This window comes from Peromyscus maniculatus, chromosome 10 (assembly GCF_049852395.1).
Source record: "Peromyscus maniculatus bairdii isolate BWxNUB_F1_BW_parent chromosome 10, HU_Pman_BW_mat_3.1, whole genome shotgun sequence".
NCBI lineage: Eukaryota > Metazoa > Chordata > Mammalia > Rodentia > Cricetidae > Peromyscus > Peromyscus maniculatus.
This window is the reverse complement of record NC_134861.1, coordinates 23,007,000-23,078,237: the sequence shown is the minus strand read 5'-3', so window position 1 is coordinate 23,078,237 and position 71,238 is coordinate 23,007,000. Positions and strand designations below refer to the sequence as shown.

Here is a 71,238-nt window from a genome sequence, read left to right as displayed (position 1 = left end):
ACTTGTCTCTATGGACCTGTGGCAAAAGTCATTCTTGAAAAGGTCATAGTGGGGAGGCAGGAACCCCTGGGGATCTGTGTCATATGAAAACAGCCATGGGCCAGTGCCCTCTGAGTGAATGATGCAAGCAAATTTGAGCCCAGACCACAGTGCCTCAGCCCAGAGCTCCAGGACAAGGGACTGCAGTTTCTTACCCCTTCCTATGACCTGGGACCAGAGCACTGTCTGTGGAAGTTTATCAAGTGGATGAGCTTCACTGTCCTCTGGGCTCTGGGCACAGTGGTATGTACGGCCTTTAACCTGAACTTCCAGACAATGGAGCGGAGCCTGCTGCCTGTCTGTGGTAGCTCTGGTGGCTGAGTTCCCAGAGGCTGTTGTTGCCTGTCTTTGGTAGCTCTGGTGGCTGAGTTCCCAGCATGGAAGGGTTGGCTGGATCATTTTCTCAGCCCTGCTCTACTGCACTTGCATCCACATGCCCACCTAGATGTAGCATTCCCACCAGCCCTGCCACATGCTGTGGGTTTGGTTTTATCGTAGATGCCCTGAGGGGAAGGAGGTGGAGGGATGGCCTGGAATAGTAAGAGCCATTGACAGCTAAATTTCAAAAGACCAAGAAACCACATCAAGTCAAATGTTTTCCTCAAGACCTCCAGTTCCAGGCACAAGCCATTAAGATGGTTTCTGCCTGGGAAAGAGCAATCCAAAGTCAGCCTACAGAGAATCGTCTGGCCCCGTCATCTATGGGAAGAGATCAGCTTGGTCTCATTTGGCCTATCTGAAGTCAATGTCCTTTGGCAGAGGCTGTGTACAGGGTACAGAAAAGCCAATCCACACACGACACATTTCAGTCACTTGCTTACAGTGAAACCTTCCCCAAGGACTCCACCTCGAGTGAGGGGCTCCTCCCTGACTGTTGCAACTCTGCCCTTCTTCCCGCTCCTGGAGGGCAGTGAAGATAAAATTCCCTCTAGGAGGTTCCTCTTCAGAGGCAGCCTCCTGACTTCGTGGGAAACACACGGAGACTGGGGTGTTGGAGAGCTAGAGTCTCAGTCTGGCATTTAGCGGGATGCGGTTCAATCCAGAGAGTGAGGGGAGCGGGGCTCGAACACAGACATGGGAGAGCATCGGGTGATGCATCTGACTGGGAAGTTCCAAGGCTGCTGCAGGGTCAGATCTTAACACCGAGCAGAGACTGGGCATCTGAGCTCTCATTCTCAAGTAAAGACAGCAGACAGTATGGGGAGGCTCTGGGCTGGAGCCCTCTGAAGCCATTTAGCCCGACTGAATCTTAGAGGGTTGGGTAGCAAATGCTTCCAACCACAGCCCTCGCCTTCCTGGAGACCTTGTACCTTGCCTGTCCCCCATCAACTCGTCAGTAACTTTCCAACTACCTGTTTTCTGTTTTCCTCTCTTCTTGTAGAGAAGGCTGATGTTTGAGGGGTGCAAACTTAGAAGACACTAAGGTTAAAGATGGAAAGCTAGAAAGGGACACAGGTGACACCAGGCAGGCCTCACATACGGCATATGTCTGTGGTGGGAAAGAAAAGAAATTCTGGTGACCAGAAGGCCCAGCCCACCCCCCCTTGCAAAACCTCCTGCAGATTCGGAGAGTATGCTTGTAAGCCAAGCCAAATGCTACACCGACATGCTCCAACTGTAATGGGTCCCATATGATGGAGTGAGGTAGACTTGCTTGAAATAGTTCCAGCCTCTTCTCAGAAGGCATCCAGAGCAATAACTACTGCAACAACCTCACCCAACCTCAGTGAAACAGGAGTGCCAGGGTGCCCCACCTTCTGCTTTGGGGGTTAAGCCTCACGCATGAGCATGCATTCTTGACATTGGGACTACCTCCTCGTGTACCAAGGTGCTTGGGCTCCAACATAATTGCTGTGCATTGAAGTGCCCAAATGTGATTATATAACCTCGATTCAATTAATTAACAGGTCTTTCTTGACTCAAGCCTTGCCCAGGAATGAGCCAAATAGTCATCTAGATAATAATTAGAACAAGACAAACCAGCATCACCGGTTTCCAGTGTTGGGGATGGAAGGAATTTCTGAGTCATCAGCAGGAGTCGCCACTCGGAGACCCAGCTCCCAAGGCCATGCTCACTTGCCTTTGGGGCTCATGTGTGGGTCTGCAGGTACTCATCAGTGGCCACCCAGGGCTCTGAGTATCGTTCCCTATCTCCAGCTGGGCAGGTGGAGTTGAGTTCATGACAGATAATGCTGCAAGCCATACAACTTTGGCTCAGTGCAAAGGGCTGTAAGTTTATCTGCTCCAAACTCTGATCTAGCTTGGGGGTTGTCCAGCCTCTACTTGTGACAGGCAGCCCACTACTTCTACCAGGAGCGGATGACTCCAGCTGTGACAGCTCCTCCCTGTCCTGACCCCAAATCCAATGTCCTATAACTTTCCCGCAAAGGTCCCTTATCCTAAGCCCTCTTATGCCATTTCTTCACTTCCTCTTCTCTGCTCCCTAAAACATAACTCCTGGACCCCAATACCCTGCAAAGGTCAGTCAGGAATTTAAGAGTTGTATGAGACCTAGTCATGGCTTCTGCCCCAATTTCTGAATGTCATCGTAGCCACAGACCCTGCAAGATTCAGAGGAGGCAGGGTGCCCCATGCCTTCCTATATAAAATCATTTTGATGCCGGAAAAAAAATTAGGAAGATGAAATCAACATTTGAATCAAAGATTATTATAGTGACATGTACAAATGGGAGAATCTAATTTTCCTGAGTCTTGAATCAAATTGAAGTACCATGTATAATTAGTTCATAATGGCATTGTACAACTTTTATATATTAGAACTGGATCCTAGTGAGGGCCAGTTTGGGAGGGGAAGCCAGATGCCCAGTAGCTTGACTATATTTTCAACATCCAGCACTAAGAACTAATCACAGAGCACACAGTGCCATGGCCCCTGTAGGGCTACCCTGTGGGCAGCTGGGTACTGACCCGTATGGTAACCCTCCAACACTGTGCCCTCCCCTCCTGTGACTTTGGAGATATTAACCTCTCTACGCATCAGCTCTGTGGTATGGAAAGTGCCTCTCACACAGCAATTATTACAGATGAAGTGTACACGGTGCGGATTTCTAGCCAGAGCTTCTCGGGTAAACCAGCTCATAAGAGGACTTCACTGCAGCTGGCTTACCACTTCGTAGTCAACTGATGGTATATTCTGGCTTCCCCTTGGACTAAGAATCTCAAAAGCATGCACATCCTGGGTAGCAACTCCAGTCCACAGACTAGGAAGGGTTGTACTAAGAATGACTGCTTTAAAAATGGCCACAGAGACATTAAAAACAATAAACTCCCAAGAGGACAAGACGGCTCAGCACGGCTCAGCAGGCAAAGGCCCTTGCTGCCCAGCCTGATGGCCCAAGTTCTGTCCCTGGGACCCACATGGTGGAAGGGGAGATCCTACTTCCCCATGTCACCCGCTGGCCTATGCATATACACACAGTGGAACAAGCCATGCCCCTACATAGTCAAAATAAAAATAATAAAACTGTAATCAAAACCTTCAAAATAACGAAGTCTCCTCCAACAGCACAAGTGATCTACTTCCATCCACACCTGAATGTATGTGTGAGCTTCATGTGCAGCTCCTGGAGATGCTGGGGAGGTGGTGAATGAGATGTGAGCTCAGCCCAGACGAGCCCAGGGATCAACTTGAAAGGTTTTGATCTTTCACTTTTTTCTTCCTTTTTCTTTCAAGGACTGAAGTATCCCAATCTTGCCTGGAATTCACCATACAGCCATTCACCACGGAGCCATTCACCATGGAGCCATTCACCATATGCCATTCACCATGTACCATTCACCATGTACCATTCACCATGTACCATTCACCATGTACCATGCACCATGTACCAACTGAGCCCCTCTGTTACCCATCTCTGTTGTATATATCATCATATCAAGGGAAAGAGGAAAAGCAAGAAAGAAAGACTTGCAGCAGTGTGAGGTAAGCTCCCTTTCCATCCTTGAGCTCCAGGCAGGCAAGGTCTGAGAATGCAGCCATGAAGGTGCAGGACCCTTGACCTTGGAGCATATGAACTCATAATGACATTCTGGTGTCGCCTAGAACCACAGCAAGGGGTGCCCATACCACTGCTGCCACTTAATCCTAGTGAGCACTATGCACGAGGCACTTTTCACACTACAGAGCTGATGCTCAGAGAGGTTAATCCCTGCCAAGGTCACAGGAAGAAGAAGTGGGGCTTCCACCCCAGGTGGGCCCTGTCCGCAGGAAGACAGAGTTTCCCACGCAGGTCTGAGAGGAAGCGCTGTGGCCCGTGGCATCTCGGGCAGCACAGCTGCTGTCTTCAGGCTTCGATTTCCTGACACACATCCACCGTCAATCCAGAAGGCCTTTGGCTTTGGCCTCCATTTGTAGATTACTTAGAAACACAAGTCTTGGCATCATGTTCTACTGTCAGAGCCCTGAAGACGCAGGTATCATGGGAGCGCAGTGTCTGGGAGGACCTGTGGTAGGTGACACCTTCTGCTCACAAGCACCTCTGTCTCCCCCGTCTCTTGCACACTGGCACTATGGGACAAGGGACAAACCACAGTGGTCCTGGTGTCTCCAAGCTTCACTTCTGTGCTTGCAGGTGTCATTGGAGACCTCAGCTTCAAGACACCCAACTCAGGGCTGGCTTAGTCTATTGGTCAAAAGGAAGGTCTATCAGGAATCCTTCCTCATCGGCAGGGAGAGTCACTGTGGGAGAATAAGTATCTCCAGGTGCCCTTTGCTCTACTTCCAGTGACCCTGCATTGTGGTATGCATGGGGGGGGGGGTACCCCAGCATGACAGGAGTGGCCCTGCCCTCTAGAAGTGAATAGGGCTGGAATGAAATGAGTTGGTTAACACTGCAGCCAGAGGAGGCATTGTAACAGACTGCCTGCTCCCTACCTCATCAGCAGAATGGCGGCTCTTCCCGCTGCCCCACACCACCTCCCCGTCATGTCTCTGTGCACACCTCCTCCTCTCTTCAACTGTACGTCACCCCTGCTGTACCTGCCCTTGACCCTCAAACACCTGCACTCTTCCAGATTGCTAAGGGCTTGTTTGTTTTTCCTCTCTCAAACAGATCTTCCCAATATTTCCTAGCCATCTACATCTAGCTCTGTTGTCATCTTTTAAATAATTTATTTAATTCATTATTTATAACATATATGTTGTTTGGGAGAGTTTATGTGTGCTGTGTGCATATGGTATAGGTATGAGGTATGTGCATGTGGTATATGCACATGTCTGTTCAAAGGTGTGTGCACTCATGAGTACACACACAGGCCAGAGGACACTGAGTGTCCTCCTCTGTCACTCTTCCTTACTTCCTCGGGGTCTCTCTGAACCTGGAGACATGCTGGTAGCCAGTGAGCCCAGTGATCCTCTGTCTCCACCCTCCCGTACACAGCCCATGTCGCCGGCATGAACGCAGCCTGCTTTTATGTAGGCACTGGAGGTTTGAAGTCAGGGTTTCAGCACGCTTAGCCACCGAGCCACCACCTTAAGCCAGTTGTCACCTCTTACCATTATTTGCCACACGTCAGGCAAAACTAATCGCCTATCATCCACATCCCCACAGCACTTCGTAGGTCACTGTATACGGCCCATCCTATTGTATGAGGGCTCTGTGTCCACGTGGCCATTTTGCTGGTTGGCTGCTGCACACTTTGGAGGGAAGGAATACTTTCTGATTTCTTGTCCATCTCCAGGACCTGAAACACAGGAGGGGCTCCAGGGATGATGCTGGGCAGTGGCAGGAGCAGTGGATGATATTCCTTTTGTGCCAAGGGGGTCCTGGCAGCTCCCTCGGGGGACGAATAAGGGTCAAGCTGAGTGACAGGACTGTTCTCTCTTCCCAGTGGGGCTCAGCTCCTGTCCACTGCCTCGAGTGGAAAGAGACGGCTCAAAGAGCAGCTGGCTTGAGAACTTCCTGTTTGAAGACATCAGTGGTGGGGAAATGGAGTTGCCGCTTACGATCTGGGGAACTGAGAAATTTATTTAATTCTCTCTAAAGCAAAATAGATATACAAATAAAGAAATAATACATACCTCATGTTGCCATGAAAATCAATAAATACTAATTACTGAATTTACTGGGGAGCCAAGGGCTCTACAAATATCACCCTATGAGACAAGAATGACAATCAAAACTTGAACCTGTGTAGCAAATTAAAAAGACACTGAAAACTGCCAAAGACAGCACAAATGCCCGTGTTTACTATTTATTTAAAGTACATTCAGAACTCAGAGTCTTTGTTGTCTTAGGACTGAGCCTGGGAAATGATTTCTCCTTCTGGACCAGCATAAGTAGCTGCTTCAGGAAGTACGTGAAGGTGTGGACTGGAAAGCCCGTTCATTATCTACCAACAAACGGCCTCACCCTCCATAGGCTGAGTTGGTTCTGAGAAATGGCTGCCCGACCAGCTGCAGACTGACTGCATTTCCTGGTCCCCTTGAATGTGGGCGGGGTTGCTCAATACGTTCACCTGGGAGATGTGATCAGAAAGAAGTCACTTGCAGGCTAAGATGGTTAAGAAGAGGGTGTGACTAGCTGAAAGGCAGAGGTAACCCTGGTGTCTTTCAATCACTGAATGGATAAGCAAAGAATGTGAACACATGCTACAACATAGATAAGCCTTGAAGACAGTGTGCTAAGTGAAGTAGGCCAGTAACAAAAGGGCAGATGCTGTGCAGTTTGAATAAGGAGCCAGAACGGTCAAACTCAAAGGGACAGATTGTGGAAGTGGGGGGGAGTTAGTGTTTAATGGGTACAATTCTAGTTAGAGACATGAGACAACGTCAACACATTTAATGTTCCTGATCTAGGCACTTAAAAATGTTAAAGTGGCCGGGCGGTGGTGGTGCACGCCTTTAATCCCAGCACTCGGGAGGCAGAGGCAGGCGAATCTCTGTGAGTTCGAGGCCAGCCTGGGCTACCAAGTGAGCTCCAGGAAAGGCGCAAAGCTACGCAGAGAAACCCTGTCTCGAAAAACCAAAAAAAAAAAAAAAAAAAAAAAAATGTTAAAGTGACCAGTGCTACGTGTATTTGTATACACTGAAGAAGAATGAGAAGATATCTCAGCTTCTCCATACCTTCCAGTCAGCTGCGGAGACTCTAGGCTGTAGGATGAAGGGGCCACATTAGCATAGCATTTGTCATTTGCCATAGAAGTAGCATATGACAAATCATCAGAGGACAAAAGCCCTTTGCTGACTAGCAATCTGATGCTGTATTGTGGTCTGATGGTGAGGGGTCTCTGGCATGAACTGCCATTGGGATTCCATTTATTACAGCCTCTAGAGACACCTAACACAGCCGACTTCACTGTCTGTGACAGCCGACCTCACAGGACGGTGACAGCGCACAGCCAGTCCCCAGCAGAGAGTCAGGGAATAGCTTCAAAGCTGGCTTGGTCTGGGGCTGAAGAGACATCCGTGTTGAGGGTCCACCTCAAGTTCAGTAGTTCGCAAGGCTGAGTCGCCAGCCACTGGCTGTGAAGCAGATTCCAGGGAGTTGGTTTCTAAGGAAACCCAGAGGAATTTGTCTCTTAGGAGACAGAAATTGCACACAGATTTTATAATGGGGTCAAACTCTGGCAATGTTCATAAGGGACAACCATGAAGCTAAGGGTCATGAGAGCTGTATTAAAATAAAGATTGAGGATGGTTGGGTTTTTTTTGTAGATTTTCATCAGGGATTTAATGTTGCTAAGTGTGTGAATACGCCCCCGTCTTTCACTGGTGAGTAAAGTCTCTACATTCCCCTGTGGTGGCCATCAACACTGTGGGCCCTTCACTAGCTTGCCCCTGACACTTTGTGGCATGCCAACAGGCTCTAGATGCCTTCGGAGATGCCAAAGAAAAGACAGAATGCACACTCCATCTTTGCGCCCAGTCTCTTGGAGTCTCTAAGTTCTCCATTTTCCCACAGGAGGTATTTCTCCTACTCTGGGCTAAGATTTGTCCTTTCCTTCAGTGAGGCCAAGGGGAAACATAAGCGCCTCGCCTACATTCCGAACCCTAGTTAAAAAAAGGCATTTTGGATTCCCTGGTTTTGTTTTGTTTTTTTTTTTTTAATGTTCTCTTGAGCAACCTCAGCCTAGGCTTTGCACAAAAACCAGCTGAGAAATGACCGATGCCAGCCTTTGAAATGGTCACACTGCCACTTCCAGGGACCTGGTCCAAGGGTGATGCTGAGCAACAGCCCCACCCCCTGCCTGGCCTGGGTGAGGCCCAGATAAAGATGGAAGCCCTCAGAAGAGGGGGCCTGGCCTTCATCAAATGAAGACTGACTCAGGGCTTCCAAGCCAGAACCCCGGTGTCCACATGACACATGCTCTTTCCTCCATCTTTGCCAAGATGGCAGGCTTGGGGGCAGCCCTCTCAGCCCTCAGTGCTCTCCTTTGTGAGAGTCCCACTCATGAGGCCATGGGAACGTCTTTCCACTCTCCAGCACACAAGTGGGTTGTCGTCATTCAGAGACCTGCCTCCTCAGTCTCCTCTGTCCCCCTTGCCATCTTTCAGTGACTGAAAACTACCAAGCTCTTCCTGACAGCAGGAGCTGGGTGATGTCAGAAGGGGTCCACAAGTGAGGACTGTAAAGAAGTGGGGTTCACCTTGCACTGTACAACAGAGCAGAGACCATCGGCTCGGGTTCACTCACCGCCAAGGCTCAGGGCATCTGCACATCTCTGGGGGGTGTGGGGAGCAGGTGGCAATGGCTGAGAATCTCAGAAAGGATCACCCCTGACTCCAGAGTCTGCTCCCTCTGGGATCCTTCATTCGGAGTGAGTCATTTTGCCATCCTGGGTGCACTGGCCCAGGTCTGCACACAGATGGGAAACTTGGTCCTTGTACTGATTTCCACCAAGACTTCTGCACAGGTAACACCCCTGCCAGGACTGCCTAGGCCAAGAGGGTTTGCACCATGGAAGTTTTGGTTTTTAAGAATCCTCTTTAAGGTCACCCCAGCTCTGGAGGATTCCCAGTGGCCAGACCATTCCACACTGCTAACCCAGTTCATGGTTCCCTACAGCGTTATTCAGAAACTCCCTGCACCAGAATCCATGCTATAAGAACGGGAGTCTGCTGAGGGAGTGTGTGTGTGTGTGTGTGTGTGTGTGTGTGTGTGTGTGTGTGTGTGTACCCATGAGCATGTAAGAAAGAGATGGGGATGTGTTTTTGCTTCATCCCTTTATATCTAATTTGTAGAGACACCTAGTATTAAGTGGACCTTTACCTTTAGAGTCCTACTAGGTATGGTGCCCACCCTAGAACAGACTCCTCACAGTCCAAAGAGCTTGAAGAAACAGTAAATGCCATCTAGCTCAGGGATCTTTAAGGGTTTTTATTTACATAGCTTTAAAAGAATCTTGAAGCACAGAATGCTATGTTGGTGGTTAAGAATGTTCATGTGCCGGTTAAATAGATGTCGAAGGTTAAATTCCAAAGAGTGGGGAAGGAGTGGTAAAGTGTGGGGATGGGGAGTGGCTAAACATTTCAATAGATCTACACACCACTCACTGGAGTGTGTATCTCAATGCATTTCTAATGTCATAGTAACTTGATATCCCTCCATCATCTTAAAAAAGAATTCCCGAGTAATCTCTAACAATTAGACATTTTAATTTTCCTCTTTCCCTCCTTTCATTCCTCTTTCTCTGTAGAACTTGAACCTGATACAATATAATATACATTTTACACATTTATCTGCTGGAATGGAGATGTGGTTTTGGTTTTGGTTCATTTATTTACTTGTATCCCTCTCCCAGAATAGCAGTTCTCAAAGTACTGTCCAAGGGCCGTGTCTTCCTCAGCTTTACCACTGCTGCAAAGAAACACCATGACCAAAAAGCAAGTTGGGGAGAAAAACATTTCCACATTGCTGGTTATGACCAAAGAAAGTCAGGACAGGAATTCAAACAGGACAGGAACCTGAAGGCAGGAGCTGATGCAGAGACCATGGAGGGGTGCTGCTTACTGGCTTGCTCATTATGACTTGCTTAGTCTATGAATTTTTATAGAGCCCCAAACTACCAACCCAAGGATGGCACCACCCACAAAGGGCTGGGCCCTCCTCTATCAATCACTAATTAAGAAAATTCCCTATAGTTAGAACTTAAGGAGACATCTTCTCATTTGAGGGACCCTCCTTTCAGATAACTCTAGCTTGTGTCAAGGTGACATAAAACCAGCCAGTACAATTGACCCCTTGTCAACTTGACACACAAACACATCACTGTTAAGTCATAACCTTTCCTTTCTTGTTCTTCCCCAAGATCACAAACTAACATCAACCTTACAATAGAAACATTCCAATTTTTAAAAGTCCCCCGTCTTTAAAAATCAAACACTTACAAATTCAGTCTCTTTAAAAGAGGCAGTCTCTTAAAATCCAAAGTCTTTTAAAATTCAAAGTCTCTCAACTGTTTACTCCTGTCAAATCAAAAATAAATCAAATACTTTCTTACTTCAAGAGGAAAGTGCCAGCACAGACTAAACAAAGCAAAACCAAACTCCAACAGTATAAAAAATTCAATGCCCAATCATCCGGGATTCACTCACGATCTTCTGGGCTCCTCCAAAGGGTTTGGGTCACTTCTCTGACTCCGCCCTCTGCAGCATGACCAGCTTGTCTTTTAGGCTTCAGCTGGCTCCACTCCACCGCTGCTTGGTGGTCATCCCGTGGTGCTGGCGTCTCCAAACATGCTTGGGTCTCTTGCTGCAACTAGGCTGCACTTTCACTGGCAGCCTCTCCTGGGCTCTCTTCAGGGACTCCAGCCCTGCTACACAGTGCCAATCCTCAGCTGCTCTCCATGACCCCTTCATGCCTTCAAAACCAGCAACAACTGGGTGACTCTTATGCTACCAAGTTTGGTTGCCAGAATAAGGTACAATCTTGGTCATTTCTGGAACATATTTTCTGTGTGCTGACCCTGAGGAAAGACTGCCCAGGGGACTCCACCTCAATGATGATGGTCTCTTCTTAATCATGGCTGATTCTTCAGCTCCAGTTGACCAGCATCCATTGTGCCAGCAAAGCAAAGATTTTACTTCAGTGTTTCTGGTGTCTTGTTAATCACAGCTGATTCTTCAGCTCCGGCTGGCCAGACACCTCAGATTCTTCACAGAAATGGCCAGGTAGAGTCTTTACTTCCCTCTGAAACTTCACCAGCCAGGCCTCCGTCTTCTGCACGGCTCTCAACATTCTTACCTTCCAAGCTCCTCCAGAACAGCTCACTGAGCTCTCAACACTCAGTGTCTTTTCTAGCTTCGAGTTCCAAAGTTCTCCCGCAGTCCTCCCCAAAACATGGTCAGGTCTGTCAAAGGCCTCTCAGGAGGGCCTGTGAAGTCAACGCTATTTGCTAATACACAACAGTGATCTTCTTCAGCCCTATCCCCTCCCAAGAGAACTCAGGAATTTCCCAGCAGCACAGAGGACACAGCATCCCAGAAAGTCATGCAGGGCAGGCATGAGCCGGGCAGCTTCCACCAGACAATGCCCCTCTCCTCAGGAAGCTCCGCCTGTTAAATAATGGAAAATTTTTTTTTTTCATAAATACGTTACTTTTATGAGCGTGTATGAGTTTATTTTTTTAAATAATTTTTAACTGCTAATATGGTAAATATCAACCAGCTTAACTCACCTGAACAAGTCATATGGGGTCTTTACTAATATTTAAAAATGAAGAGTAGTCTTGAGACAAAAGGCATGAAGGACTGGTGCTCTGTGATATTAACGATGGGGGTTACACATCCTCAACTCTCCCACAGAATGTGGCAAATTCTCCCAACCATGCTCATTCACACTCCAGCCTACAATGCTACAATATCCTCCGAACCCTTCTGAGGAGGTGCCCTTTGACCCCGTCTTTTCCTGTTACAGGGTCTCCAGGCCTGCTCCCTCGGTTCCGGGTGCCAAAGTGAGGGGGGTGCCAGGATTCCCTCTCCCATCCCCTGTTTGGGGTAGGTAATTGGTGGCTGCGGTCCTAAAAAGAGAAAGGCTACAACTGATGTTAAATCTTATTTGGATGAAGTTAATTTTAGACCTTTTCACAGTGAAAAATGCATAACCATTTCTCCCTCCTCCTTAACGCCACCTGAGTCCTCCCTTGGTGCCTCCTCCCTCAAGTTCAGTTCCCCATCAATCAGCCAGAGCAGGGTGGTTGCACACCCACATCCTGACACCTGACGGCCTGAAAAGCTCCTAGGATAGTGGTCCTCGATCTTCCTAATGCTGCAACCCTTTAATACAATTCCTCAGGTTGTGGTGACCCTTCCCCACAAACCATAAAATTATTTTCATCCCTATAATTGTCATTTTGTTGCTGTTATGAATCATTGTGTAAATATGTGATATGCAGGATATCTGATATGCGTACCCTGTGAAAGGGGCATTAGCCACCCAAGGGGTAGAGACTCACAGGTTGAGAACTGCTGTCCTAGATGCTTGTTGGGTCCCTGGCTCTGGTGGGCTAAAAGGGAGCTGTCCAGAAGAATGAGTGCCCAGCCTGTCCTGGAGACAGCGGAGAAAGCCTGCCCCCACCTCTCAAACACGGAGGAGGAGCTGACTTCTCCGTTACTCAGGAGACTGCCCAGGCAGAACTGTGAACAGCTTATAACATTCCTGTTTTGAAAACACACACACACACACACACACACACACACACACACACACACACACACACACCGATATGACCAAGTTCACAGGAAATATATGCTGACTATGTGCACAGCAGCCTGGGAGGATAAGACCCTCCCGGTTTCCAGAAACATGCTCTGTTCAGAGCAGAGCTTTGCCAGGGAAACCATGGCCGAGATGTCTGCTCGCTCCAGTGCCCCATCCTAACCCACAAATTCCCTGCTTCCGGAGCTCCAGTTGGCTGGAACTTGCTGTTCTCCTGGGAAGCCTGCCAGATCCCTCCTATTTCCCGAGCTTTTCTTCTGTTTCTAAATGGAGTCCTTCAAAACCGGATGTTCCACAGAGCTCTCGAGGACTTCTGCCTTGGGGCCCCCACCCCGAAACACAGGCCCCTCCCCTGTTCTGGACTGTGGGCCTGACTGTAACCCAACCCAACCTCCTACTTGGTGGGCACTGGCCCCAGGCCAGAGGGCAGATGCCAGAGAAACTGCACTAGGCAACAGGGATCCCATAGAGCTTTCAGCCGCTCCTCTGGCAACTCCCCATCTCCCTGTCCCTGGTCTTGCTGTCCTGGAATCCTCAGGGCAGGTTGGAATAGCCCATCTGGGAAGTCCCTGCTCAGAGAGGGCCACTTAAGTCACCAGAGATCACAGAGTGACGAGAAACAGCGGAAGGATTGTCGACGCTCTTCTTACATTTCATGGTTCACTCATCAATTCACGTGTCCACTTTCTATTCAGTAAGGCTTCCCTCCCCAGCAGCTCTCGTAGGTGCTGTGGCTTCAGCAACAAATGCGGCGGTCAAAGACACCTTCCCTGTGGCCCCAACACACAGGTGGATGTCAGCAATCTCAAAACAAGGGACCGGGAAGTCACCGGAAATAGAACGAAAGGCACAATAAAAGGATGCTGTACGTTCACCCTGTCACAATCAAGGGTCGCCGGGATTCCAGGCATGAAGCCCAAATCTGGCAACCAAAGGGGCAGAAAAAACAGCCAGAGTGCAATGGCTGAGGAGCTGTGTAGAGGGAAGGCCCCTCTGCTTCTGCTCAGCTCTGTGAGACAGCCAGGCAGGGTTCCCTCCAGTGCCTGGTACAGTTGCTTTCGTGGGGGCTGTAACCCCATTTTAACCACACATCACCCATGAGCGTGGGCATAGTGGGAAGGACACGAAACACACGGCCATGGCTTTCCTCAAGAGCTGTGGTGATGGCATGTCAAACTCCAGCTCCCCGTGGACTCCTCCTGTGGGCTGGGGGTCACGGCGCAGCCCTATCCCTGGTCTGGTGACCATTTCTTGGACAACGCCTCCAACGTTCTCTTGCCAATTGCTTTGCTTCTAGCTTACTGTCTCATGCATGGGATCTGTGCGTGCACATTTGTTTTTAATGTTTAAATTTTTATTTACCATTGTTTGTGTGTAGGGTGTGTGTGTGTGTGTGTGTGTGTGTGTGTGTGTGTGTGTGTGTGTGTATGTCACAACACAAGTTTGAAGGTCAGGGAACAACCTTTGAGAGTCACTTTTCTTCCACAGTGGGCTCCAGAGATCAAATGCACAAATGTTTCCACCCTCCGAGGCACCTCACCAGCCACAGACACATTTATTCATGCAGCGAATGTACTGTGTGTACACGCACCAGAACTCATATAGGATGGAGCCCAGCACAAACCCGAGAGGCACTCTCACAGAAGGACCAGAGAGCCAAGAGTTGTTCGGCAGCCGAGGTGAGGGCCCTCCTGCCTCATTTGGTTCCTCCAGTGGTCGCTGCACAGGGAGCTGGGCACTGCCTCGTCCAGGGTCAGGGATTAGCTCTGAGGACACAGTGAGTGCATTTGAGATGAATCAACAGAACTTTCCAAGGCCGCCGGCTGGGGAGGAGCTGGGGAGGTTGCGAGCGGTTAGCAGCCTGTGCAAAGACAGAGAAGCAGTGGAGGGCAAGGTCCTGAGAGGGCCAGCTAGTGATGCCTGCTGAGAGTCCAGGGTGGGGGTGGGGCGGGCTCTAATTGGTGGCTAGGCACTGGAGGTAGAGAGGGTGTAGAACCAGGAGGCTGTGCCAACGGAAGCTCGGACTTTATCCTAGAGGAAACATGCAGGAGCCATGAATCAGGCCTGGGAGGCATGCACGCTCACGCACACATGCACACCTACAAAACAAATTCCACTGGATATAAACTATCCTCTGAAGTTATCTGGAAGGTTCCCAGGTATCTCCCAGCTTCTTAAGGCTAGTCACTCAAACAGGACGCTCGCCACCCAATCCTACCCCGCTCAAGCTCCAGCGAGTTCCTGCTTGTGTCCTTGTTGATGCCTCCTGGCTGCTCTATTTCTAACATCCCACAGAAGCCCTGTTCTCTGTGGTCCTCTGCTGACCTTGCCGGAAGTGGGTGACAGGAAGTGCTTCTGTGTCTCAGCCCTTTTCAGGGAAAGCACACACACACACACACACACACACACACACTTGAGGGATGACCACCCACCCATTCACAGGGGCTTGTAACAGGAGGTCAGGATAACAGGCTGGAGAAGATCAGTTCGGCCATCTGGGCGGGTGTGACCAAGCTTCCTGATTCCCTGGCCATCCGTCGATGAGTGGAGAAGGAACACAGGCCAACCCTGTACCACCACCATGGGTGTGGCACTTCACCCTGGAGATAGCTACACCCACCTTTCAAACCACTCAGCCTCCGACAGAGTCTCATCCCTGTGATTGTCCCAGCCAGCTCTAGCGTCAGCTCCAGCGCCAGAGAAAGACGGATTAAAGTCAATAGAGCTTAAGGTCCAGGGCCCTGGAAGGGCCCTAGCAATGGAAGCACAGCAAGTCACATGGTAGGGAAACAGTGTGGGAGTCTCCCTGAGCTGCCATAACCCTAAACAAGCCACACGCATTTCTCACAGTCCAAGAGGCTGGGAAGTCCACAGATCAAGGGCTGGACGATTTAGTTCCTAATAAAGATGCATGGTTAATACTGATGGCCACTCAGTGTGACAGAGACCATCCTCTGAGCATGTCTGTGAAGGATTTTTTTTAATCCAACCTTTATTTTCAATAGCTCTGTGAAGGGTTATTTTGGTCAGGTTAACTGACAAAGGAAAATCCTTCCTGAACTTGGGCAGTGCCATTTCCCGGGCTGGGGGGCAGAAAGTCAGGAAGTGGAGAAAGCTATCTCAGCGCCAGCGTCCCCTGACAGCCGATGAATATGAGCTGCCCCTCAGGCTTCTGCCTCCCCTGACGTGATGGAGTGCACCCTGGAGCTACGAGCCAAATAAAGCCGGTCCTTCTTTAAGTTGCTTTGTCAGAATATTTTGTCACAGCATCAGGACATGTAACTAACACAAAGGAGTCCCCCTGCCTTTCAGACAGCTACTTTCTCACTGTCTTCACGCTGTGGAGAGACAGCCGGTCTGTCTCTTCCTCTTCAGATGCCATCACGGGGGCCCTGGACTCACGACCTCATCTCATCCTAATCACTTCCAAAGAGACCGTTTCCAAAAGACCATGACTGTTAGGGCGAGGGCTTGAATACGTGAGCTTAAGAACAGGGCAATTCAGCCCCCGGATTCTATTCACATCTCACAGTTCACACGGCAAATGTATGCGGACACAACGCGTGTATAATATAGACGCATACCTGTGTTGAGAGAAAGGTGGTATCACTCTCCACTGTCCTCCTGCCTCCCTGTCAGGCCAGGCCGTCCTGGAGTGACAATAGGCATCTTGGGGACCCAGCTGAGGAGAAGTTGAAGTAAATACGCATTAGATGTGAGTGTGTAGTCGGGGTGGGGAGGGCATGAGGCCCCCTCTGCCAGCTCCCGAAGGCTCTGCCCTGCAGGCACAGAGGGCATGCCTCAGAGGAATGTGGACGGGGCACCCGGCACTGAAATAGTCCCGTAGAGGATTAAGATGGATGAGGCCAATGCATTTTTATGGGAGAAAAAAAAATCTTCTAACTCTTACAGCTCAGCTATGAAAGGAACCTTTATAAAGAAAGGCCTTTCTAGGTTTAACGGCAATCCTCAGGATGCACAGGGCACCACCAACAATGAGCCGTGAAGCTGCAAGGAATTTTACTGTCAAAAGCTTAGAAAAGCACACTTCAAACACTTCGGAGGGAGACAACTCTCTGCTCTCTCAAAGGACCGAGTCAAATCCTCTGACACATGAGGAGAAAGTGTGTGTGGCCTGAAGCTATGAAGAAAACTGTTAGCAAGGTGATGGACAACAAACTGATTTAAATATCATTCGTTTCTGACTGCTGCGTTTCTGCTGTTCTTCATAAAACACAGTTCCTCCTAACTTCTTTTGACACTCTAAATACAATTCTTTCTCCCACGCTGTCCTCTTTCCCCTGCACAGGGATCTTCCCCGATGGCCCCAGGTCAGTGTCATGGGAATTGGAGCATGAGTGCTGGATGGAATGTTAGCACTTATTTAGAACCCCCCTCCCCCTCCCGCTTCCCAATGAGGAAACAGACCCCAAAAGCAGACATACTTGTATAAGGTCACAGAACAAGCAGATGTCAGAACTTGAACACAGGACTCTGGCTCTTAGTCCAGAACTCTTTACATAATTATACCTGTGGTTTTCAAGATTCGTTATAAGCAACCAAACTGCTAAAGTTTTATTTATATATATATATATATATAATTTCAGTTTTCTGTGGTGTTAACATTGTCAGGCACAATTTTGCCCACAGTTCTCTGACATGAATGTCTTGGGTCTCCAAGGGTCCACACCAATGAGCCCAGGGGCCTCAAAATCACCTTTGGAAGTAGATCTTTAGGCCCCACTGGAGAGGTGCTGATTCCTTAGATCTAAGATTAGAAATCGGTGATTTTAGGGACTTCTCCCAGAAAAGCGGGGGCAGATGGCAGATGAGCCACGTCTATTCAGCCCAGAGCTCTGACTCCTCCATCTCTACCCTGCCCCCCCAACCCTTCCCCTTCAGTTATAGTGGGGCGCACAGAGCTCACTCGCTGCCTTCTTACCATTCTGCCTCTGAACACACACTCTACTGCAGGGGAATCTTGAGTTTAAGTCCAGCCTGGGCTACATTTACTTGCAAGCTTCTGTTAAGGGGAAATACAGGGTGAGCTCGAGGAAACAGCCTAGAATCTACACAACAAATAGACTCCAGATCCCATGCTGGCTTTGGAGAAACAACTCCTGGAATTCCTCAGTGTTTACTGCTCTTCCAAATGAAATAGAAAATCTGGACCTTGTCACATCCAATTTCATTCATGACCACGGGGACACTATAGAGCAAACCAGGGATCGCTGGGGTGACTAATTTTGACTGAGGGCTGTAACACTGTCTTGATGCTAACTAACAAGGACACAATCTGTTCGCTCCAGATGTCTGGAGCCTTGTGAGATTTGGCAGACAAAGTCTGGACATGCACTATTGATTTCTAAACAAAGCAGATGACATTTGAGGCCTTAACAATCAGGGTCCCTAATGAAGAACTAACCTGCCTCCATCTTAGGCTTAAAAGCCATCTTACAGTAAAGACAAACTAGGCTCATTCCAGTCTATGACTGAACCTCTGTTTCTCAAGGACTGGGCTATGCCCCACCTGTAACCTTAACTACTATGGTTCTGTACGGCCTGTTCCCAGGAATGGAAATTATGTCTTTGTTTCAAAAAGTTGTTTATAACCATCTTGCAACCCTATCTCTGTTTCCAAAGGTTATTTGACCACCTATGACTACCTTGTCATGACTGCCTGTTGCTATGACAACCTTGTTATGCCCACTTTGCAGCCCTGTCTTTGTCTCAGGAGGTTGTTAGGACTAACTTGTTATGATGTTCTGCTCCTGTAATCCAGCCTATTTTACCCACCAAGTCCCCCATTTGAAAACCCCCTACTCCTGAGCTATACAACCCTGTCTTCCTCACCTCCAAGGCTGACCTCTCAAATCCCACCTTGGGGTGGTGGGAGGCAGCCTGTGTACACAAATGCAAAAGCTTGCTTTAACTAACTGCTTGATTTAATTAATTTGGCCATGATGATTTGCATCAGTGGTCTTTCTCCTCCCATTTTTGGGATTAACATTGCATCAGCTTAAGTCAGGTGGCTCTGTCTCTCCCTCGGTGCGGTGGGATAATATATGCAAAACTGCAGATCCCTGAAGGCTGTGTATGCCTGGTGTTTCCATTCATTTGTTTTATATAAAGTCTGATCTAAAAGCCTCCAAAAAATAAACCAAATCTGATCAGCTGGTGTCCCCCGCAAAGCACATGAATGTGGGCCTGACTAATAACTCAGCCAAAAGGAATCCTTCAGGCACTGCAGTTCTGTTCTTACAAAAGCTGAGGATGGTTTTAATGGTGATGTGATGGCTTTGTTAGTAATGATCAAAGATGCCAAACACAGCTCTCAGAAGTGCACAAGTCTTCACGCGTAACTCCACACGCCTCTCCAGGGATGTCCGGAGCCCCTGAGAGAGCCACCCAAAGGCCTTCTGTTCCTCTCCCCGCCCACCCCAGCGGCTTGTCATCTTAAATACATGGCTAATTCCCTTCTCCGACCTTTCTTCCTCCTCCATGCTCAGTGTCCTGAATTTTAATCCATAGGAGAGCTAAGCCAGGCAGGAGGGTGCGTGGCCATAACCGCAGCAAGTTGAGAGGAGGAGATGACACAGCAAGATTGTCTAGAGAAAGGGAATGAAGGAACTCACTTCTAAAGACGGATCTGTGCTCAGTGCTCCAGGAGGAAATCCCATTCCGGTCTCTCAAGCGCCGAGGCTCTGATTCCAGAGGCAGCATTGTCCCAGTCAGAATAAACATAAAAATTAATTGGATCTGTGATTCTGTCTTGACAGAGAATTCCAGAGAACCAGAATCCACTGGCTAACAGTCATAGGCTTCATATCAGAATCTGTGAAGACAAGACCACACTCACTTGGTGCTACAAACGGGGAAATGAACGCTTGGCTACTCCTGACCTTTCAAACTAAGCCCATGTAGACAGTCGTGAAGACCACATCTTGTCTGTCAACACATCAAAGTGTTCTACTCCCTATTCAACAAGTGGAAGTCGGAATCCTGCCTTTGAAATGGTGACACACAGAGAATTATGCCAATTCCTGCCAAAACAAGCACAAGACAAAAACAAGTAGGCCATCATTTCTGTGCCCAGGACCCTACAATCTAGTCAGGAAAGTAAGACCCAACGTTGATAAATGTAAGCACAACATGAGAAGTCCCACGAAAGAGGGATAAACAAAGCTACAGGGTTTCAGGGGTAGGAGATTACATCTGGGTGCTGTAACCCACGAGGGTGGACGGGAGTGCTATGTGAGCCCAGCCTCTTGGCACACAGAGCTACAGGATCTGTCTTGTATTTCTCCAGTTACCCACGCAATGAAGTTGTCTTGCTAGCAGAGCCCAGGACACAACTTGTGTTACTTTCTGTCACCACATAACACATTATTACGAATTTGGTGGCTTCGGATCACACATGCATTACCCCACAGTTTCTGAGCATCAAGACCCTGGCCACTGAGTAGCTGATTCCTGCTGAGCAGCTCACAAAGCTGAACTCCAGTGTCCGCTGGGCTATCCTCTCATCTGGAATGTCTCCAAACCATTCAGTTACTGACAGAATTTGCTGTCTTGCCTTTGTAGGGCTGAGGTCCCTCTATCCTAGCTAGCTGTTGGAAGGGGTTACTGTCAGGAGCTAGGGACGCTCATATTTCAGCTGTGGGTTACTCCTACAGTAGGGTAACTTCTTCAGAGACAGTGGGAGGATTGTCTTCAAGGAAGACCCAAATCCTCTTTAGAAGGGCTTCCCTGGGGAGCTGAAGAGATGGCTCAGCAGTTAAGAGCCCCGCATCTCTCTCAGAGGACTCAAGCTCCAGGGAATCCCGTGCTGTGTTCTGGCCTCCACAGGCACCCGCATGCATGTGGCATACACATATGCAGGTACACATGTACTTACATAAGTTTTACAAATAAATAACCCTCTAAAGAACATGCCTAATTACATTCTGTCTAATTTTCATAATCAGGACAGCCTCCCTTTGGATTGACCCAGAATAAATGAGGACCTGGATTATATTATAAAACCCTTCACTTTCCTAACCACTGCTCAAAATGCCATCACATTCCCATGTCCCCTCAGAGAGAGGGAATCACATGGGTGTGTGGTCTAGGGACAGGGACATTAGTGCCATTGCCTGTCTGCAGTGGCAAAGCAGTATCAAACGGTTTAGAGACGATGCCAGAGCACAAGCCACACTAAGTCTCTCTCCTGTACCAATTCAAACAGACAGACCATAAGAGGGAAAGGAAAGGATGGCGAATATGGACAGAAATGAAGTCGATTATATCTTTAGATATGACCACCACAATAGAGAGCATGTTCACTACAGTTTATGAACATTATATTACCATAACAAAGTGCACACACACACACACACACACACACACACACACACACACACACACACACCACCTGTTATTCTTACAACGTGACCCTGAACTCTTCCCATTCGACGGGACAGCCTGTATCACCCTCTGGCCGACTTGGCCAGTGAGTGCAACGCCAACAGAGTGGCACTAGATAGATGGGCACAATGAAGAGAGGAAACACCGAAGAGATTACGTCATACAAGCGCCATTTTTCCCACCTCGTCTCTCCCCGGCCCCTTGCAACCCCGCAGTCACATACTCACAGAAAAGCCACACATGAGTGCAACAACTGAACAGCTGACCGCCCCGGCTGAGGTCCCAGCCAACAGCCGCATCAAATGCAGATATGTGGGCAAGAGAGCTTGCTGGCTCCCAGCTGAGCTCACCCCTCCCCTTCCAGCCAGACCAGTAACTGCCCTGCGGAAGCAGAAGCTGCCCCTTCTGAGTTCTGTTTGTAAATAAAACAAATGGCTGTTGCTTTAAGCCTTTGGTTTGAGGTGGTTTGCTGAACAGCTACACACCACTGGAACGGTGGAATGCCCACCGGATTCAGGGGGGTGGAATGCCTGCTGGACTCAGGGGGGTGGGGAATGGGGGGTGGGGGAGGGAAAGCTGGCCCAGCCCCCTCCCACGCAGGAAGGTGGGAGCAGCCAAGGGCCAGCTTCCTGACAGTCACACAGCATTCTGCTCCTCCTGCTCCTCTGGGCCGTCCCCTGGCAGGGATTAAGATCCCTGACCTCCTGTCCAGAAGGGGATTGATTGACTTACTGGCTAACTAAGCAGAGAAAGCCAGAGGACGGGGGAGAAGGCTGGAGAGAATAAAGGACAAGAGGAGAGAAGCTGGCTTTAAAACTGGAGCCTGAACCGCTCATGGAATTGGAGGGGCTGGCTGAGAAGACGGGAGATTTGAAATAAGAGGTAGCCACAGTGGTTCTCAACCTGTGGGTCGCGACCCTGCAACAAACCGCCTTCTATCTCCAAAAATATTTACAATACATAATAGTAACAAAATTGCAGTTATAAAGTAGCAACCAAAATAATTCTATGGCGGGGGGGGGGGGGGGTCACCACAACATGAGGAACTGTATTGAAGGGTCACGCAGCATGAGGCTTGAGAACCCCTGCTCTAGATGGATGCCCACCCTTACACACGCCCGGAGAAAGGTAACCTGGCTCTTCGCTCTCTTGCCCTCCGTTCTGGTTAGTTTGTGTCAATTTAACACAAATCTACACACAGCTGGGAAGAAGGAACTTCTACTAAGGGTTGCCTCCTCCAGCTTGGCCCGAGGGCATGTCTGTGAAGCATTTTCTTGATTTCTAATTGATGTAGGAAAGGCCAGCCCACTGTGGGCGGTCTCATCCCTGGACAAGTGGGTGTGGCCTGTATGAGAAAAGGAGCTGAGGAAGTCACAGGCGGTCAGCAGTGCTCCTCCACGGTGTCTGCTTCAGTTCCTGCCTCCAGGTTCCTGCCTCGGCTTCCTTCAAGGATGCGCTGTATAATCTGCAAGCCCAGCAAACCCTGTCCTCCCCGTGTGGTTTCCGTGAGTGGTTTACCACAGCAACAGAAAGCTAAATCGGCATTCCCACGGGCTCTGAAAATAGGAATCTGGCTTCTAAATAGAAAGTGGATTTCCCAAAGCCATGCCACGTCCCTAGTTCTCTACAAAGCACGTAATTCCAGCTGCAACTTAAGAGGCACTGTAGAAAAAAATAAAAATAAATAAATAAAAAGCTTCACATGTGTTCTTGCTCATTTGGCTGGGGCTGGGGAGAGGATTTCTGAAGGATCTGGGAATGTGGTGTAGATGGGGCAATGTGGGAGGTTGCTCAGAACAGCAAGAACAAATAGCGTCCAGCACACCATTCAGACACATCTAACACATGCCACGCACACCGCACACCGCACACCGCACACCGCACACTGCCTGTGCCACCCCGAACAGCAGCCCATGGGAGAGACGCCTAGCTTAGGAAGCTGGGCTTGGCTAAAGTGAATGATGAATCCTAGAATTTCAACATTCTCAGTTCTTCAGTCAAATCCTTCCATTTTACAGATGAGGAAGTTGAGGTTTGGTAGGAGCCTGTGTTCTCATTGCTGGAGGGGGAGGGCTGAAGTGAGAGGGAAGGAGGTGGGCGGCCTGGGGCGGGGAGGCTTTGTTGCTTGTTCTCATTACTCCTGCACAAAGCAATGGGTCCCCTTTTGCTCCATGCTCATGGGTTACGTTGTGATCAGGACGCCAAGTCCAGACACAACAGGAGCCCCTGACTTGCTGTCCAGAACCAAGCCGTGGCCTGGCTTGTCTCCCACAGGCTGGGAATTTGTTGGGAATGCTAACCCATGAGTGTCACTAGAGATGGCTGGTTCCAGGAGCTCGACTGGTCACTGGCCATTTCTTAACCAGCCCGTCCAGGCCACAGACACCTTCTGGGCAGCCCAGCCATCCCTGTGCACAGTTAGACATGATCCTGCCCACGGACCAAGACAGCTTTTGAATTCAGGACCCAGTGAGAAAAAGGACCCCAACTTTGCCTTGCCCTCGTTTCCTGGGGACGCAGACAGCTTTGAGAGTCAGATTAATCATCCCTGCAGAGATGACTCTGACTTTTGCCGGGAGCTTTCTGCATCATAGCAAGGGAGGCTCCCCATGGTCCACCCCACCCCACACACCCCAAAAAGTGCATCTATGCTTCTCCCTTCCACACCACCCTCCCCGTCCCTCTTGGGGACCAGGACCCTCTATTGTAGGGCACTCCACAACAGAGGCTTGAGAGGCTGCCGAGCCATTGGCACCGATGGGGCTCCTCAAAGCTACAGGGTAGGAGGAGGGGTCTTCAGGGGAATGGAGGGAGCTCTGCAATGCAGCTCCTCTGCCTGCACTCACTAGTGTTCCCACTCAGTTGAGAAAGACTGGTCCTGGGGTCAGCTGGGGCCACATTAGCCAGGTCCCTCAGCTCTGTCCTCTCCCCTGGGAGAGCCCTGAGTCACCTCCGAAGAGTGTAGGAAACATGAAAGGTGGATTGCCTCTGTCATCATTTTCCTGCCTTTGGTATAGCATAAAATTTGTTGCTTGGTATGTGTCTGTACATGTGCATGTGAGTGTGTGTGTGTGTGTGTGTGTGTGTGTGTGTGTGTGTGTGTGTGTGTGGAGGGGGGAGTCCGTGCATATCTGCAGGCATGCTCACCCATGAGGGTGCATGTGGGGACCAGAGGATGACTTCAAGATGTCTTCCTCAATTGCTTCTCCTCATAATTTTTTATTTATTATATTCTGAGTTTGGGGAGGAAGAAAGAGCCACGGCATTTGAGCTAGGCATGGTGGTTGGTCACATGGCAGACAAGCAGCCACACAGTGGCAAAAGGACCTGCCAAGAAAGAGGAAGCCCAGACAGAGTACAGGGAAAGCACACTTAGGCTCTGGCCGCAGTACAGAGAGAGAGACAGAGGAGGAAAAGGGAAGTCCTCCCTTAGGAAGGCAGGGAGACCCAACGGAGCTCCGTGGGAGTGGGAATTCTGGGAAGGGAAAACACACTGAAGGACTGAACCTGGAGCTGGCCCTTCCAGCTAGACCAACTGGCCAGTGGATCTCGGAGATCCACCTGTCTACACATCTCGACCATAGGGTTATAGCCACTGCCACCTCATCCGGCTTTTTGTGTGAGTGTTGGGATCCGAACTCAGGTCCTCAGGCTCATGCAGCAAGCACTTTATCCACTGAGTCACACCAACAGTTGCATCTTCCCGTCTCTACATTCTATTCCCCACGCCCTTGGTATCCAACAAACGACCCGGATGGCAGAAGAAAGAAACTGCACAAAGGTTCCCATTTCAAGACCCCCCTTCCTTTCGCATGTTAATCAGCTCTTTAGACATCATTGCCCAATTTTAGGGTCTAATATACAGCAATGTAGTACATTCCTCATAATGATGGCCAAAGACTTGAGGAACAAAAACGTATGGAACCTAAATATAGCCAACTGTGAACTTGAAATTAAATGATCATGGAGCTGTCACAGAACATAAAAGATTCTAGAACTCTCCGCTCCCAGCTTATCTGAGAAATGCACATAACAGTTAGTTGTGCATGTTGATTTCATGGAGAATTTTATGCCTTCCACATAATAGATGTTCAGTTAGCACTCATGAAACATAAAACTATGTTTTTTGCAGGAATCCAAACCCCTTCCAGGACTATTCAGGCCGTGTGAATTACCACAAGAACAGTGCTGCAATGCCTCTAAGTTTCTTCTCTCGTGGACTGAGTAATCCCTAAATCAAATCATTCATTTTCTCCACCTTTTCCCTTTCCATACTTACAAAAGCAGAATCAGACAGTGACTGCAGAATTTCTCTAGGGGAGGTGTCACTGAATTTCAACAAGGGTAAGGCCCAGAACCTTGAATATAAATAAAATATACCTACTATAAAAACTTATATGAGGATTTTAGTGTAAATGTAAATCAATTTCACCGGGCAAAATGTCCAGGTTATATGATAGCTGCATTTAGCAGTTTAAGAAATTGCCAAATTGCTTTCCAGAGGGACTGCACCATTTGATATTCCCACCAGCAACGTGTAAGGGATACATTACCCACATTCCTGCCAGCTGTATTCTGGTAAATGAGCACTAATGCATTGTGTTATATTGTAGTTTTCAATTGCATTTCCCTAACGACTAATGATGGAGAACATCCTCGCAGGTCCTTGTTTGCAATTTGGGAATCATTTTGGTAAAATGTGCTTTTATGTATTTTACCAGCTTTATAACTGGAGTTTGATAATTCTATATTCAAGCAGGAACAATGATAGCATCGATACTCTCCTAGTTCTTTGTCAGATATGAGCCTATAAATATTTTCTCCCATTTCATAATCTGTCTTTTCTTCATCTTACAAGAACCTTTTAGAACAAATTAAAATTTTGCAAGCCTAACTTAACAATGTTTAATTTTATGGACTATACTTTTGTCAAATCTAAGCTCCCTCCCAACCCAAGATGCAAACATTTTCCTCCCGTTTCTTTGTGTGTATGTGTCTGGATTGTGTGCATATATGGTGCACATGTAGAAGCCAGAGGACAACCCCAGGAACATCACTATCCACTTCCTTTGAGACAAGGCTCCCATTGGCTTAGAGCTCACCAAGTAAGCCAGGCTAGCCACTGAGTTCCAGGGATCTGTCTATCTCCATCTCCCTAGCACACGGGGATTATAAGCATGCACCCCATACCCAGATTTTTAGAATGTGGGTTCTGAGGATTATGCTTCAGGGCAAGCATATTGTTAATTAAGCTATCTCCCTAGTGACCTCTTACATTTTCTTTCTCAGCATTTTATAGTTTTACCGTTCACATTCATGCCTATGATCCATTTTGACTTAGTTGTTTTCTAAGATATACAGCTTGGGTCTGAGCGACAACACTGTGGGTAAAGCTGCTTACTGTGCAAGCCTGATAGCCGAGTTTGATCCCCAGAACCCACAAAGGTGGAAGGAGAGAATTCACTTGACAAGCTGTCATCTGAACTCCACATACATGCTGTGGCATGAACACACACACACACACACACACACACACACACACACACACACACACACACACACACACCCCTAAATCCATAAACACAACCTGCTCCGTCTGTTTAACGTCACATGTATGCATATGATTTCAGGGCTGACCACTTGGTATTAGATAACCAATTAGGCAGCTCATTCTTGAGGGAGATGCTTTCTCCTGCTCCCAGCATTCCTTAGTTGCCTGTAGTTCTTTGTCTGGGGTGGGGCCCCTTGAGAGTCCCCCCACACTCAAGGAGGGTCCTCCCTCCTCCGTTTCCTTTCCGGAAACACCATCATAGACTTGAATTAAGTGAATGGTTCCAATCAGGCACGGTGGTGACACCTGTGATCCCAGGACTTTCAGTATCAGGGTTTCATGGCATTGAACTGTACTTGACTACAATCACTCAAACAAGTGGCTTATTGCCCCCGAAATAAGAAATCTAATGGCAGAGGTGTGGCTTGGTGGTAGAGAGTCTGCCTACCGTGCTCAAGGTCTAGAGTTCAGTCCCAAGCACTGAAAATAAACAAAAGTCTGGAGGCAGACCAGCCAGCCACCGTCCATGATGCCATCCAGGGTCAAATTCCAACCCACTGCTCTCCATGGTTAGCACCCATCTACCCACCGTGTGCTCCCCATGGTTAGCACACATCTACCCACTGTGTGCTCCCCATGGTTAGCACACATCTACCCACTGTGTGCTCCCCATGGTTAGCACACATCTACCCACCATGTGCTCCCCATGGTTAGCACATATCTACTCTACCATGGCTGTACTCTCCCATGGTTAGCACACATCTACCCTTGCCATGGCCAAATCCCAGTAAGAAAGCAAAGAGCAAAGTCTCAAGCCAACTTCTTATGGAGTAAACTGGCTTTTCCCCAAACCTCATCAATTATACATCCATGTAAATCTTATTGGCTAGAAGTACCTTACAGAACCATCCTGGAAGACAGGAAGTCTGGATAATAAATTTTCACTTAGCCTCAGTTAGATCCCTTTTATAATGAGAAGAAAAAACAAACCAGGCATGGTGGTGTACACCTACATTCCCAGCACTGGGGATGCTGAAGCAGGGGGTCATGAGTTCCAGGCCAACCTGGAGTACTGTGACACTTTACCTCCAAAACCAAAATAAATAAGTAAATTGCAAAAGGGGGTTTTCGAGATGATGTAATCAACTGGCGACATCAGACAACCCAAATCAACAAACAAGGACATATATTTACTATTCAGATGTAACCCCGCATGAAGCGTCCAAACAGGCACCTAAACAAAAGGCCACGCTCTGATTATAAGGCGCATATGTGTCTAGCCTGTCTTTAGAAGTTTCCTGTCCATATAGCATTTAGCAAATTGCTGGCCCGGGGATTACCCAGAATTCCTGGGATCATCTAGTTATTAAGCATGGAAAGCCAAGTTTCAGCATCTATAATATAAAACACAGGATGTTCTAAAAATGGGTCTTGTCATAAGGGCTTACATGACTGGGCTAGAAAAACCTCTCTGGCCCAGGGACAGAAAGATTGGTAGGCACTGAGTGATGAGCTTCGTCTATAATTTAGTGAGCTCCACTCATTCACACTTCATGTAGCCTGACAAGGAGAAGGGCTGCCTCCTTCCACTTGCCGGTGAAGTCACCAGAGCTGTGGAGGTGGTGGAAACTGCTGCAAAAGAGGTCAGAGTCGCCTGTGCACTAAACGGCTGGAGCTTCAGAACCTGGGCATGCTCCTGACAGACAGACAGCCCCACAAGGCAGACTAAACAAACATTAACAAGTCGCCGGGCCAGTGCAAAGAACAACTCATTGCTTATGCGAAGGTCCAGTGGAAATAATCATTAAAGATACAATCACTTGGTCATTTTCCAGAGAGCTTTATCACGGTGTCCTGCCGGCCTTTCAGCGGCTTTCCAGTTGTGTGGTGCACGGCAAAGCTGGGAGAACTGAGCTTGGGGCTGGCGTCCCCTTCCCTGTGACTCAGGTCAGGCAGCGCTTTTCAACAGCACCTGCTAATCTTGTTAAATCTTAAGTACCTCTCGGTTTTATGGGCCCACTTACTTTTCATTCCAGCCCTCTTTGGCCTTGCTGTCTTTGTGCAGCTGGACGGCCACCCCATGGGAGTTGCACAGTTAATTCTAGAACACCAGACTGAAGACTGTGTGTGACCTGCACCACAGGGAAAGATGCACACAGTGATGTTGCCCATCAAACAAGATCTAAGAGATACACTGGATTTTGGTCACCTGGCCGCTGCATCTTGTCTGTTTTTAAAAGGGGAAAATGAGTTTGTCTTAAAGTCATTTTAGGTGAGTGGAAATGCACCACCCATGAGAATAGAAAAATGGTATATAACTGATCTAGCCACACTGCATAGAAATTAGTCATATCTATAAAACTATTAAGTATATATACCTTATGATCCAACAGTTTCACTAATCTAAATTATTTGATTTTTCACAAGGCCATGCTGTGTGTGTGTGTGTGTGTGTGTGTGTGTGTGTGTGTGTATTTATGAGTGTGTGTGTAAAATGCATTCTAAAAAATGCCTTTTAATACTGAATCCAACTCTTAGGAGAGTCACATGTCCTCGAAACAGGGTTAGCTGTTTCTAAATGCAGTGTCCAAGGATTAAATATGAACACTTCCAGGCTGGAGAGAGGGTTAAGAGTACTTACTGTTCTAGCAGAGGACCCCAGTTCAGTTCCCAATACCCACATCAAACAGCTCACAACTGCCTGCAACTCATGCTCCAGGGAATCTGATGACCTCTGGCCTCTGAGGGCACCTGCACACACATGGTACACATAAATGCACAGAGGTGCACATATACACACAAATAAAAATAATAAATATATCTTTTTCAAACATACGATCAGGAGAAAGTGGGGCATTTGGCTTCAAGACATAATGTTGGAGTCGTCGACCAGTGTCTTGGTTACTTTTTATTGCTGTGATAAAACACCATGACCATAGACACTCAGAAAAGAAAGCATTTGATTCGGCTTACGGTTTCAGAGGGTTGGAGTCCATGGTGGCAAAGTGAAAGAAGAACTGAGAGCTCACATCTTGATCACAACCATAAGGCTGAGACAGAGCACTGGGAATCACAGGAGAGTCTTCAGAAACCTCAAGCCCACCCCCAGGAGCACACCTCCTCCAACAAGGCCACACCTCCTTCCCAAACAGTTCCACCAACGGGGAACAAGTATTCAAAACTATGGCCAATGGGGGCCGTTCTCCTTCCAACCACAACCAGAGAGGAGTGAATTAAATGTCAGTGATATTGAGAAAGGCAAGGAGACTTTTGTTCAGAAGTGTGCCTGGTGCCACACTATGTAACAGGGAGATGAGCACAAGACTGGACCAAATCTGCACGGACCAGGCAGAAGACAGGTCAGGCTGCTGGATTCTCATACAGACGCCAACAAGAGCAAAGGCATCACCTGGTGAGAGGATACCCGGTGGAGAAGCCCAGGAAGTGATTCCCTGGAACCAAAGTGGTCTTCACCAGGTCTAAGAAGGGAGAAAGGGCAGACCCGGTGGTTCATCTTAAAAAGGCTACCGATGAGTAATAGCCTTACTTATTACAAAACAAATGTCTCACGGCTTTTAATGTGTAACATAATGAATTCATACACCGGAGTTCAGACAACGTAACGCTAACAGAATAGTTCTGTTGTACAGTGCTGATTTAAGTAAAATCGGCGTGTAGTAACGTGGATCTTTTTTAAAAATAGCAACTCCAATTCCGTAAACATCATCACTGCTTTTCCTGTCTCAAAATAGACCTGGACTCAATTAGTAATGTTCGACTTTCCACAAAGTAGGAGATGCCACCTCAGTGCCTACTGGTTTTACAGTCAGATTTGTAGAACTGGGCATGAGTATGTTTAAACACTGGAGCAATCCTCTCACTATTGGAGAGCCAAGGAGAAGACTCACTTGTGCATCAGTGTGGCCCTTTACAAGTGATGGATAGAGATAAGAAAGAAAAAAAAGTCTAAGCCAGTGGTTCTCAACCTATGGGTCACGACCCTTTGGGGTCACAAGGGTCACACATCAGATGTCCTACATATCAGATATTCACATTATGATTCATAACAGTAACACAATTTTGTGGTTGGGGTCACCACAACATGAAGAACTGTATTAAAGGACTGCAGCATTGGGAAGGTTGATCTGCTCTTGACAACGTCAGTTTAATTAGAATTCCCTGTATCAAAAAAATGCTGCCTTTTACTCCCGAAAGGCATTTTAGTATGGTTTATGTCTGACAGAAAATAAAGAGTATTTACTGCTTCTTACTTTGTATAGTTGATCTATAAGTTCAGATGCTCTTACAAGCTAGCATGGTAGACCAGCAAGTTAGATTTTACTTTTTAATTCTTTATTGTCTAATTCATAAGTCATAATTCAGAACTGTTCTTAAACACCCACTCAGAAATAAACAAAACTGGAAATATCGCATATGTATGATTGGTAGTGGTACTTTTTGCCAATTCATTAGCTAGATTAAAATAAAGGAAATAAATTGTAAATTATCAGCAGTAAAATATAACATATCTACTATACATATATATATATATACATATATACATATAAATATAAATGTATGTTTATATCGTCAGGGCTGGAGAGACGGCTCAGCAGTGAAGAGCACTGGCTGCTCTTCCAGAGGGCCTGGATGTAGTTCCTCCCACCCACGGGGCAGCTCACAAGCCTCTGCAAGTTCCACCACGGTCTCTGCTTCAGTTCCTGCCTCTGGGTTCCTTCTTGGGGTTCCTGCCTTGGCTTCAGTCAGCCCAACAAACCCCCTTTCCTCCAGCTAAGTTGCTTTTGGTCATGGAGTTCATCACAGCAGCAGAAACCAAACTAGGTAGTCTCATGCTGAAGACAAACTGTAGTTTGAAAGGCGAACCTGACACCATGCGGCTTCTCGGGCAGATGCTACTAGATACTGTCCACTGAGCCTCTTCACAGTCTCCCCACAGCTTCCGGTAACAATGAGCTGGTACACACTCCAGCAGGAGGCACTGCACTCTCCTTCGGTTGCGAGGCACTACTTTTCGAGTACCACTGCGCTTGACTTACTTTGTAAATCGCACAGAGCGGCACTGTGCTGTGACAAGTTCCTGAGATGGTTTGTATGTCAGGAAAATGAGCAAATGAATAAGTCATGTTAGAATGCCCATGAGGGCATGTGAGAGGGTGTCACAGGGGGTTAAACTTGTTAACACAAGGGTCAACAGTGGCGACACGATCAGTTACCGGGGAGAATAATCTTCGTTCAGATGCCAGAGTAGAATCCTTTAATCCCCTGGCTGAGAGGACACACTTGGCCTGCTTACACATCATGTTACTAAACTTTATCCCTGCTCACTATTCTTGCAAAGCAGTCTTACTACCAAGATTTTGTTCTAGCCTTAGAGGCCATGTTTTATATACAAATAAAAAATATCAAGATTAAAACAGAATTTCTTCATCAGACTCAGAGGAGATTTCATCAAACTCCCGAAAAAGCATGGAAAATCAGTTAATCCCACTGGAGCTAAAAGTCTTAAGGACAACAACTTGTATTACATAAATTCTTCTAGAGAAAAATAAACTGTAAATTACAGGGAAATGTGTGATCTGCATCATCCAGTAACACCTACTATGGATGCCTCTGTACCTATACATAGTGTTTAGAGCAAGAAGTTTAATTCCAGAATATAAGATATGTGGATTTATAGTTCAGGAAACACGTTCTTTTGACTGGATCTCCGCTCTCTTCAGTTTAGATCCACTTGTACACCACCTTTCTTCTGAAATCCAGCCCTCAGGGTCCTTCCCAACGCCTACTGTCTCCTCCTCCTCCTCCTTCACCTTCTCTATTTTCTCCTCCTCTGCTTCTCTCTCCTTTTAAGACAGTATCACTATAGCCCAAGCTGACTCAAATTCTAGATCCTCCTGCCTCAGCCTCCCAAATTCTCGGATTACCCACCACACAACTCTAAAGAGTGCCCAGGACCCTCCTAGTGCCTGCTAAACCCTCCTGTCCTTCCCTCTCCCTGTGGAGCCGCTTTCTCTCAGACCCTGAGAGACCCTGTCTGCTAGCTCCTCCCTCCCGTGCCACACAAAGCACAGACCCCTCAGCCTTGCCCTGCATTGATAGCCTTTCTTCTGTCTACTCTGTCACTCTCAACTCCAGAGGGGAAGCCTTCGGGGACCAAGTTAAGAATCTCAGCACACACCATCTTGTCCTCCAATACAAGTCTAATCACTGCCCCCAAAGCCTCTACTCCTGGCTCTTAGATTTTTTTTTTTATAGGCAAGATTTAGTATTTGAAATTAGTAGATAACCCCAAATTATCACCTTCTGATGTTCTTGGCAAATGTACCAGCCTAAGCAAGCGCACACGCACACACACACATGTCACAACACCAGAGGACAGCACTAATGCTGTGGCTGTCATTGCCAGGCCACCCTCAACTCTCTCTCTCTCTCTCTCTCTCTCTCTCTCTCTCTCTCTCTCTCTCTCTCTCTCTCTCTCTCTCTCTCTTTCTGAAATACCATGACAGCACAGCTGACCCACAATCCCATTACCTCCTGCTTGACAACATCCGCTGAGTTTCCCAGTTTCTCCATGTCTCAGTGTTCTCATCAGTAAGATGAGAATAAAGGGCCCTGCTTGTAGAACTGGTCTGAGGATCAAAGTTTCTTTTTGAGAAGAGATTCACTGCCCAATTCTGTTCAAGGAAGGGCTTGCTGCTCAGCTGCCAGGAGGATGGCTGGCAAAGCCCTCAAGCTCCCCACATCCCCAGGTGTTCCCAGATTCAGAATGGGGCTTTAGGAGCCAGGGGTGTGTAGAGTAGGCCGTTCTGGCTAAGGTGGGCCCCCGACAGGCAGGATTTGCCTCCAGCTCCTGGGCTGGTTGGCTGATGCTGCCGAGCCTAGGTTACAGGCTCGCGTCTCCTGGCTCTCTGCCTTCTCCTCAGAGGTATTAATCCCTGATAAGCACCCCACATCCAAACTCTGCTTCAGCCACTGCTTCCGGAGGAGCCAACCTGTGGCACTGTTTGTTGCGTATTTAGAGAAGCACCTGGCAGGCACAGCAGCCGCGGCGCACTGGGCAAGCGCTTGTTAGAGGCAGAGAAGCCGTCTGGGGAGGAGCATCTCCGCTGGGCATCCTCTGGGGACGGTCCAGTTTGGTATCAGCTGAGGCCTAGCCAGTCATGAGGATGACATACTGATCTGCTACCCAATACGGCTGTTGCTATATATTTCTAGGCTCATGATTTAGGACTTTTCGCCATTATCTTCCCTATTTTTGATCACACAAATTCAGTTTTTCATCACTCTCAGGAGTATACTCTGGCATGAATTAAATTATAAATTTAATATTTTAACAATTTTGACTAATGTCTAACATGATTTTAGGTTAAAAACCCATAGGCTGTCTAGAATTAGCCTCCTGAGGATGGGAAGACCCTTCAGGGCAGAGTCAACCCAAAGAGAATAACAGCTCCGGGCTGTGGGCAAAGGTGTAGATGAGCGGCTGTGACCTGGGGGGGTCTGGAGGCCTCACCACTGTGAGGCTGGGTTTCTGAGTGCACGTCTGTGCTCACGCATTGTCCTGCAGTTCATTTGTCTGCTCATTCATGTGGACAAGAGATCGTGAGGTCGGGTTCTCACAGCCATCCCGCCTGCCCGGTTCTGACCCCCTGAAGTGGAAGGTTGGTTACAGCAGACAACAAGCAAGACCACAGAAGGGAGACCAGCACTGCCGAGGTGAGCAGCCGGACTGGGGCTCAGGAAAGACAACATTTGAGTGGACAAATTTAAAGATGGAAATCCAGAAGAAGAAAAAAATGCCTGGGGCAGCACATTCTAGGCAGAAATCAGGGCAAGTGTCAAGCCCCTGGAGAATTAATGCCTGGGAAGAATACCAGAGAGGCCATTTCAGCTGGACAGTGCTCAGCAGGGGAGAGCAAGGCGCCTGGGGTAAGCTGAAGAGGAATTCCAATTTCGTTCTGAGTGTCAAGAGAACCCCCATGTGACCTGAGTGGAGCCGACAGATACACAGCGTCTACTTTCAAAAAGTCATGCTGACTAAGAGCTAGTTCCCCCATGATGGAGGAAACCAAATTACAATAGAGTAAAAGATGTGGTACTTCCGATTCTTGGATGATGCTCCAGTTTAGCACCATGCCAGAATTACTCTGGGCTTTCAGGTGGTCGTATAGCTGTTTTATAAGCTTTTATTAGGACACTAAGAATGAGCAGTACTATAGATTAAAATCCTCACTAGACCTGAGGAAAAAAACACTTAGGAACACAGCCCATGCCGCCTTCCCACAGGCTCATTCCTTCTCATTTTCATTTACAGCGTATCATTTGTAGTGTTAGCTAATCTTATAAACCAGCCAGTGTCACCCCTCAGCTGTTACTCCTCTAGAATAATTACTAGCTCTAGGATGTTGGGGGGGGGGGTGACACATATTTTTCTATAGCATCATGACCCAAAGAGAAAGGGACGAGTGTGTGGCCTCTTGAGGCATCTGAACTCACGCACTTCTGTATCCCAGGGAAGAATCATTTATAAACAGAATGCGTTTGTGTAACTTTTCTTGCTCTTTCCGACTAGGTGAGAGTTGCCTGCCAGATCTAGCCACTAAAGCCAGGTGTGGAGGAAGAAGCTGCTCAGGACAGGCAGCCCAGCCCTGGTGGAAGAAACAGGGACGTGTCCACAGGGCCGGGAATGAAATAGGCCAACGCCCGGGGAGAAGATGGGATTCTAGGGGAAGTATACCATCTTACGTTAAGTGTGGGAACTGGGACAGAACTGTGTGTGAGAAGATTCCAGACTGGCATCCAGAAGACACCTGCTAACCAAGAAAAGTGAGAAAGCAGGGAGCAGAGAAGCGTGAAGCTTGCCCCTCTCATAAGCATCTAAAAGCAGGTATGAGGTAGCTGTTTTCCTCATGATGGGGTTCTCCCTGGCAGAGAATCCCAGTTCTCCCTTTCTGGGATCCAGCTTAGAGTGGTTGTACACATCTGTAATCCTCGCACACAGGAGGCTGAGGCAGGAAGGATGATAATTTGGGGCCAGCCTGAGCTACACAGTAAGAGCTCATCTCAAAACAAGAATCACACAGTGACTTTGCTTCCTCCCACTCACTAAGTTACTTTTATTTCTTCCTGGTAATAATAGAGAGGTGGCTTTTAAGAAAAGATGACAAAGCCCTCCTACCTTTACTCCATCCCATCTCTACGCTAGGCAGTCTTGAAAAGTGGTACCCAGTCCAAAGCCTCCTCAACATACAGAGTCCCAACTAGTTCTCAGGTTCAGGAGAAAGCAGAGCTACGAACACTGAATGAACAACATGTAACAAGCGTAATCAAAGCAGACTGTCAGTTCCAAATTCTTAATTCACAATGTTTTCAGGCTGCAGGAACAGCTCAGTCGTACAGGGAGTGTTCATACTGAGTACCACAAAGAAATACTAGAAAGCGTGTTCTTCCACGGTGCACTCAGGCTATGAGGCAATCACTTGAACGGCTCTGTTTGAAACCATCAGAGGGGCTGGACTTCGATGGGGGTGTGCTACCTGACCAAGAATGTTGGAACTAGTGTCTGAATTCAAAGCACCGGGGCCTCCTTTTCTTACAGGCAGCATGTCAGCAGAGATGCTCAGAGACTCATTCTGAATACTGCCACACGGAAGCAACAGTGTGCGGAGGCGGAATCTATCACACAGATGTAGGAACGGAAGATGGATTTCCTTTGCCTCCCTAGCTCTTTCCTAGCCTATGAATTAAACTGACAAAAGATAGATTAAAAAGAGCGAAATTATATTTAATTATGCACAGTCATGAGAGTCTCAGAAAAATAGGAGAATCAGAGAGGGAGCAGATGTCAGAAGCCCATGCAGCACCCTGAGCTATGGAGAACAGGGGTTTGGGGTGGGGGTAATGACATGTTATGGGAAAGTAGGCAGGAAATGCATAGGGAATAAAGGTTCTCTGGTTCTGTGGCCTCTCCAGGCATAAAATCATTCAGGGTATCCCTCGTCCTGATATAGGGAATTATTAACACAATTTTCCTTCCCTTATAGATGAAAATTCCTTTTCAGAGCTTCCCCTATCTGCAACTTCTCAGGATAACCAGCTGAAAATATTCCAAAGGGGTATATTGTGGGTAGACTATTCAATCATATTTTGTGTGTCCTTAGCCCTAACATTACGGTAACAGTGGTGTCCGTGAGACACACAGAGCTAAACACTTTAAGTGAAGATATGCATGTGGCGGGTCCCTATTTTTGTGGTGTAGTTGTTTTGCTGGGGGCAGAGGGTGGTCTCACTATGTAGCTTTGGCTTGCCTGGCAAGCTCACTATGTAGACCAGACTGGTCTTTGAACTCACCGAGATCTGCCCGCCTCTGCCACCCTAGTGCTGGTATTAAAGAACATACTAACATGACTGGCCTTTTTTATGAAAGTAAAACATTAACAAAACAGCAACCACAGGAGAGCCTAGCTCAATGAATCCCTAAACATGCAAAACACACGAGCATTCAAATGTGAACATCAAGTTTAAACTTCCATGTTCTTTGTAGAAACCATCCTCAGCTTTGAAGGAGGCTGGCAATCTGTGTCACCTAGATGTTTCCTCCTGAGCACCAGGCAGATGCTTCCTGACTTCCCTCTTGTGGGTCAGGGACTCTAAATCCCCAAGGGACAGAGTGTCTCTTCTACCAACCCAAGCCATACAAGTTCCCACAAAACTACAAGATGAAAAAGCCCTTTATACCACCAAACAAGAAAATAAAATCACAGAACCACGAAAGGGAGGACTATGCACCAACAATTGAAAACAGAAGTGTCCAGAACAATGAGGAGCGTCACACACCCAGAGAGCTCTGGTCTCAGCAGTTTCTTGGAAGGTGAGCTGGGGAGAAGGCCCCAGTGCAGGCAATAACTCTCAGAACTGGCACAAGACTAGCTGTGAGGAGTCTCAAACACCTTCCGTTCACAATGCCAGTTCTGGGGGCAGGAAGCTGAGTTGTGCCTCCGATTTGCCAGGCTTTTTTTACCATTCACAGAAGGGAGCCACCCGGAAGGGGACAGGGAACATGGAACTGCACAGTCTTTGAAGCCCTGCTCTCTTCCAGGGAATGGGTCACAACTATCTTCTGGGGGGGCACTTTCTGAGGTCAGTCCTTTCTGTGCTCTGTAATTAAAACACATGCAGGAGGCTGGGTCTAGCTTCCCCATAAATAACAGAAGTTAATGAAATGTTCAAAACCAGTGTTGACTGCCAAGTTTTACAGCTGTCTCTTAATTGTTTGGGTATGAGAAAATTCTGTGTATGTCTAAGAGAATTATTTGATAACCAGGCTATAGTTCCTAAAATAATTAAAAACTGTAATCATGGTTTGAAATCCAGAAAAGTTGCTTGATAATGTGCCCTCCTACCTAAGTAGGCAAATCAAAGAATGCTGAGTTTGGGTATTTTGTTGCCTTTTGTGAATATTGGTCATAAGAGCACGGACTGGCTTAACAAAAACAATTATTAAGAACTAAATGCCTGGGTGAACTTACAGCACTGTGCAGGGCCCTGCTCCTCAGAGTGGGCTATGGCCTCCCTTGCCAGCCCAGAGTCTGAGGGAATCAACGTCATTCGGACAACAAACACAGCAAATGCTTTGAGAGGTTTAATTTTAATAAATATTCAGGCACCATAAGCATATCAGGTTTATATCAAAATTAACCAGGCAATAGTGAACAGGGTGCAGGGACATTGTGAGCTCGTGGCTACCCCCACAGGGCTCTGGGGGGCCATCCTGTTAGAGGTACTTGGTGGAATGTTTACAGATCTTGGCTCTTGAGTCCCACTTCTTACAGCAATACTGATAAGGTGCTGGCTGGGGTACAGGCGGGCATCGCTCTCCTCGAGCCCTCAGAAATCTGCAAGCACAGATGATGGCAAGTCTACAGGATCAAAGGGGACAAAGAAATCGGGCTCCTGTTTTTAATCTGAGAAGCCATCTTCAAAGACCTACTTGCATATTTTTCCAGACCAATCACATCTGACTGCTGCTGTTTTAGACTTTTAGTTCCTGAGAACTTCTAAAAAGAAGTTCCTCGCAGAAATGTTGTTCATCGTGAGTTCTGGCTGTATTTCATAATCAGATCATATTCTTGGTTAATCTTTTTTGGAGATAAATGCCTATAACCAAGGCATAGTGAAATGTTTGCCTGTCTTTCACTCTAGGAACTCAGGAAAATTTGGAAGCTTTAGTTCATTAATTCGCTAGTAGCTTTCCTGTATAGGAAGTTGTTCAACCCTGCTTAGATTTTTAGCTACAAAGACAAGCTTTTAGGCTTTCTCTCTTATGTATAATTAACCATTAGATTGACTGAGAAGAATCAAGCTTTTTTTGTTCGTTTTATTTTAATAAAGGAAATTTATCATGTTGACATAGGCCAGGCTGTTCTGCACCTTGCTAATTCTTTTTGTTTGTTTGTTTGTTTTTCGAGACAGGGTTTCTCTGTGTTGTTTTGGTACCTGTCCTGAATCTCACTCTGTAGACCAGGCTGGCCTCGAACTCACAGAGATCTACTTGGCTCTGCCTCCTGAGTGCTGGGATCAAAGGCGTGCACCGCCGCCGCCGCCGCCGCCGCCGCCGCCGCCGCCGCCGCCGCCGCCGCCGCCGCCGCCGCCACCACCACCACCACCACCACCCAGCTTGCTAATTCTTTATACCCCTAGGATGTAAGAAACCCATCTTCAGCAACCCAACATCTTAAACTCCAGTCACAAACAAATCTAAGGGTTATTCTTCACTCTGAAAAGCCACGTATCATGAGGTTCATTTAGCAGCAACACCACACTTAACCTCACTGTGTGGTTGGTACCCCTCACACAGCCTTTCAGAACTAGAAGCTTCTAAGCCCTGAGGGAAGCTCAGTGACAAACTGTGAGAGCTTGGTGGTGGGAACTGCTAGGTGCCCTGGAGGGTCCCTGCCCTGGCATCTAAACTGCCGTTCCTCTCCTCTGGGCCAAGCAGGGGCCTCCCACTCCCTGCCCCGTCTCACTACCTGTTGCCTGTTCTCTGAGGCCCTTGTCCCGTCTGATGGAGAGGGTACAGATCCAGTATGTGACTCAGCAGCAGTAGGCTTGCCCTGCACATGCAAGGTCCTGGGTTTGCTCCCCCAAACCCCCCAAAACAAGCTTCCTCTCCCTTGCTCAGAGATTTCCAGTGTCTTCCCATTTCCTTGGAGTAAAAGACCTTAGCACTCAGTTCTGCACCACCAGCCCAGCAGAGCCCCAAGGTCCCACCTTGGGGCTCCGTCTTTACAGTTCCTGCTGCCAGCCACCTCTTCCTCTGGAGGTCCTGCCCTCCCGCCGACCCTCCCTCCTTCCTTCAGAGTTCTTCTCAAGGTCACTTTACCAGACTACCCGACTTAGACAGCCCCCTCCTACACTCTCTCCCTGCCTGCCTTATTTTTCTCCAGAATATCTACTACCTGCATAATTGCGTATTTTCGCCTGCCTTTCCTCACTAGAATGTAATCTCAACAATGTCCCTGCTGCTCCTCAGTTCCTGGTCAACAGCAGACACTCAAGTCTTGCTTTAGAACGTGCGAGGTGCTCTTCTTGGGAAGGTGTGTGAACCAGTTTACTAATCTGCACAGTAATTCAAGATAGGCATCATCATAGTCATCACCATCATCTCTAATGAAGAAATTAAAGCATGCTACTATCAGCAGTAAGAGGCAGAATTTGAACCCAGGACACCAGCCCTTTATAATCCCCTTGATTATTGCACCACTCTTAGCTAATGGCAAGCAATCACTTTGGGGCTTTTCCCTATACTAGAGTCTTAGAAATTCAGATAATCGCCGGGCGGTGGTGGCGCACGCCTTTAATCCCAGCACTCGGGAGGCAGAGGCAGGCGGATCTCTGTGAGTTCGAGGCCAGCCTGGTCTACCAAGTGAGTTCCAGGAAAGGCGCAAAGCTACACAGAGAAACCCTGTCTCGAAAAAAAAAAAAAAAAAAAAAAAAAAAAAAGAAAAAAAGAAATTCAGATAATCAAAGCATGACTTTAAAATATCAAGTTTCCTATAATTGCCCAATATCTTAGAATAATAGGTGTGATTTTTTAAGCTCAGACTAGTAAACAAGAGCAAAATAGGAAGCACAATGACACCTCACTTCGGCCTCTAATTCTGAGGCCCATTTCCACAAAGGCTCTCTGGATTCCAGGCGTGCCTGGGTAATTCCCCCCGCACCACGGAGATTACCATGATTAACGCTGGTCCATACGGTAAAACTGAAATACAAAAGCCGCAGGGATGCCAGGCCCCACGAAGGGTCCCTTCGGGGCTGGAGCAACTCACCCAAGCCCTTGCTTATTAGTGTGGCCACTCGCCCAGTGCACGGGGTAAGACAGGGATGTCACCTAACAGAGAAGTTACATAATAATGCTAGTGTGGAGCTCCCATAGAGGAGTCCGAGCCTTAGAATGAAAGAGAAGTGTATGCCCTGGGAAGTATTCCACAAAGAATGTCGGGGGGTTCTCTGTGAGGCACTCGGTTACCCCAAACTAAGCAAGTGAAGTAAACTAGCTCAGGACAGAGGCCGTGTCCAGCTGAATTTGCGATTTGGCCAGGCACCTGCCGAAGAAAGCTTCTAGGACCGGACACGGGCCCGCGCTTCCCCGGGGAAGAGAGCCTTCCTTGCTCGGTGTCCGGTGTTGGGCAAACTCCCTCCCTGGAGTCCCGCCGCCTCTCTCTTTAGGGTCAAACATCTCCTGCAAGCCTCGGACCCTGGGCTCTCTTTCTCCTCCCCACAGTGAAACCAACCTCTCCTCCCACTCGGCTGGAATTCTGAAAGAAGCCACGCCGGGCCTCCCGCTTTGGGGTCCCCCATCTTCTCTGGACCAGGCTCCCCACCGTCCCCGCCCCACCCCGGCCCCCAGGATGCGGAAGGAGGTGAGTGATTAGGCTGCCGGCCAGGAGGGCCAGGAGTGTCCCCACACCTGTCACCTGGCCCACCTGGGCCCTCCCTGCCCGCCCCCCTTCCCCGGCCCCACCCACCTTCCCGCCGACGAGCCACCGCCCTCCCCGGCCTCCAGCCACGGTCCAATGGCCGTGGGGCAGGGCACGCTGAGCCAGCCGCGGCGCCCCGGCCGCGTCCCCGCCCTGTTCCCGGTCCCCGGTTCCCGAGCCGGGCTCTGCCGCCTTTAAATGCCACCCCGGGCCGACGCACTGCGGCCCTCGCCACCGTCCTCCCTCCTTCGCCGCCGCCGCCGCCGCCGCCGCGACCTCCGCGCCGCCCGCCTCCCCTCCCCTCCCCCTCCCGGGCCTGCGGCCGCGCCAGCCCGGGGCGTGCGCGCGCGCCCGTGTGAGCGCGCGCCCGGCTCGGACCCGCGCCCGCCGCCGCCGCCGCCGCCGCGTCCCCGGCGCTCGCTGCAGGAACATGGCGGGGTCGGTGGCCGACAGCGACGCCGTGGTGGTGAGTGCAGCGGCCGCCCGCGAGGAGGGGAGCTCGGCGGGCCCGGGGCGAGGGCTACGGGCCGGCGGCGCTGCGGGCGGCGCGGTACCTGTCAGCCGCCGCGGGGTGGGAGCGCCGGGCCCCGGGGGCGCGGGGCAGGAGGGCGCCGGCCAGGTGCGCGCCGGGCGCGTGTGCGTGCACGTGGGTTCGTGTCGGGCCGCGGCCCCGGCGGCGGCCGGGGATTTCCCCCCTTTGGGAACGGCCCCGCGCCCGGGGCTCCCGAGAGAAGCGGCGCGCCGTCGCTGCTCACCGGCCACGTCCCGGAGGACAGGCCCGGGGGGCAGAGGTTCCAAGAGCATTCGTGCCTGGAGAGGGGCCTGGCGCCCACCCACACGGGCTTTGCTGCCCGGTGGGCCGCGACCTTGAATTTGATCCGGTCCGAGAGGCTGGGGATCATCAGAGGCTTAGACCCGGTGGAAAGGCCGGGTTTTGTTTCGCGGTTATTTAATGAGCTGTAAAGAGGCATCCTGTGCAGACGCTGCCTGTGTGTCTGTGGAGGGCTGCTGGACTCCGGCAGATTTGTGTTGATTCCTCGCCCTTCCATTCACTCCCTAATAAACAAGGATCTGTGGAAAGCCAATCTGTGTGCTTCTATTTTTAGAAACTTGATGATGGGCACTTAAACAACTCCCTGGGTTCTCCAGTTCAAGCCGACGTGTACTTCCCACGACTGGTAAATCAATGTGCTCAGCGTCTCTACCTTTATGCCTTCCTTTCTGTTGCATTTTTCTTGCTTTCTGGTGGGTCAGGGCCTCAGGGCCGAGGGCTTGGCTCTTCGTAAACTTCCTGTTTGTGCCCTCCTCTTTTGCAGATAGTTCCATTTTGTGGGCACATTAAGGGTGGCATGCGACCAGGCAAGAAGGTGTTAGTGATGGGCATCGTAGACCTCAACCCAGAAAGGTAAGGACAGAGCCCTGCAGTTGCTGAGCTGTGGCTGCCTCCTCCTCTTCAGGGTTGCTACTTAGGAGCGCCAAGAAAGTACCATGTTCCCATGAAAAGAATGTGTATGAATCCTAGCCATCATCTCGCTAGATAGCTATTTATATCAGCAATGACAAAAATAGGCCTACAGTTTCTCTTTGCCCCTTGAGGAGGCCAAAAGACTTCATTTTCTTTTTTATGGTTTTGAAACATCGTAAAAGCCATTAGAATAAATAAGAACCAAACTTTACAAGATATTTCCCTTGTCAACTTCTGGAGCTGTTTTGGAGAATTCTGAAATGGATTGAGGCATGGGTGGCCTGGGCATTTGAAGGCTTCAGTTGCAGTTATTTTCAGTTACAGTAACATTTTCGCCAGAGCCTGCTTTAGGTAACAAAATCTATTGGTCTGGGTGTAATCTTCTCGGTGTTTAAACTCTGTGTAAACAGTAGCAGCCCATTACAAGCAGAGGAACCCACACCGGGAGGAACTGGGTCAAATTAAATGTTACATCTAACTCCAGCTAAGTGACACTTTCTTTTTAGCTTTGCCATCAGCTTGACCTGCGGTGACTCGGAAGATCCCCCTGCCGATGTGGCAATCGAACTCAAAGCTGTGTTCACAGACCGGCAGCTCCTCAGAAACTCGTGTATCTCCGGAGAAAGGGGGGAAGAGCAGTCGGCAATCCCGTACTTCCCATTCATCCCGGACCAGCCGTTCAGGGTAGGAACCTCGAGAGCCTGAGCGCAGGGTTGGCAGGGCTGCTGCAGACTCCTTATCTACTGGGTGCCAAGAGCTCTTCAAGAATGTCTTGGTGTCCAAGAAACTTGTCAGCCCGCTGTGAGAAAAGAATAAAAAAACAAAAGAGATGTGCTTGCTGATAGGCGTTAGTGCTTACCACAGTAGCTCTTGATTCTGTTCAGCCCATGTGTTTAGTTAATGGATGCCTGTGTACATACCTAATTGCTGAATCCTTAACCACAATTCTACTTAGCCGATACGGAGGTATTAATTATTTATTTGTTTACTTTGGGGGCGGTAGTGGAGATGGAACTCAAGGCCTTGTGCACATTAGGTAAGGTCTGCCATCTAGCTACGATCGCAGCCCTCTTTTTTTGTTTCTATTTTAAAACAAGTTCTCCCTAAATTGCCCAGGCCGGCCTTGAATTTCTAATCCTCCTGGCTCAGTTTGCAGAGTAGCTGGCATTATAGACCTGTACCGTCAGGCTAAGCTGGGAGTACTTAGTCAATAATTTTCTGTGTAATTCCCAGCATAGTGTTAGGCACGCAGTGAAAACCCACCTCAAGTGTCTGATTCATTATTAAATATTAATAAGTATCCAGAATTTTCCTGTTTTTCAGCCTTTGAGTAGCTCAAAATCTTATTGGTTTTGGGTTTAAAACAATTTAGTGATTATTATTTCATCTGCTCTCATTCCCTTTGCTAATGAGTCCATATTTGTGTATTTATTTTCCCCCGTGGGTTAATTAAGCCTGTCTGTCTCATGGTCACAAGCTGTGTAGCTGACACATTTCTTCCCTTGGGCTTGGTTGGATATTAGAGGTTTGCTCCTTCTGTGTCTCGCCATCTCCTCACCATCTCCTCACCATCTCCTCGGGCAGCAGTAGCAATACACTCCTCTGCAGGGCACTGCCATGTAAGAGGTTCAAGTCGGCCATATGAAAGTGCCTGCTGACGTGTCGGGCCTGGTGACGATCTTACCGCACTTCACAATAATGGCAGCTTGGTTAAAGGCTCCGTGCTACAGTAAGCCAGAGCAGACAAAGCTGCTCTTAACGCCTTGTTCTTCATGTGGAGCTTCTCAAGGCCTCCCTCCGGACTCTTGCTCTTTCCTTAGAGTCTAAGGCAAAATAAAAATCCATAACTTTTTTATATCAGTGATAGAAATGAATGAGATTATTCCCCTTGTAACCCTAACCTAGGAAGTTAGGCTTTCCCTCAGTCCTCCTTTAGAATGGTAAGTCCTCGTGGGCGGCTTCTGCTATGCTGGTTTCTTAAGTGGTAAGCTGTGTGTGTGTGTGTGTGTGTGTGTGTGTGTGTGTGTGTGTGTGCACATGTGTGTGCTTGAAGGCTGGAGGTCAATTCAGGTATCATGCTTCAGACACCGTCATCCACCTCCTCTGAGACAGGGATTCTCACTGTCCTAGATCTCATCAGTTGGGCTAAACTGGCTGGCCAGTGAACCCAAGTATCCCTGTGTCTCCCCCTCTCCACCACTGATATAACAGACACATTTGGGGCCTGACATTTTTGGGGGGAGTGTGAGGGGGGGAGAATTAAATGTGGGTCCTCTTGCTTGCAAGGCAGAGTGCTTTGCCAACTGAGCGATCTCAGGGAGTAAATCTTCACACCTGATTCGTGATTGTGAGCTTCTGACTAGGAGGAAGACAGTGCTTCCCAACAACAAAAAATGCAATGAAATAGAACTTCCTGATGCTATAATTTAAACAGTAATATGAAGTAAATGTGACTAATACCACATTCGACATGCATGGTGATTGCCAGTGCTTTTCTAAAAGCATTATAGCACAGCCAATTATTAAACTCTGTGGTGGCCAGGTGGTGGTGGTGGTGGGTGGTGGTGGTGGGTGGTAGTGGTGGTGGTGGTTGGTGGTGGTGGTGGTGGTGGGTGATGATGGTGGGTGGGTGGTGGTGGTGGTGGTGGTGGTGGTGGTGGTGGTGGGTGATGGTGGTGGTGGTGGTGGTGGTGGGTGATGGTGGTGGTGGAGGTAGGTGATGGTGGTGGGTGATGGTGGTGGTGGTGGTGGTAGTTGTGGCGGTGGTGGTGGTGGTGGTGCACAGAGACAGAGGCAGGCCAAACCCAGCCTGGTCTACAGAGTGAGTTCCAGGACAGCCAGGGCTACACAGAGAAACCCCAGCTCTAAAAAAGAAAAAGAAACCTCTATGGTGAATTATGGAAAAGTGTTTCCCATGTGGACTCAGTGTTTGTTTGTCTTAACAAAGCCTTGTTAATTACACATTCTTGTCCAGTGGTAATTACTGTGTAGTCCTCCCTCTCAGTGGTTACCATGTTTGTCTAGACTATTATTAGATTCTGCTAATGGAGCAGTCATGCCTCAGGAGCGGCTCCCCTGTAGGTGGGATGGAATTGTTCAGCAAGGGACGTGAGGGCATCGTTTTAGACTATCAGACCTGTGCCCTTTTGTACCTGTGCGTGGAGCTCAGAAGGGCTGTCACAGCCTCCCGCTGAAAACCTTTCACTGATACACAGCAGTGGTTCTCAAAGTGGACTCCTTGCTCCAGCCCCTCATCCCTTCCTGGGCCCCGGACTCGTGAGCTGACAGTTGGAGGGTGTGGAACCCAGCAGTCCGGACTCTAGCTAGCTTCTGCACCTTGTGATGTTTGAGATTCCCTGGGGGTGTTGTTTTTCTTCTCTACAATGAAGTGTGCGTTTGTTGTTGGGGTTTTTCCCTCCCTCCAGCAGGATTCATCCAAAATTGTGCATTAAATTGTTACTTTGTTTCTTCTAGGTGGAGATTCTTTGCGAGCACCCACGTTTCAGAGTGTTTGTGGATGGACACCAACTTTTTGATTTTTACCATCGTATTCAAACATTATCTGCCATTGATACCATAAAGATCAATGGGGACCTCCAGATCACCAAGCTTGGCTGATGGTTAAAGCGCTTCTATTTCACATCTGATCAGGTGCCACAACTACATGACTGTCTGAAAGAAGTAGTGTCCTAGCAAGATCTGGAGACTCAAAAAGAAAACAAAAACAAAAGGCAGACTTCACTGTCTCTTTCTGTGCAGTTTAAGTCCAGAATGACAACTTCATCTGCGCTTTGCCCAGAGGAAGAAAGCTCACAAGAAAGATGCCGAGCCGTTATGCCGAGAACAAAGTAATACATTTATGCTGGATTTTACTCAGACTAAACTAAAATGGATTTGTGATGATTTGTGATTTGGTAGCAATTATTCATCATTTCAGAGCAAGATGATATTTAGAAACAAAAGTGCTAACGACCTTAAAAACAACAACGGTACATCAAATCGATGCATCTCTGCACTAAAGTGGACTTGCGTAGCACAACCAACATTTTAGTCAGGGTATTTACATAGAATGTAGATTGTGCAAGGTTTGGTTTTGTATGTTTTCTTGGGGGTTGTTTTGTTTTTGTTTTGTTTCGTTTTTTTAGGACAGCATCATGTTAACTCGGCTTTTTAAGCTTCCTCAGTTATTTATTTATAATCAGTGTATGTATCAATGTATTAGAGAATGAGCAATGTCTACAGATTATGAACTTAGGTCTGAGGGGGAAATTATGTATTCCAAGCATAAAACAAGTGGATCTATACCTTAAGGAATTTGAGCATATTCTCCACTCCCCTCACCTTTGGCTTCTTAACATAAATTGCTGTAAGTGCTTTGGGAAAATTTGCAACATTGTCGATGATGTTGATTTGCAACATTGTCGATGATGTGGACTTCTGTTTGCATTGCTTCTTCTCCTTCCTGTGGATTAGCACAGTGTGGGCTTCCTTCCGTAAGGCTAACTACTCTCTAGACTCACATGATAGCTCGTTAAGTTGTTATTAAATTAATGGAAAGCGTATAGGAAGTGATTGCATAGACAACTTTTAAAATAACGATTATATCAGTTTTTAATAGTGTCCTGTGAAAATGATTCCAGCACACAGTGTAAGGCAGAAGCAAATTGCCCCAAATTACTGACTGGGAAATAATTTATATCAACTTAGGCTGTTAGCTCATTGTGTAATTTTTCTTCTGAGACCCTCCCCAGTATCCCTAAAGCAATGCCTTTGGAGCTTCTGAGCAGACGTACTGCCTTGCCTCTGTGTGGTTTTGCAGGAAGCAGGGTAAGGTGGGATCCAGTGAGGTCATCTGAGAGATTAAGTCTCAGGGTTTCGGGTCTTTGATTCCAGCCGACAGCGTTCATGCTTCCCTGCCCTTGCAGAGCTGATCAGCTAGAAGCTGTCTGGAGGGGAGGCTGCAGGTTATTGATGTATCTGCAAGGGTCGGAATGGTTGGAGTCACAGGAGTGTGTTTCACGCTCGGCATTGGTCCTGGAGAGAAGGACCTGGAGAGAAGGACCCTTGGCATTGCTTTGGCCAGTTGTGGGAGAAGAAAGGCGTGCTGGGCGGGGTGTGTTTATATATAGTTTAGGTTTTGTTTGTCCAGTGTACGTGTCTCATTAGGGCATCCCCTCGTCCTGCTTTGCTTTTAAGGTTTTTTTACACATGCAGAGGCACTGAAGCGGCCATGTCTTCTTCATGTGTCAAGAATGTAGACAGTGTTTCAGAACCAAAGTCTAAGATAAATGAAGCAAACTCCAATAATGAACTTTTGATAGGTGATATATTTGGAGCCTTCTCAACTTTAAAACTGTTTAGCGGTTGGGGATTTAGCTCAGTGGTAGAGCGCTTGCCTAGCAAGTGCAAGGCCCTGGGTTCGATCCTCAGCTCAAAAAAAAAAAAAAAAAAATGGGGGCTGGAGAGATGGCTCGGAGGTTGGGAGCACCGACTGCTCTTCCAGAGGTCCTGAGTTCAATTCCCAGCAACCACATGGTGGCTCACAACCATCTGTAATGAGATCTGGCACCCCTCTTCTGTATACATAATAAATAAATCTTTAAAAAAAAAAAAAAAAAAAAAAAAACTGTTTAGCACAGTTCTATGGTGTTATATACAAAGACTTGTCCACCGACACCAGCTGCATCCTCCGGAGCTTTATGAACCCGCTGCTTCTCAGCCACAATCAGCCGTGAGAGCTGTTCCGTAGCTCCAGGTACTTTTTCAGCCTGTGATCAGTTTCTCATGGCTTGAAAAGCCACTTTTGAGGAGTGTCTGTCAAAAGACTTAGAAAGTACCCTGAAATATATTTGTACGAGCTTGGATTCGACTCATGTAGTGAGCACCCCTGTCCCCAGAGGGCTCTTCTGAGTGGCCAAGCGGGTGATTGACAGAAGCCAGGGGAGTGGAAGAGGTCAGAAGTGACTTTTCTCTCGGTAGCAGCTGATCTCAGACTTCTTGGTGTGGAAAACAGTGTTAAACGATCACCCTACAGGTCAGCAGGGTCCTCTGACCGGCCTCCTGGGACTCCTCTAAGTGATGTGATGGGTTCATTTTGGACTAGCTAAATAAATAGGGAACACATCCCACTGTCTTAATGGCTAGCTAGAAACAAGGACACGTTCACACCCTCCTCAGCCTGAGAGGTCTAATGTGGGAATTTCAGGATGGAAAGTGCAATTTGAAGCTTCACGGGAAAGTATTTGCATACATAAGGAGTTATATCCACCCAGAGCCCTAGTTCTGCAATAACCAAAACCATCAGGCTCTGGGGAAATAAGCAGCCTTTAGACAATCTGCAGCAAAATTGGAGTAAATGTGTCTATCAAGGTAATAGAAGTGACTTCTACTTTCTGGGCTGTCCCAGAATTGTCTTAAAATTAATATTTTTTTAAATTTTGAAGCCCGGTTTCAAATCTTGCCAACTTCTCTAAAACCCCCTAAGAGATCGCTCTTAGAATTGTCAATGCACTAAATGGCAAATCCGTGTGCATTAAGAGAAAATATCCAAAACAGGATTGAGCCCTATTGCCTTGAGAAAACAGCCTTGGCATTTTCTGGCATTAATGTAAAGATAATGTTCCTAGGATGACATATTTTCAAAGAAACACTTTCTTATTTACTGCGTGGTGTAAAGTGTTGTTAAATGTGTTGTTACATTATGTCACTGCTGAAAGTTATTTGCACTATAATAAAGGAATTTTCTACAAGATAGCGTCTGGGTTATTACATGCTGCACTTGGCTGGAGATATAATGTACTTATCATAGACCATGTGCTTAACAGTGGCCCCTCTATCTCACATACTATAAGACCACCCGTACATGAGTTTCCCTTGTTGATAAAGGCAAAGAAAATGTCTCAGAGACCTAAGGAGCTTTTGCGTGGATGTCTGGGTTCTGTTTTAATAAAACATAAAACATAATGACATTCTGCATGCATTGACCCTACTGTTTGGCACACAGTTCTATGAGTTTGAATGCATGCATAGATTTAGTATGTAACTATTTAATCGATGCAGATTCATTGTTTCATCCCCAGGTTCCCTTAGGTTTAAATCTGACTCCAACTTCTAACTTGGGTCAGGCAGCCACTGATCTCTTTTCCCTTGCTGGAGCTTTGTATTTTCTGAAATACTGTAAATGACAGTCACACACCATTCGACCCATAACGTTTGAAAGGTGGCTGTTTTGAATTTGCGTGGTGTGTTCGGGCTACATTGATAGTTTCAACTCTTTGCGCCTTACATTGCTGAACAGTGTTCCACTCTGCATACTATACAGTAGTATATATATATATATATATATATATATATATATATATATATATATATATCCACTCTTCCTTAGGATGTGCTAGGTCTCCCTCCCCTCTTTCTTTCCACCTGCCCCCGAAATCAGGTGTTGCTATGTAGTCCAAGCTATCCTTTTTAAAATGGCAGTCCTCCTGCCTCAGCATCTCAGGCTGCAGCAGGCCGAGTGAAGAGACAGTGGGTGTTTAATATATCTTTGAAACAGTAAGGTGTTTTCTTTTGTGTTCTGTCCTGGGATTTGAATGCTTAAGGAAGGATTCAGCCTTGGAGTAAAACTGGAAAGCTTAAAGAAGTATGTCCAGCTTCAGTTACCAATAGAATGACAGACTCACATGCTGAATTTGGGGTCTTCCTCCTAAATTAACAGGTCCCTTCCTTCCCTTTTTCAGAGGACAGAACTGTGAGGTTTGCTACTTGCTCTGTCCTGACTTTGGCAGTTCTCCAGGCAAGGAGAGGGCGGCTAAGGTGAGACAGCTCGCTGAGGCTGCCACCGAGTTGGAGGCCCGTTCCCCTGCTCCTCCCCCACCCCGCCCCGCCCCACTCCCCACCAGTCTAGAAATGTCCTTGGGGGATAGGACATTTTACCAGTTTTGTGACAGCGTGCTAAATTAGATGGTCTGACAGAGATCAGTAATTAGAGCCTCTAAAGGCTCCCACCACTTAGGGCTGTCATTCATTCAACAGGTGTTTGTTGGACTGGGTCAATTGCTGTTCTAGACTCTGAGATCCTTTACTCATCCTTCAGTGAGTAAAAAGACCCAGGTGGTTTGAAATTTCCATGTACTTAGTCACCTGGGACGTCTATCCTCGCCTCCAGGAGATTGCATCTGTGGATCTGGTACTGCCCAGGGGCTTGTAGTTCAAGAACAGCATCTTACATGTGGGTGGTCTTATATCCCAGATGAAGCAGCTCTTCAGAAGAGCCCAGTCTCGGAATCACTGTTGGCCTTGAGTTCTGATGTGCAGACCCCGTGGGCTGCTTTTCAATGGGCTCCTGCTGCCAGCTGTGCCAGGGGCATCCATGCCTTGCTCTAACCTCCCGTCACCACCACGCCTCTTCATCGAAAATGCACTGTGGTAAAAGGAAATCTGCCTCCCCCGAAAAAGTTGTCCTTCCTGTAAAAGCCTTCCTTGTTTGGGTTGGGTGAGGACCTGGGTTCACTCCGGCATCCGTTTTAAATAGTGCACACCCTTGAAAGGTTGAGATCCTGGGAGAGGCTCATCGTCTTCAGAGTTTCAGCTTTTCGCTGTGAGGCCCAGATGTTCAATATGGCCAATAAATACATGGTGCCTTGCAACCTGAGAAGAAGCTAAGGGCAGAGGCCCAAGCGGCTTTTCATGGGACCTGGGAATCAATTCAAAGTCTTCATAAGAAAATGCACCTGAGCGCACACTACTCCAAGACTGCCTCCAGCTGCTTCTGTCTTAATCACCATGCGATTTCACAATGATTTTTCCTTTAAAAAAAAAAAAAAGTATCCCATATAAAGCAGAAAACTGCCTTGCAAAACATACTTCATAATTAATTAAAATGGGTGTGTCTGAGATGCCGAAACAATACCAAGCTAGACAGCAGGAGAAGAAGTAACCACTGACTTCTTCAGTCGCTTTGATACACCCTTCCACTGCCCAGAAGGAGACAGTGGCCAGGTGAGCAAGCCTGGGAAGGAGGCCCTGTTGTTTGGTAGGGTAACACAGACGGTCTCTAAATAATAGGCCCTGGGAACTAGCAAGCCAGCCACAAGCCTTGGGCATGATGTGCGGGTTTGGGACCTTTGAGGCCGTCCAAGCTTTCAGGAGCTAGACTGACGGCAAACACTGGCTAATGACCCTGCCCTCCCTGTCTGCCAGTCTCCTCCTGTCTTCTCTCTCCACCCTGCTGCCCAGGCCACAGCCCCCAGATGCTCTTCATTCTAAAACATCAGAAGCAAGTGATCAGTGCTTACCTCAACAGCTGTCCTGAGCTGAGGAGGACGCGGTCAGCCTGTGGTCAGGGCCAGGGGCCGTACCCCTGGATTTGAGAAGTGTTCTCAGGTGGATACTTTACATCAACAGTCTCCCCTCCCTCTGTGGAAACAGGCACTGGCATGTTTGGTGAGCCAGAATAAAATTTTTCTGACAGATGGAGCCAAAGATTATAATAATTATGACCCCAATTTCTACATGAATCATATTTTTATAAAGAAACAATGTAAAACGTGCTGGTCTTCATGGACTTTTAATTCATCAGAATGTCTTTCACGCAATTGCTTTGGAGTCTTATTTAAAACTCAGCCAAGGCCAGGCCTGAGGGCGCACACCTGTAATCCCAGCACTTGGGAGGTAGAAGCAGTAACAAGGATTCAAATCTGAGGCCAGCCTGGGCTATTTCTCGAGGAAATAAAAAACACAACAACAAAACACAAATATCACCAGAAATCCAACCTAAACTAGCAATATTGGGCAATATTCAGGATGATGCTTGAAAAACATACTTAGGGATTTTACTGTGCGTATGTGTGTATATGGCGTATGTACATGTAAATGTCCATGTGTGCAGGAAGATGTATGCAGGTACATGGCTGGAGACGGACTTGCACAGCAAAGACTTTACCCACCGAGCTACTTCCCTAGCCCTTACTTAGAAATTTTTAATGTAAATTATTATAACTATTATAATATTAGAAAACAGTGATCTCTCCTAATGCAGTAAAAATAACCTGTAGCACAGTATTAAATAACATTTCGTGTTGTAATAAAATGCTTAACCAGGAAGAGAGACACAAAATAATGAGGTCCTGCTGAAAACAAAATTTTAATGAGTATCTTCATAGAGTCGTGTGATTTGTTAAGACTCCAATCAATCATTAGTTCATCGCTGACCTTTTATGGCTTCACATGGAGAAGGAATCTTGTGCGGCCTAAGTCCAGGGTCTTCCCCTGGAAGGGGTTGGAAGCCCGTTACTGAGGTTCCTTCAAAGTCTTGTTTCAAATGCCTAGCATCATCTTTATTCTTGGAGGTATCTTGAGAATCCCCTTAAAATCCTTCAAATTAAATATATAATTTTTTTAATTCAATCTCCCAAATTGAAAGAGCAAATACTGGCCTTTTTATTGATTGTGCTTTTAAAGTATGTCTGAATACTTAATTCGTACCCATAGTCCCTCTCTCACATAAGAGAATCAGTTCTGATGGATGAATGAAGCCCTTTCATAAGAAGGTCCCATATTAGACAGTATGGGTTATAAAAAGAGATAAACGGCAAACACCATTACCCTTGCGGAATTTGTGACCTTACTGGAAATGTGTGGGTATAACACGAAGTACAGATTTATGACCACACACAGTTAGAGCCAGGACGGACAGAATGATGGGGGTTTGTGGGGGACAGAACTTCCTGCAGAGCGGGCTGATCCCAGAGGGCTTTGGGGTCTGAGCAACTCAATTGCAATCACCAGAATACGTTACCTCCCTCTTGGTCTTTGGGGCCACTGGGCGCTGAAGTGTTGGCTTCCCAAGAGAGATTTCAGGGAGAACTGTGTTGTGTTTGTTTTGTTTTGCGTTGGGGGAGGGACAGAGTGTTACTTGGTAGTCCAGGCCCACCTCAATTTTTGATCCTGCCCCTGCCTTAGGCTCTCCAGTCCCAGGATCACAGATATGTCTCACCGTGCCCAGATTTTTTTTTTTTTCCTGTTTGGTTTTCCTTTGTGTTGCTTAATTATAAAACACTTAAGCCTGGCTAGAGAGGTAGCCCTCCTTTAACTCAGCCTTGAGCAAAGACTGTCCATGAGGAATCGCACTGTGGATGCATCTCGCATGCTCATACTTCTGCTCCCCCCATCTAGCATCAAAACAAAAGTGAAAACATCTCACCTAGAAAAAGAACTCCTGAAACCCGTGGATACTTCACCTGTTGCTCCTTCAAAAGAGCTAAGAGCCTAAGAAAAGAGATGTGATTCAGACTGTGCGGGCTACTCATTTCCTGGCTCTCCTGTAGCCCTCAGGCTTCCTGCAGTGATACAGGAAAATCAGAAGACACCGTTTGTGAGTCCTACACATTGCCCCTAGCTGCAAATCAAGTCCTTCAGCTTGTGTTTAACCAATGAAACAACTACTCCTCCAGAGCTGAGGGGCAAGGGAGCAAAACTGTAACATGGGCATTCGGAGAGCCGACTCCTGCTGGGACGTAGCTCAGTTGTGTAGACGTTGCCTAGCAGTTCTAAGGCCATTGGGTTACACCTTAGGGGAGGGGAAGAGATTGAGGTCAGGCACTAGACTGAAACTCACTTTCTAAAAGATTAAGATATATATACGTGTGTGTGTGTGTGTGTGTGTGTGTGTGTGTGTGTGTGTTTGTGTGTGTGTGTTAACTGTTTTGCATTTACCTCTGCATGCTGACTTTAGTATCTAATCCATGAATGGGACACACCAGATCGTTTATCCCAAGAAGATAATGTTCTTATTATAAAGGAAACCTATTCTATGTGCTTGGTTCTAGACCCAGCTTCATCTAACACAGCCATGGTGACTGGGGAAATGTTCTTTAATCTGCCTAGCCTAAGACAGTGGCCACTAAGCACTTACAAGGTGGCTAGTGTGATGGGGTGACTGAGGAATTGAATTTTTATCATTTTGTCACAGTGTTAGGCTTACTAAGCTCGTGTTTGGACTACTAGACCCTCTGAAGATACCAGAGGAGAAGTTTGTATTTTGCACCTGTCATGTTTAACATTGACTGTTGACTTGATTCATTAGAAATCAAGAGTATGGAGCTGGAGAGATGACTCAGTGGTTAAGAGTACTTGCTGATCATGCAAAGGACTTGAGTTCAGTTCCCAACACCCACATGGTGGCTCACAGCTGTCTGTAACTCTGGTTCCAGGGGATCTGGTGTCCTCTTCTGGTTTCTGTAGGCACCAGGCACACACGTGAAGTGCAGACTTACATACATGCAGATAAAACACTCATACGCTAAAAAATTAAACGTAAGACATATAGAAAAGATGCACCACTGGTGTGCCTGTTAGAGACCATTCTCAGGCTGCAACCTGATCAAGGCTTCGGAATCCCTCTGAGAATTCATTATATGGTGATGCTATTGGGGGGCAGTGAGAAGTAGGAGATGGGACCTTCAGAGGAATTAGGTCACTTGAGATGTTGCCTTGGGGCTCTGTCATACCTGGTCCTTCCTGTACTACCATTTCTCTGCTGGGGATGTCTTTCTGTATTCTGTGAATGTGTTGCTCTGATTGATTGATAAATAAAACACTGATTGGCCAGTAGCCAGGCAGAAGTATAGGCAGGGCAAGCAGAGAGGAGAATTCTGGGAAGTGGAAGGCTGAGTCAGGAAACGCTGCCAGCCGCCGCCACCATGAGAAGTAAGATGTAAAGTACCTGTAAGCCACAACTGGTCACAATGTATTCCCAGTCCAGAGGCATCTATAAGTGGCAACTTATAGATGAATAGAAATGGGTTAATTTAAGATATAAGAACTGGATCGCAAGAAGCTGCCACGGCCATACAGTTTATAAGTAATATAAGTCTCTCTGTGTTTACTTGGGTCTGAGCGGCTGAGGGTCCCAGCAGGACTGGAGAAATCTCCAGGTACGTTTCTCTGCCTCCCTGCTGCCATGATGGGAACTGGCCTGCTCTCCTGGCCCTTATGGAATGTCATATCTGCAACCATGAGCAAAATTAACGACTCCTGTCCATTAAGTTAATGCTCATTTTCAGCTTGGCAGAATCTGGGCGTGTCCGTGAGGTGTTACCTTAACCAAGTCAATTGAGGTGGGAAAACCTGCAGTTGGCACCATCCTGTGGGCTGGGGTTCTGAACGACATAAAAAGGAGAACCTAACTGAACACCAGCTTTCATCGGTCTCTGCCTCTGGACTGGGAATACATTGTGACCAGCCACCCCCTGCTCCTGCTCACATACTTCCCCCACCACAATGGACTGTGTTCCCTAGAGCTGTGAGCCAAAGTCAACCCCTCCTTCCCTAACACGAGTTGTCAGCGACTTTATCACATCAAGGAGACAAGTAACCAAGACAGTAGCTCTCCGGTATTCTGGTCACAGCAACACAAAAGTGCCAACACAGAGCCTAAGGCCTGTTCCCCTTCATTCCGGAAGTCCCCATACTTTATAAAGGCTGATGGAGGTTCAGCAGACATCTTGGTGTTCCTGGAAGAAAGTCACTTTTAGGGGAGAAGGAGAAGGAAGACCCCTACTTGCTCTACTGGGCCTGAAGAGTCTCCGTGTCCTTCTAAGCTTGTCTTTCTTCCCCAAACCAACTCTTCTGAGGACTTTTCTTGTGAAGGGGAGACAGCATTCAGTGTGCAGTTGTGTGTCCAGCCACACCTCCCAAACATCTCCTAAGTGTCAGGCAGGGCGTCACGTAGGCGGCTGCTGTAGTGCCTCCCCGGTCTGTCATCGGCCACCTCTGCACAGCTGTCAGCAGCAGCACACAGCACCACCAAGGCCTAGCAGCGCAGCTGCCTGTGGGGAACTAACTGCACAGAACAGGATTGGTTATGGACTGCAGCAGCTAGCACCTTGCATTAATGTGCTTGTCTAGATTCCAGATGCGGCCTTTGGAGGTGCTCGGTGGGCGTGAGCATGAAGACCTGTGTTCCAATCCCCGCACCATGGAAAAAGTCAACGTGACTGTGCCTGCCCATAACCCCAGAGCTGAGGGACAAAGACAGATGGGTCCCAGGAGGCTCTGGCCAGACAGCCAAGCCAAACTGTCAAACTTCTGGTTCAGGGAGGGGCATATCTCAAAGAAGTAAGATGGAAAGTGATAAAGGAAGAAGACACCTGAAGTCCTCCTTTGGCCTGTGCATGCATGCACACAGGTTTACACAAACGCACACGCACACGCACGCACGCACGCACGCACGCACGCACGCACACCATCTGGTAATGTTTTAAGTAAATTTTGGTTTTGTGTTGGGCTTCATTCACAGCTGTCCTGGGCTTGAACACTCCTGGACTCTCTAAAGGATAAGTTACTAATCTTCTGTGAACCAGTTTGCACTCCCTGAGACCAATCTTAAAGAAAAATGCAGTATCTGTGTCAAAAAGGCAAAGCTGCTCCCGGTTCTATGCAGCGGAAAGTCCCGACGATCCTTCGATGGGAAGACCGTGCTACTGACAACATGATGATGTAGAAAATCTCCTCGTGGCTTGTCTCCCGAGCACCCACCAGCTAGGAACTGCAGAGGTGCCGTCCCAGGCAGCTCCATGCTTCCTCCCTGTACCTTGTGTGCAGAGCTGTGGAGCCTGACATGCACTCCCAGGGATCTTGTAAAGCACTGATTTCCCTAGGAAGGCCCATTTTTCCCTACAGGAGGGGAGTCTGCCCTGAGAAAAGGAAGATGCTCCTGCCTTACCTTTGGAAAATTTCTCTTTTCTTTCTTAAAAATGTAAGGCATCAAAAGGTGATAAAGTCAGGACAGATACCGGGGGGGAAATAGCAGCCCTTCTAATCCTCATGCTCCAGTTAATGGTGGTCCTTGCTTAGCAGCAACTCCATTCAAAAGACGCTACCATTCACTGTCAGTGTTCCCCAGTCTCTTTGCCTGATTCGTGTTTATCTCTCCCTCTAAATATTCATTTCTCGGAGGGCGTGCACCACCCTGGCTTTGTTTCCTGAGCGTTTAGCATGGTGCTAGATACTTAATAATGGATAAATGTCTGTTGAATGAATGAATGGTAGCCAATCCCAAATTTTAGCTTCTTAAAACAACAAGCACGGATTGCTTCACACAGTTTCTGGCTTGTAGACATCTCAGAGCAGCTCAGCTGGTGGTCTCACCCCAGCGTCTCTCATGATGCTTCAGAACAGCCGTCACTTAGGGCTACAGCCATCTAAAGTTAGGCCGGCAACGGTTAACAGTCCCACAGCCAGGGTGGCTCACTCACATGGCTATTGGCCACAGTCTTCTCTACAGGATTGCTTGAGTGAACTTAGAGATTGACCCAGGAGTTAGCACTGCAGGAAATGAGAACATGACCCTTGGGAAGCCACGCTGCTGTGATATTCCGTTCCTTACTCAGGTCAGCACTACCAGCTGAGAGAGAACGGCATCAGAGTGTGGCTCCGGGAGGCAGGCCCAGGAGCCCTCTTGGAAGCTGGCCTCCATAGGTGTGGCGGAACTTTGATACACTCTTTGCACACACTTGGAATTGCCAAAGGAAGGCAACGGCTGTTTGTTCCCTAGCCAACTCTAGGCTGCCGTTGCCTGGGAAACTGGCCTCCCCTGTAGATCGCAGCCCCTCTGGGATGCGTATATCCAAACCCTCAGGGTACAGCGAAGAACACAGCGCAAAGAACACAGAAATTCCCAGTAGACCTCACGGTGTTTTATCCAAAACTACATCAAAACCTCAAAATTATCAGCAGAAGGTCGAAAATGGATTCCTTCTGGGAACCTCAAATAAACATAACTGCATTTTGGAAAATAATCGAGTCTTTTCAGGTTAGTGAAATATAAAAGTACTCTTGAGAAAATATGTAAAGTGAGCATTTCTCTGTCTTGAAGTTTAATGTTTATTGTTCTAATGGAATTGAGTGGAAAGGCCTGGAGCAGAGTCTATTACCAAAATAAGTCAGAGGTCACTAAATCGACTATATACATGGGGCAAGCAAGTAACACGGTTGAGTAAAATGGACATGCTGGCGGCTGTCACTCAGACCTGTCCCTGTCGCAACATAAGAATGTGAGGCCTTTATTATTTAAAAAAACAAAAAAACCCACACACGCAATACATGCCAACTAAGTAAAAATAACGTTAGCTATGCAGGTCATCATGGGCCTGGATCTGGCCTACCAGCTGCCATTTTGCAACTTCTGCCATAGATCAAAGAGCAGATGGAAAGTAATCAGATAGCTGATTGGGTGCTGGGTGCAGGGGTGAGAGGGTCTTAAACGCCTCAGCCTCTGGACTCTTCAGGCTTACTGAGAAAGTCTCCCGTCGCCCTTTCCACAGACTGTGTATCCCACAGCAGGCAGAGAGCTAAGGTTAAACAGGACAAGAAGGGAAAGAGAGACTGGGCACCCAGAGGCGCAGAAGCTGACGAGATCATACTGACAAAGCCCTGCGGTGGACCTCCTTGTCAGTGAGGCCGCTTTCCACAGTGGCCTCTCTTCCGTGGGTTACAGCAAGAAGGTTCTTACACAGCCCTCTACAGGCACAGCGTCGTCCGGAACCAGGCCTGCTGTGGTACCCTGTACCTTCGCCTTTAATCCCAGCACACAGGAGGCAGAGGCAGGCAGATTCCTGGGAATCTGAGGCCAACCAGGTCTACATAGTGGGTCCCAATTCAGCCAAAGCTATAAAGTGAGCCCTTGTCTAAAAAAAGAAAATCTGGAACGTCTCCTGTCGTTGACTCTTCAAGTGGGGCACCTTATTTATATTTCACAATGTTTTTTGAGTGAAGTCATTGCCTGAGTGCAAAAGAAAAGCGTGATGACAGAGAGGCTGTGATTTGAATCTCGCCACTTATCAGCTGTGTGGCCGCTGTTGATTAGTGCCGAGCAGTCGAGGCCTCGTTTTTCTCATCTGCAATGTGGGGTTGCGAAACTCTTTACGCAATGACTTCAAGCGTGAAGCAAGAGACGTCTGTAAGATACTCATCACAGTGCCTAGCACCCCAGGAGAGTTCAAGAGGGGTCACTGTCAGAGCCACAGCAAGGTGACAATCTCCGTGGTTTATAGTCTGGTGTGGGGTGTGTGCGTGTGAAGTACTGTGATTGAATGCCGAGCCTCACACATGCTGGGCAAGGGCTCTAGCCCTGAGTTTCATTACCAACCCCGGATATTTTCCACTCGGGGCCTATACTTAGCGGTGCCCAGTCTACCTGATCACTCCCTGGGTTCTCACGCTCACGTGAGAAAAAAAAAATGGGTGTAGGGAACTTGAGAGACTTGTCTGTGCTGGGACTTTATCCTGTCTATCTGAGGCCATTCCGGTGTGAACCAGCACCAGAAGAGGCTGAGTCTCCCAGACTCACCGACGATGATGCTCGATGGTGAGCTGGCTATCTAGTTAGTACTCTGATTCCTTGGGAGACATTCACGGGTCTGACCCACCCCCAGCGTTGGTTAGAAGGGCTTAATTAGTGGCTGGGAACCGAGCAGTGACAGGGCATCCTCATTCCAACAAGCCACCAGGGTGCATCCAGCAGCCACGAGCAGATGGAAACAACCACTTAGGCCCTAACGAGCTTGTTCAGCCGGGATCCTGGGGATCTCGGAGAGCCTTACTAATTACCAAGTTTGTTGTTGTTGTTGTTGTTTGTTTTGCTTGTCTTTTGTTTCGAGTTTTTCTCACTGGGCAGGCTCCTTTGACGAGCTTGCCTCCACCACCCGCACCCCCACACATCCTTCCTGAGTAGAGTTCAAGGCTCATTTGGGAGGTGCCTGGCTTCCAGCCCTTCTCAGTCCATCGGGACAGCTTTCATCTGTACCCAGGGAACTCATTGCTTTTTCAATCTGTTCTAAAGCCTATTAAAATCTATTTAGAGCTCCAGGGGAGAAAGGGGCCAGATTTTCTACAAAAAGTTACTCCCTAGTTAAGTGATGAGCAAAACACCAGACACTTTTAGATCAGGGGTATAGGGTCCCGTGCCCTGCCATGGGCTTCAGTGAAAATCTCGGCATATGAAATTCCATCGGCTGCTCATGAGAATAAGATGACAAGTTGGCCTTGTTCACACTACAGTGGGTTCAAGGTACATTCTACCCCGTGTAACTCCATGGCCTAAAACATGTACAACTATTTATTCACTCTGTGTATGAGGGATGCGCCTGGATAGAGCCAAACACCAAAGAGATACTACCTGGTAACTGGTCGTTTGCAGTGAGCAGACTCCTGTTCCAGCACAGCACCACCCACACCCGATGCAGGGCACAGTGCTCCCTCCCAGACGGCCATGTCCTGGAGATAAGCTCCGTGTTCCACCTGTGAAGAGAACGCAGGAACTATCTGGAAGGGCAGCATATTACCCCTAGCAACTGGGACATGCATCCAGATCTGAAGCAAGGGGCAGGCTGACAGGAGCCGACAAGTCTGTCTGCAGTGTATCTAACATTGCAGTTTTAGGGATGAGAAAGCGGACATCCACGGAGAGAAAGTCAACTGCTTAAAATCCCATAGGTGTTGAGAGTTAACTCCAGAGCTCCTGCTTCTGAGGCCGGGGGGGGGGGGGGGGGGGGTGAGAAGTTAGGATGAGGTGAAGCAGGGCAGGGGGAAAGGAGCTGGGTCTTCCAAATACAGTGTTTTCCCAAGACGCCCCAGTTCAGAGGGTAGTTCAGATGACCCCTCGAGAAGATGAATTTCGTTTCAAAGACACAGGACTTGATTTCACTGCCACCCCAACCATGTTAAGAGCTGTCTAAGGCACTCATGAGGTACAGCTTTGGGTTGCCCAGGAGGACGTTTGCCGAGATTAGCTGAAGGACCAGACTGAATCAAGGACGAGGAGGAGGGCGGCTGAGCACTACCATTCCCTCTTTTCTGTTCCGGTAAGACGTGAGTGAGCAACTGCCACGCCCTCCCACTGCAGCAAAGTCCCCAACCCCCACACCTGTGGACGCAATGTGACAACCACGACGACTGCCTGCAACCCTTCAGGCTGTGCGTCACAGCAGTGAGAAAAGTAACTAATCCTGGGGAAAGTAACTCATAGTAGGGAAAAGAGATGCCGAAGAGACAAAGGCCTCATTGCATCCAGCTAAGCTCCCTGCAGAAGAGAACAGCTGAGACACAGCGCTGCCGGAGAACTTAGAAGCTGTATCAAATGCCTTTTGGGAGCATTTAGATACTTCAGACACTTCTGGTCTGCAGGGATGCTTCTAGCCAAGGTCTACTGAATGGAAGCAGATAAGTGTGCCATCTCTGGCACCTCATGCTAGGATAACTATCACATTGGCACTGTGATGGTTAACCTTGACCGTCAGCTTGATGGGATTGGGGTTTTGTTTTGTTTTGTTTTGTTTTGTTTTGTTTTGTTTTGTTTTGTTTTGAGACAGGGTCTCTCTACATAACCCTGGCTGTCCTGGTACTACTCTCTCTATAGACCAGGCTGGCCTCAAATTCAGAGATCCTCCTGCCTCTACCTCCCAAGAGCTGGGATGCAAGGCATGAGTCACTACACCAGCTTGATTAGATTTTTAATCACTGTGGATACAAATCTTTGGGCATGTCTGTGAGGGGTTGTCTAGATCAGGGTCACTGAGGTAGGATGATCTACCCAAAATGTAGGCCTGAGGTCCCACAGAAACGGAGTTGACAGCGGCAGCCATCACTCTGCTTCCTGACTGCAGACACCACTGGACCGTCAGCTCCTGCTCCTGTCACTGTGTCTTCCTTGCCGTGGTGGGCTGTGTCTCCTCAAACCGTAAGCCATATGATGCCATAGCAACAAGAGAGTAAGAGCCGGTTCTGCTGGGCATCCCCATGGCCCATTCTGCAACAGGCGCTGACTTCAAATGATGGCTTACCCATGGGGCCGAAGATTCTCCACTGTATGAGGAAATACCCACCTATGACGGGGGGGGGGGGGGGGGTGAGGGCCTCCAGGGACCCTTCTAAGTTAGGTCAGCAAATGTGACTATAGGCCTGAAAGGGATACTGAGGACTACGGTGCTGGACTCTAAATTGCCCTAAGTCTGCCAGGGATCTGACTCGTATCCTGAGTGGGGCCCTGAGAGGCCTGTGCAGCAGGGTCAGTGCATGCATATGGCCCTGGTTGGCAGCAGTAGGTCAAACAGCTGTGTGGACCAGAGTCGCAGTCTGATGTATCTACTGCGTCTCTGGGGTCGAGCAGAATGAACAGAAAGAACAGAATTGGGGAGTTTAGCTGTCTGCTCGGATGAGGTCTGTGGCTCTGTGAGGAGTGTGCTGTTTGTCCTCACAGACAGACCGTCCCCTTCCATGCTCTCCCTTGCTGCTCACGCTCCTAGAAGACCAGCCAGCTTTTCATTTCTTCCGTTCTCTGAGTGCTAACCATCGTAAGAATGCCAGATGGTAGTAGGTCTCAGGTGGAGCCAAGTCTGCTTCTGGTAACGTTTCCCCCCTCACCCCTGCCCAGCTTCCCTGCAAACTGTCATCTTAGATGACATGCTACGGTTATAAACAACCATTGGTGTCACAAAGACTTCAAAGAGCAAAGTCATCCTCTTGCTGCCTCATGTCCATCCTGGGCTGGCTCACCATGCTCACTGCAATTTCCAACATCTGCACAAGTTCCTGGGGCTGGAGATCCTTCACTAATGAGACTGGAGTTTTATCCGGTGGTCAGTTTTCCCCATGAAGTGATTCTGGTGATGGTGGGGTGGGCTGGTGTGATTCTGGTGATGGTGGGGTGGGCTGGTGTGATTCTGGTGATGGTGGGGTGGGCTGGTGTGATTCTGGTGATGGTGGGGTGGGCTGGTGTGATTCTGGTGATGGTGGGGTGGGCTGGTGTGATTCTGGTGATGATAGAGTGGGTGGGCTGGTGTGATTCTGGTGATGATAGAGTGGGTGGGCTGGTGTGATTCTGGTGATGGTGGGGTGGGCTGGTGTGATTCTGGTGATGGTGAAGTAGGCTGGCGTGGGAAAGGTGAAACTGTTCATCACAGACAGTGGAAAGGCCGAGGTGATGATTAGGAAACTGATGCTCAGTTTTCAAACTGCCAGTTCCAGGGGCTGGAGAGATGGTTCAGTGGATAAGAGCACAGGTTGCTCTTCCAGAGGACCTGGGTTCAACTCCCAACACCCACGTGGTAGCTCACCACAGCCTGTAACTCCAGTTCCAGGGGATCCCTTGCCCCTTTTCCAGACTCTGTGGTCACCAGACACACACATAATGTACAGAGACACATGCAGACCAAACACCCATGCACATTAAGTACATATTTACACACACACACACACACACACACACACACACACACACACACACGCTGCTGGTTCCACACTGTGAACTAAGGCAATTCATACATGGTGTGAATAGTTTCTGTGGTGTTATCTACAAAAAAAAAAAAAAAAAAAAAGGAACCTGGATCTGAGTCACGGTGAATGGGCTTAAAGAGGCAAGCTCTGTCACCAAGCACAATAATTTGGTTTTCGTTCCACTGATGGTTCTCAACCACAGAAAAACCTGGTCATCCCGGGCTTTGGATCAAGCAGGATGCAGACCCATCTTCCCAAACAGGAAGAAGCCAGGCAGTTTTGATTTGTGGCTTCAGATCCACGTTGCACTTTGCTTGGACCTTCATGCAGCCATTGTGTCCTGAGGCTCTTGACCTCAAAGCCTGTGTAAAAAAAAAAAAAAAAAAAAAAAAAAAAAAAAAAAAAAAAAAAGGTACTCTGCTTGTCAAATAACGCTTTGAGGGTGGAGAGGATTTCAGGCCTAGAGATTCTCTTTCTCTGGCTCCTCATCTGAACTCCAAAGGGCAGCTTGTAGTTCTAAAAGGGCATCTCAGATGAAAAGCCTCCTGACAAACTTTCTATGTGTCTACCAGCAGGTCTCCTGGAGCATCAAGATTCTAGGCAGCAGGCTCACCTGGACACATACTGACAACCTTCCTAAAAGCATTTGATCCAGTAGAAGAGAACTTTCAAAAACAAAGTCACACTCTGGAAAAGCGAAACTCCCCTCCCCTCCAGCACTGGCTGGGCAGGCAGACCTGCAGCCATTATAGGGAGCTGAGGAAGCCCTGAGTATGTGACGTCCTGAGTGAATGGATACGTAATGTTGACAGGGAAACTCCAAGGCCTTGGACCCACAGAAACTGGCTAGGCCATTAAGGCTTGAGACTGCCAGCCCACAGAGACCTCCTACAGAGACTAGCTAAGTCCTCCTCTGTGTATTCCAGGTTGCCAACATTAGTAGGTGCAGCTCCATCAGAAAGCACCCCCCCCCCTCCCCGGACAGGACTCCAGCTTTCCTGTACACATGTCTGTGTGTCTATTCTTTCTTCATTCCCTCTCTGTCCTCGTCAGGGTTCCAGCAACAGAAGGCCATTTGAGTGACCACTTGACAAAAGGCATCACAGAGGCTAAAGATGTACTCAGCAGTTAAGAGTGCTGGCTGCTCTTCCAGGGAACGAGGTTCGGTTCCCACGCATCCTTTGCATCTGCCAAAAAGATAGTAACGAACACTCGTGCACAGCCAGCTCACTTTCTCCTTTTCATTCTTATTTATTTTTATGTGTAGCCATGTCTATGCACCATGTGAGTGCCTGGTGCCTCTGAAGCCAGGGGAGGGTGTTGGACACCCTGGAACTGGAATTAGGACAGTTGTAAACCACCGTGTAGGTGCTAGAAACTGAACCCAGGTCCTCTGCAGGAACAGGGAGTGCTTTTAACCACTGAACTATCCCCAGCCCCTCTTCCGTTTATGTAGTCCAGGATCCCAGCCCAGGAAATGGCACCACCCACAAGAAGCAGGTTTTCCCACCTCGATTAACCTAATAAAGATATCATCCACAGGCAGGACAGGGCCCCTTTCTCAGGTCAGTTTAGATCTTCCAAAATTGACCATCATTTCCACGGTCTAGAACCCTCTCTGGGTGTTCTTTCCCAGCCAGCAGATAAATATTGAACATGCGGGAATACTGAGACCTGTCAGGAAGTTTCCGAAGGGCCAGACCTGAAGGTGGAAGCTCATTCCTGCCCAGCCTCCACCCCACAGTAAGTCCCATGGTACCACCTAACCGTAAGAAGCCTATAAAATAGTCACTGGCAGAAGAACGGGGCGGGGGTGGGGGGGAGGCTGAATATGGAATATTTCCTGTTTTTAATTGCCTCTAGCCTGCTAGCATTTAACCAAAAACATGGGGATTAGTAAACAACAGCCTAGGGACAAATTCAGATCGTGGCCTGTTTTTGTTGTTTGTTAATTTGTATTATTTGTGTTGCATGCATGTGCACATGCTCATGTGTGTACTCATTAGTGTGTATGGGTGGATACAAATGCATGTGTGTACTCCCGCATGTGGAGGCCAGATTCTGATGCTGAATGTTTTCCTCTGTCATTCTCCACCTTGTCTGTGTGTGTGTGTGTGTGTGTGTGTGTGTGTGTGTGTATGTGTGTGTGAGAGAGAGAGAGAGAGAGAGAGAGAGAGTCTCACACTGAACCTGGAGCTCACTGATTCAGCAAGATTAGATGACCAGAGAGCTCCAGGGCACTACAGGGTCTCATACTGAACCCAGAGCTCAGCAAGATTAGATGGCCAGAGAGCTCCAGGGCACTACAGGATCTCTCACTCTGAACCTGGAGCTCCAGGACACTAGGTGACCCTGAGCTCCACAGGAGCTTTTGGTCATCCTTGTAACACTGCTGAAATGGTTTCATGTTCTAAGGCTTACAGAAACTTCCTGGACTTAATTCCTTTCTCTTTGTATCAGCTACTGTTCTGTTGTTGTGATAAAACACCAAGGCAACTTACAGAAGGATGAGTTAGTTGGGCAGAGTGGAGGTGGCAGACAGCAGCTGAGAACACACATCTCAAAACCACAAACAGGAATCAGAGAGCAACTGAGCCCTGGCATATGGCTTTTGAAGCCTGAAAGCCACCAACAGTGACATGCTTTCTCCAATAAGGCCACACAGCCTAAGTGTCTCCAAGCAGCCATCCACTGGAGATCAAGAACTCACATGTCCACGATCATCAGAGAACGTCTCATCCAAACCACTGCATTCTTATTTGACCTTCGGATATAGTTACCTGATACACCTGGAAGTGCTCTGTATCTTCTCATTTTACAGATCAGAAAGGAGATGGTATAAATGTAGACAGATAAGTGGTTAAGATGGGACTGTAGAATAAGTGGGAAGAGATGAGAGACTATGCAAATTCACAACCAATTCCCAGCCCACCCTCCGATGTCCTATCATTGCTAATGAAAACAATGAAATGAAATGAAAAACAAAGCATGATGGCCATGCTCACAATGGTAATCCCAGGTGCGGAAGATCTGAGTTTGAGGCCAATCTGCATCACATAATGAGACCTTGTCCCATAAATAAATGAATAAACAAATAAATAATAGATGTATTGTATAAATCATGATACCTTTGAAAATTCAGTAACTATATGTCACAGGTCATTTAAAACAATTACAATGTTGCCCCTTGTTAAAAATATAATGTTATAAATTTTGATATATAGTCAAAATTTCCTGAATTTTTTTTTTAAGGAAAAGGAAAGGAAGGGATTGGGAAGAATGGGCATGCCTCTTCCCACAGGGGTTTCTACGCCTCCAACAACATCACCCAACTCCCAGTGGATTGAGGAGTGGCCAAGGCCTTCCATGGTGTTTCTGAGCACATGGCTTTGGTTTCCGAAAGAACTGACAGCTCCCTCCTGGCACTCTAAAACCGAGTTTTCAACCTCCCGATTGCCTGACTTTGGCCAGAGCCCAAGCCTCTTGGTAGATATGCCTAGCACCCATGTAGTTCTGCGCCATGAGGTGGTACAGCCTACCCCCCAGGCCATAGGGAGACACCAGGATTGAGGCTGCAACCATCACAGGCACCATTTGGGGGCCACATCTGAAAGGGCAGTTCTCATCTCTGAAGCAGGTCACCTTTTGCTCCTGGCTTACAAACCTCATTTCTCCATGCATCATCAAGATCCCCTAAGAACAGAGCTTATAATCACTCTGCTAGGACAGGAATGTTCCCACCCCATCACCCCTCCTTAAAGAGTGAAGTGTGATGTAGCTGGAGTTTCCTCCAGTCCTGCCTAGCCCACGGTCAGGACAAATCTCTCTCACCCGCCAGTCCCGCAGCCACTCAGACCCAACCAAGTAAACACACTGAGACTTATATTATTTATAAACTCTATGGCCATGGCAGGCTTCTTGCTACCTAGTTCTTCTATCTTAAATTAACCAATTTCTATAAATCTATACTTTGTCACATGGCTCGTGGTTTACCAGTATCTTACATCTTCCTTGTCATGGCGGCAGCTGCAGGCAGTATCCCCCTCTGCCTTCCGGTTCCCTCAATTCTCCTCTCTGTTAGTCCCGCCTATACTTCCTGCCTGGCTACTAGCCAATCAGTGTTTTATTTATTAACCAATCAGAGCAACACATTTGACATACAGACCATCCCACAGCAGTGTGAGTTCATAAAAATGGGGACCTTTGTCTTCTTCACTCACCGGTCTAGAACAGTGTCAGGTTCTTACCAAGTGCATGTGGGGTATCTGTTGAATGAATCTTAGATGCTTCCCTTTATATACTTGAACATCCTACATTTATTTACTGGAGTCCTAAAAAGTAGGTCTTCTTTTCATTTCTTAAACCAAAAAAAAAAAAAAAAAAAAAGTCTTACTCCTCAAGTTGAGGTCCTTTGTTTATTCCATTCTAGAGTTCTTACTTCATTTTACCCTATTATGAAGATGCATGTCCACCATCACCTACCAGAGTATAAGCTCGGCTCAGTCACAAACACTGTGCATTACAGTGTGTCTAGAGCCGGGCAAGCGAAAAGGCATTAAAGTCTGAAGACCTGGACCATCTGGAAGTACATCCCACATTCAAAGACACACTGATGGCCAGTTATGGGTAGATTGCCGAATGTAGAAGCTGGAGTTGTTCCTGGATGAGAAGAAGCTTCTAGGCTTCAGGGAAGGGTTCAAGAAAACACAGATAATGGGGCACACGTGTCAAAAGTTTGCCTTGGATCAAATCTACTCTTCCAAGAGCAGAAGCCCCTTCCCACCCACACCGTGAGTGACCACTGACCTTCCTCCACACGGAGCCCCGCCCCATGTTTATGAATTAGCATAAATCCCCACAGCCAGCGGATAGTCGGCAGACGGCTCTTGGATAGAGTCTTGGACTCTTGGACACCTATTTTATCTCACAAAATAGCAATACCAGAGCCAATTAACTGTGACTCACAGAAAATGGACTAAATTCTCGAGCCGACTCAACAGCCTCGTGGTTAATCATGAGTCTCTGCAGGGATTGGTGACACCCTGTGATCCCAGCATTGGAGAGGCTGTGGCAGGTTGTGAGCTTCAGGTCAGCCCAGCGAGGTTCTGCATCAAAACTGGAGAGGGAAACAGATTTTAAAAAGTACATTCTGACTGATTAGTTCTAATTCAACAGTACACAGTTTGCAAGTCTGTCCATGGGGGTTAGCCTTTCCCGCCATGTCATTGGTAAGGGAAGGTGGTCAAGTGTTGAGACCAGTCTATGCTCCCTACTCGAAGTTACTCCATATTGCATAAGATGTTGTTTTTGTTTGTTTGTTTATTGAGCAGTGCCTTGTCCTGGGAGACTGTTTCATAAGCAGCTTTGAGTCCATTTTTTAAAAGGCTCATTTCTAAAAATGACTGTAGCCACTGGGGGGACCCACAAAATGCACTGTCATACACCACCTAGGTCCAGACTAATAAATGACTTATTTGTGGAGGTAGAAAGGGAACCACATTATGATTAATCAAGGTGAACTAAGACTCTGGGGACACATAGCTGTATTAAAATCGGATCACAGTCACCAGGCCCCAAAATTTATCAGACACAGCAGACTAAGGAAAGGATAATTCCCTTACTTGGACCATGACATGACAGAGATCTAACCCTTATGACATGATCCACATCAAGCTGTTGTCTGATACCTAGCATGTATGTCAAGAATAGACAGAGAACTCCCTGACAGTGTGCATGGCTTCAGCGTCGCCTGGACCCACACTGTTGCCACCACCTGCTCCTCTGCCTGCCTGTCTACATTTCACATGCCTGGACTTGGACCTGAACCCACTGTTCCTTCCCTCAGACCCTGGTTCAGCCTTTCACCTCACAGCTGGACCATGACTGGGGCATCTCCATCAGCAGCCCCCTCCAGCATTGGTCTGGTTCCTGTTTTTATCAATACAGAATCTCTCAGCCTACTGTTTTTAAATATATAGATAGAGATAGATAGATTTTTTTTTTCATTTTTACTTATGTGTCTATGTGAATGATGCCATAAGTGTGTGGATACCCATGGAGGACAGGGAAGAGCATTGGCTCCTCGGGATCTGGCGTTAAAGGCCTTTGTGAACTACTGATGTGGGTGCTGGAACCGAACTCAGATCCTCAACAAGCGCCTTTAACTAGTGAGCCATGTCTTCTGTCCCTCAGGCCTGTTCTGAAACATTTTTAACTCTGATTCAACCTCTTGAACTTGTACTCATTCTGTAAACCACATATATACATGTAGATATATAGGTATATTTACTGTGTGCCACGTGATACAAGGGTTAATATTAATAACTAACACTGGGATAAAAGAACATGCCTGTGCCTTGGCCAGATTACAAAGGTAAGTGGGATTATCTGGCAAATGGCTGCCGTTGAAAGCACCGAACCTTGTGAATTTATTGTTATTCAATAAATTCTGACATTGTGGGAAAACACAAATATGTTTGTCTCTTTCTGGGGTAGCACATTTATGATACCAAGAGAGACTAGTTTCTGGTGAAGACAGTTTGAGATAATAGATCTCAGGACCTGAGAGCAGGGTCTGGACCCTGAATCCTCAGTCTCTGAATCATAGTGGAAAACAATGCAAGTCTTAGATGAAACTGATTTGAGTTTTATTTTTTCCTTTTCAAATCACTTTCTCTTGTGAAATTATGCTTATCATGTATTCATTTTTGAGGTCTTTATTAGAAAGACTCCCTCCTGGGAAAAAGTATTAATCTTTTAAAAAAAATGTTATCATTAAAATTTAGATCACTCTCTCTCTGTGCCTCCATCTCTGTGTCTCTGTCT

General features: G+C 47.8%; 1 protein-coding gene, 1 long non-coding RNA gene and 1 pseudogene across 4 annotated transcripts; 2 read left to right on the top strand and 1 right to left on the bottom strand.

Moving 5' to 3' along the window:
* Positions 1-9,638: 9,638 nt before the first annotated feature.
* LOC107400967 (uncharacterized) lies at positions 9,639-21,487 on the bottom strand. 3 transcript variants are annotated; one of them, XR_013042830.1, is made up of 5 exons: positions 21,350-21,464; positions 19,352-19,551; positions 16,301-16,398; positions 14,308-14,482; positions 9,639-11,554 (listed from the first exon to the last, which is right to left on the bottom strand). It is a non-coding gene; the product is annotated as an uncharacterized LOC107400967 (long non-coding RNA). The 3 variants fall into 3 exon arrangements; XR_006076331.2 differs by lacking the exon at positions 14,308-14,482 and having other exon boundaries at positions 9,770-11,554; positions 21,350-21,487; XR_013042831.1 differs by lacking the exon at positions 9,639-11,554 and having other exon boundaries at positions 14,469-14,577.
* A 3,524-nt stretch (positions 21,488-25,011) lies between these two features.
* Positions 25,012-30,211, top strand: LOC121832653 (cytochrome c pseudogene; annotated as a pseudogene).
* Positions 30,212-41,886: 11,675 nt separating this feature from the next.
* On the top strand, positions 41,887-46,941 carry Lgalsl (galectin like). Its single transcript, XM_076546046.1, has 5 exons — positions 41,887-42,141; positions 42,782-42,853; positions 42,992-43,080; positions 43,647-43,824; positions 46,615-46,941. Exons 1-5 carry the CDS (start codon positions 42,106-42,108, stop codon positions 46,756-46,758), a joined length of 519 nt encoding a protein of 172 aa, XP_076402161.1. The 5' UTR covers positions 41,887-42,105; the 3' UTR covers positions 46,759-46,941.
* Positions 46,942-71,238: the final 24,297 nt, after the last annotated feature.

What these genes read in the sequence shown, in the direction of transcription:
- Lgalsl (XM_076546046.1), top strand. Translation starts at nt 42,106, where the DNA reads ATGGCGGGGTCGGTGGCCGACAGCGACGCCGTGGTG. An exon ending in CCGACAGCGACGCCGTGGTG is followed by an intron (nt 42,142 to 42,781) that starts GTGAGTGCAGCG and finishes TTCTATTTTTAG; the next exon opens with AAACTTGATGATGGGCACTT. An exon ending in GTAGACCTCAACCCAGAAAG is followed by an intron (nt 43,081 to 43,646) that starts GTAAGGACAGAG and finishes CTTTCTTTTTAG; the next exon opens with CTTTGCCATCAGCTTGACCT.